Genomic DNA, 72,089 nt, shown 5'->3' with positions numbered 1-72,089 from the left:
TGGGATTTATACTATCTTGGTTGACATGTTATTTTACCTCCAATTTGGTTATGCCTCTGGTCTACGGGTGCTCCAGACTACTCGGGATGATATGTTGACGTATTTGGATGATGCCACTTTGATGTTTATGCTCCTCGATTCTTCTTGAGCAAAGAGTAGAGCTCAATTCTTGGTTCACTGTCATTTTATTTGCAGCTGGCATTTCACTTGACAAGGTTTATGTCCCGTGCTACCCATTATGAGACTAATGTCTGATGTGGATGCTTTTGGGTTCGGCTGCAGTATGGTAGATGTTTGGGCTTGAATTGACTTGCATTTGAGAATTTTGTGGAGTAGTTTGCATTTGATTGGCTTATCACTTATGCAGCTTGGACGCTATTTGGCCCTCAATGCCCCGATTATGGATCTTGGATTTACTTAGATGCAGATGCATGTTTTGAGCAGTGCTTGCTCCATTGTCTTGGCAGTTGGTTATTGAGATTTCATTGCTCATTGATGCTTGGTTCTTTGCAGGTTACTCCTTGATCACTAGACTTCTTGACAGTGCTTGGGTTTAGCAATTATGGCTTTGTTGCTTCTGTGTTGCCTAGCTTCTATGCTAGTTGGGTTGCTTTTGCCCATACAGGTCAGAGAGCAATTGCTCTTGATGCTTACCCAGCTATGCACTTTGTCTATTGTCATGTACTTTAAAGAGCCACTTATTTGGATGTTGTTGTACAAATACTTGGGCTTCTCCTAGAGCTTGACCATTGCAGGATCTTATGCCACTTAACGGTCTTGCATTGACTTGGATGCTACTATGTGGTCTGATGTACTACAAAGTCATGTTTGCCATTATGGTTATGGGCTGACTTCATGGCCGAATACCATATGCTCTTATGATAGATGTATTATGCTTTACCGTACTATGGTTGGTTATGTCATGCAGTTGGCTAACGACTCTTCTTCATGTGGGAGCTTTTGCATCCTTGGTTGATGTCTTTATGTCCTCCCATCTGTTGAGGTTTCATGAGCCTTTGCAGCATGCTTCTACCACTGATGTACTTGCAAATGATTGTCTTTATGAGCAGGTTCCCTCCATTGGGATAGCCCTCGACTGCTTGAGCTCCGTGGATGCTATGGATATGGATAGCCCTATTCATGATGACTTGGATTCCTTGTCGTCTTCTACAAGTTCTTCTACTTCAGATGTTGTTTGCTTCCATTGTGGGAAGCTTGGGCATGTTCAAAGAAAATGCTTTAGATGGATTAGAGAGCAGTAGAGACAGAGACGGACTCGACATGAGTAGAGAGTCAGAGATACAATAAATACAGCAGGTGTTACCACTCTTACTAGTGGTGAGGTACATGCAGTTACCCATGATGATGCACTTGAGCATGTACTCCTGTCATCTTGTTTCCCTACAGCTTACTTGCTCAGTGATCAGGCCTATGCGTTTGATTGGCTTTTGGACTCTATGGCATCTTGTCATGTTACCCCTCATAGAGCATGGTTCTCTTCTTACACAGAGGTTGACAAATGTATTGATTTGAGCCTTGAGCAGTCTTATGCTATTGTTGGTACAGGGGATATATACCTAGCTTTGCCTAATGGGACTTCTCTTATACTCAAGGATGTTTTACATTGTAATGAAGCATTCAACCAAGAAAAGAAATCCAACAAGAAATCTAACTAAATTGAAATAGACATAAAATAACAAAGAACTATTGCACCAAGACATCTTGTCATGTATTAATGATGAGAATTCCAAAGAATACATGACAACCATGGCTGATGCTTCATCTAGCAAGAAGGAAACTAACTTCAAGAAAGTGAACAGTAAAATTTTGTGAATGAGCCAAAAGATGTCTTCTCTTAGCCTCTTGCCTTCTTTATCCTCACTCCTCATCTCCAAAGTTAAGGGCACATTTACATAGGCAAGGGCTGAATTTACAAGGGCTAGAAATTACAAGATATGGAATTAGCATGATTCCAAAGTAGAAAAGTATCAAGGTATTTTTTCTTTTATGACAAACCATCCTGTCCTAAGATGGTTTTGTCCTCAAAACCAAGGATAAATGGAACAAATCCAAACTAAGGATGATAGTAATCATGTCCACGTAGCTTCGATATGATAGGAAAACACTTTCCATATAAGAGAGACCTTGATGTATACCAAACTATGAGTAAAGTGGCTGCTGTCTAAACAGGGTTGATTTACAAAGACTGTCATAATTTTTGATAGAATGGTTCAAATGACACATTTGAGGTATAGAAATGAAGTATACAATCCCTAGGATCAGTCCATAATGTCAAAATCAATTTTTGATAAAGTCAGGACAGTTTTGTTGCCAACAGTAATATCTCATAGCAAGTTGTCCCTGCATAGTCTGTCATGTATCATCCTGCAATAACCAAGGAAAATCATTCACATAAGTGGATGGTTTCCAAAAAGATTCCTCTATAGGTAAGCTCTTCCGCTTAATGAGGCACTTAGTAAGAGTACGATTTTTGAGTACTTTTTCTCTCTTTTCAATAATACTTTCAGGTTCATATATGACAAGTCCTGCTTGTATTCTAGTGGAAGAAGGTAGTTGAAGCTTATAAGCAAGCTCTCCAACTTTGTCCACTACCAAATATGGTCCATAAAATCTGTGAGCAAGCTTATTGTTCCCACCCTTCAATGAAGCATAGTGTGTCTTGGGCACTTTAAGAAACACCCAATATCCAACTTCGAAGTCCAAATGTCTTCTCTTCTCATTTGCATAGGCTTTCATTACTTCTTGTGCTTTCCTTATGCTGTCCTTGCATTGTCTCATGAGCATTTCCATCCTTTCTAACTCTTCCTTTGCTTGGGGGTTGACATCTTCAAGAAACAAAACTGATGGGATTTGGACTTTGTACCCATAAAGTGCTTCAAATGAAGACATACCTATGCTCATGTGATGCGTGTTGTTATAGCAAAATTCAGCAAGGTGGATCCAATGATCCCATAAAGCTTGTGTGTCATGACAATAATGCCTAAGGTACACTTCCACCCAGTGATTGACTCTTTTCGTTTGCCCATCTGTTTGGGGGTGATAGACTGTACTAGGAGTGAGAAAAGTACCATAGAAGAGAATAGACTTCTCCAAAAGTTGCCCATGAGTTTTGTATCTCTATCCGATACTATTCTCATTGGCATACCATGCAGCTTGAACACACCTTCCATAAATTGCTCAGCCACTTGCCTTGCTGAATATTGTATTTTGGTTGGAATAAAGTGGGTTGATTTAGTCAATCTATCAACAACCACATAGATATTATTCCATCCATGACTAGTAGTAGGTAATCCCATTATAAAGTCCATGGAAATGTCGGTCAATATTCCCGTAGGAATAGGTAAAGGCTAAAGGAGTCCGGCTGGTAATAAAGTGGAGTCCTTATTTTCTTGGCACTCTAAACACTTGGATACATGCTCCTTGGCGTCCTTCCATAAACCCTTCCAATAAAAACTTTTATGGACCTTGTCAAAAGGTCTTGAAAAGACCCAAATGTCTAGCCATTGGTGATGAGTGCATCTCATGGAGCACTTTTAGCTTGAATTTACTGTTAGGAACCAAGTACACTTTACCCTTAAACCATAAGATTCCATTGTGCACTTTAAAATTTGGAAATTCTTCATCATGTCCTTGCTATAATTTTTGTAAAAACGGGATAGCATGCTCATCCAGCACATATTCTTCTTGGATGTCATTTATCCAATCCTTATAAATTGTAGACACTGTAGATAAACTGCATGCCCACATTCTAGATAACGCATTAGCCACAACGTTATCCTTTCCAACCATATATGCTATTTCAAAATCATATGACTGCAAGGTAGCCAGCAATCTCTTTTGCTTGGGAGAAAGGTTGGGCTGTGAGAGAAAATACCTCAACACTCTATGATCGCTTTTGACTTTAAAATGTGTTCCATAGAGATAATGATGCCATTTCTTGATTGCATGTAGAATAGCAAGCATCTCTTGCTCGTATACATGCATCTCCCTCTCTTTATCATCGAATTTTTTGCTCTCAAATGCAATGACACCATGCTCTTGAACCAAAACTGTCCCTAAACCTCTATCACTAGCATCCGTGTAGATGGTAAAAGTCTTGGAAAAATCAGGGCAAACTAGTATTGGTGCTGAAACAAGCAATTGCTTCAGCTCATTAAAGCTCTTGTCGGCGATTTCATCCCAAAAGAAGGCCTCTTTTTTTAGTCGATCGGTAAGAGGAGCTGCAACATGAGCATAATTCTTCATAAACCTACGATAAAAAGATGATAATCCAAGAAAACCTCTTAAAGAAGTAGCATTAGTTGGGGTAGGCCATTCTTTGACACATTGCACCTTCTTATGATCCACTTTGATTCCATCTTCTCCCACTATATGACCCAAGTATTCAACTTCCTTTGTCATGAATGAACACTTAGTTGCCTTGACAAATAGTTTATGCTTCCTCAATATATCGAAGACTTCTTTTACATGCTGTAAATGGTCCTTTTTGCTCTTGCTATAGATCAAAATGTCGTTAAAGAACACCAAAACTGTCCAAAATATCAAGGGCTGAAGTATCTTATTCATAAGGCTGGAGCATTGGATAAACCAAACGGCATAACCATGAATTGATAGAGGCCTCTTTTTGTCCTAAAGGCTATTTTAAACTCATCCCCTTCCTTCATGCGTATTTGATGATACCTCCATCGCAAGTCAATCTTGGAGAACACCTTAACATTCTTCAATTTATGTAGGAGGTTATCTATTCTAAGGTATTGGATATCTATTCTTGATAGTGACCTTGTTAAGATCGCGGTAATCGATACATATGCAAAAAGAGCCATCTTTCTTCTTTACAAGAAGGATCGGAGAGGCAAAAAGCGATTGGCTTGCCTTGATGAGACCCATTTCTAATAGCTCTTTCACTTGGCGCTCTACCTCTTCCCTTTTCACCTTGGAGAGGCGATATGGTGGTTTGTTAATAGGCTTGGTGTTGGGCAGCAAGTCTATAGGATGATCCACTTCTCTTTTGGGAGGAAGAGAAGTAGGTGGCTGAAAAATATCATCATAATCCTTCAACAACTTGCAAAGACATGGATCTATGTCATTGGTAGAAGGAGAGGGCTGATCCTCATCAATCTTTGAAAGAAGAATAGTGAATATGCATGCCTTTGCATTTATCTCTTTTCTAATCTTCTTGGGGCTGATCACTTCTATTTTCTTCTTCTCAACACCATGTAGGATTACTTACTGTCCACACCATTGAAATTCCATTTCAAGCTTGTTAAGATCCATAGTAAATCTGCCCGAAGATTTCAGCCAATTGCAGCCAAGTATAATGTCAATGGGACCCATTTCTAATGCGATCAAACTCACTGATGTAGTGCACAATGGAGATAGAGAGATAGGAACATTTGGGCAGCATTGATTACTATTTTCAAAGTCTCCATTGGCCACTTGGATTTCTAGAGAAGAAGGCATATCCTGTGTACTCAATTTCAACCCATTGAGTGATTTGGAATTAATAAAACTATGTGTGCTGCCCGTATCAATGAGTATGTGAGTGGTCCTTCCATTGATTTGGCCTTTGAGGCATAGGGTATTGTCCCCTCTTGAACCACTCCATGAGTCATTTGATATGGAACACAACAAGGGATGTAAATTAGTCCAAGAATCATCCATGTAATGACCACCCGGATCAAAAGGAAAGCCATCCATTGGGTCATAAAACTCGTCAAGGATACTCTCTCCATTTTCATGCATCTCTTCTTGAGTAGTAGAGCCTTCAAGATGTGCTAGACTTCCCTCAATAGGTTTAGCATCAGAATCATCTTCAAAAATCATACTAACCTTCAAATTCTTAGCCTTACACTTGGACTTATGGTCAAGTGACCACTTCTCCCCACACTTGAAGCATAGGCCCTTGGCATACATTTCTTTGAGCTTGTCATTAGACGCTTGCCTTGGGTAGGGGCTAAAATTTTGGCACTAATATCAGTCATTTTGCTATCAAACTTATTTTCAGCATTAGATCTGAAACTGCTGCCCTGCTTTGGTCCATAAACAGTGGGATAAGTTGGTATCTTGATGTAGGTATTGTTGTGAACATTTATTGGCTTCCCACCATGCTGAAAACCAGTCCTTGCATGCCCATAATGGCCCGATGTCTTTGGGAACTATGTAAGCTGAAATAAATGCCCTGTTTTTGGCTGGAAACTCTTGTATTTCTGCCCATAACGCTTAGCCAATTGAATGGCAGCTTGCAAAGATGTAGGCTTCATGGCTCCTAATTCGGATGATAAGGTAGACTCCAAACCAAATATATACTTGTTCAATTTGGCACTATCGAAGACTCCATGAACATACATTGAGAGGTTTAAAAACTGATTTGAATACTCTCTAACCGAAATACCACGTTGCTCAAGGGCGTACCATTTCTTTTCCAAGCGCTCTTTTTCAATGGGAGAGACGAAGACTTCAATCATAGCATTCTTTAGTGCTTCCCAAGATAAGAAGTCATGCCCAATTCTTGTCATATATCTCCACCAAGTATGTGCATAGCCTTCTAAATGAAGGGCTGCAAACTTCACTTTGGCATTTTCGGGCCTTGGATAAAGGGAAAAGTACATCTCCAATTTGTCAAACCACTCCTCCAACTTCGTAGGTGAAGGATTCTCCCCTTTGAAATTTGAGATGATAGTTTTCTCTTTATACTCTCTCTCATATTGAGGTGGCTGTCCATTGTGGTGTTGCTGTCCATTATGGTGTTGTTGTCCAAAAGAGTTACCAAATGAGCCTCGCCTAGGGAATTCATTATTCCAAGTTCCTTGTGCAAATGGGGTTTGATGTCTATACTGCATACCATGACCTTGTGGCTGGAAATAATGTCCTTGAGGCTGAAAATGAGTGTTACCCATATTGAAAGGTTGTCCATGGTACCCTTGATGTTGTCCATGCATAGGAGTATTAAATGGTGGTTGCTGCCCACTGTTTTGTTGATGTCAACCATGATTGGATAAAGGGCTTGGCCTATTAGGCTAAACTTGAGTATGAGGATTGTGTTGTTGCTGTCCATAAGAGTTTGGGGCCGAATTCCCATGCCCTTGTTCCTGCCCACCAATATTTAGCTGAGGATAGAATTGTTTATAAAATGGATTGCAACCATGGATGTCCTCTTCATGCCTAGAGCTTTCTTGAACCCTATCGTGTGGATCTTGCCCATGTGGTTGAGAATAGGCCTTTGATTGATGGAGCTGAGGCTGAAATGAAGTGGGATGTATAAAATCTTTAGCCTTTGATGATTCCCCAATCTCAAATTGTCCTACCACCTTTGGAGTAGAGGGTTTGGATTGGTCTTCAGCCAAAGGAGGGTTTGGAACATTAGGACCAGCTGTAGGCAACATCTTTTCACTAACTTGTCAATACCCATCCTCATACCATCAAAACCTGATTTCATCTCTTTGATATCATTTGAGAGTTGTTGTAGGCTGTTAGAGTTCATGGAAGCATGGGACATCTCAACTCCATTCATTGGTTGATTGATAGGAGAATGAGTGGAACTTACATCAACCTCTTTATTCTCATAATGCCTATGGTATATAGCTTCTTGAGGGGTTTCACGTTCATGTTCATGTTGGTATTCTCTCTGCTCTTCATTGATGGTCTCCAAAATAGGATCCTTTTTCTTATTCCTTGCCATAAGTAACTTCATGTCCTGTATATACAGCAGAGGAAAAACTCAAATATCTTGAGTTCTGGTGCTCCGAATAACAAGCTCTTTGGCTCTGCTTGAAGCTTGAAAAGTCCCCTTTCTAACAAACTATCAACTGTTGAAAGTAGTTGAATACAAAAAATTCTGTAAACAGTTTACTGTAGCTGTCTGGAAATTCCTGCAACCCGTGAATGCTCTGATTTGATCATATAGTGACTTGTACCTTCAATTTTCATGTATCTACCACCCATGTAGACCTGTAAGGGAACTCCATACATCTGCCAAAACTGAAAATACCCTCTGCAATAACCAGAATAATTGAATAACCCACTGTAGACTGCAAGATTAATGGGACCCTGTTTGTATACCCTGTCCCAAAACCTCAATGCTAATCCAATGTCAAAATACCATGCTTGAAAACTGAATTCTTGTTCCCTTGAGTGGTAACTGCACCTGAATTTTAAATGCGTGGGATCCGAGACTTGAGGGGTGTGCAAATTTCCCTCTCAAGCTGGTTTGTGCTCCCCTTCAAGGTCCTTGTCAGTAGGGGAGGGTCACCTCTCTTTTGTCCTACCAACTCGCCTAGCATCCACTTTTCCTCATGGGTATATACATGGTAGTTCAATGCTAAGCTCTAAAAATCAACATGAAATGCAAGGAATGAAAAGAATTTGATTGCCCTTTTGATGATATGCAAGAACTTGAATGGAATAGGATGAAATTGAAATGGGGATAGGTAAGGGATAACCTCAGTAGTGACTCACTGCTTAACAATTCTTATTCCACTTACCATTGGGTAAAATTTTACTCATGTCAATGAACAAAAGGCAAAAACAATTCAATATCAGCGTTAGGTAAATGAAATGAGAATTTGAGGCACTTGGAAATGATTATTTCAGTGAATGAGATTGATTATGCAATGATCAATCATTAACGTAGCTCTATGGATTTTCTCATGAAATGCATTTGATAGAATGGATGGGATTCTTTATCATTTTAATCCCTCTTTCATCAATTGGACTTAGCTCAGCAAAAGGATTTAAAGAGAGATTAAAATTGATTAGAATACCTCTTAAGCTGATAGAAGAAGAGTATTGTTGTTGATGAAGAAATCTCCTCAAATAGAACTTGACTTCAGCAAATAAAGCTTGACTTCAGCTTCAATTAATCCAAGAAATCCCCATTTTAGCTTTCCAATGCTAATATCCAACTTCTTGTTCAAGAATCTTCATGAAGAGTGCTCCCATTAACCATTGGAACCAAAATTTGATGAAGAAGGCTTCAATAGAGATACCACTTGAGTTGAAGATGCTGATTACTCTTCATTGTATAAAGTAGGCTTCAAAGAAACTTCAAAATTTGAAAGAGAATCCAATAATTCCCTTCCTTCAATTGACATTGGCTGCCCCTTCCATGAATCCTTCAAGAATCCACTCCATTCTTCCACAATGGTGGAAAATCCATGCAATGTTGGTACTATCCTTTGTGTAGAGGCTTCAGGAAGTGAGATTGACCAAAAGCCCCATGATCCTGATGAGAAATCTAAGAAAATAAGGTTGCTGTCCAAAACTGTCCATGTTAGGGTTTCGTGAGAGAGGGAAAGACTCAAGATGGAAGAAATCTCATCAAATCTTGGAAGAGACCAACTACCAAAGGAAGTATGAGCTTGGTATGGCCTAGCTAGAGCTTATTAGCTCCAAATTTCACATCGTGATGCAGGAGTATGATCAAGCGCAGATCACGCAGCCTGCATACTCTTATACCACATTGAAAAAAATGAGCAATACTCTCAAAATTGGTAGTCCATAGAAAACTCAAGTAGCGGGGAAGATGCTTGTGAGGTCAAATGGCAAGATAGAGTTCATGGCTTGAAGGTAGGATCAAAGATTTCCATGGTTTCCATGAGAGAAGCTTGTAGGAAAAGTGAAGAACCCCTGTTCTTGAAAAGTAATCACAGTTTAAGCTCCACTAAGTCATGTAACCCTCATTCTCTTCAAACTTACCCCAATTTTGGTCCAAATCTTGGTCACGACCTACCAAAATGGTTGGAGCCCGCCATTGTCCATTGGTTCATGCCAAGAACCTCCATCTTAGTCATGGTTTGTAAGAGTTCTCCATGTCAGACCATAATTATGGAAGAACTAACTCTTGTGTGACTGAATTTTAAATGCGGTTTTCACTCCCTAGTCACTGTAACTAAATCTATTGCGTGAAAATGGCTTCTGACAAGATTTGAACTAATGCTCTGATACCAATGTAATGAAGCATTCAACCAAGAAAAGAAATCTAACAAGAAATCTAACCAAACTGAAATAGACATAAAATAACAAAGAACTATTGCACTAAGACATCTTACCATGTATTAATGATGAGAATTCCAAAGAATACATGATAGCCATGGCTGATGCTTCATCTAGCAAGAAGGAAACTAACTTCAAGAAAGTGAACAGTAAAATTTTGTGAATGAGCCAAAAGATGTCTTCTCTTAGCCTCTTGCCTTCTTTATCCTCACTCCTCATCTCCAAAATTAAGGGCACATTTACATAGGCAAGGGCTGAATTTACAAGGGCTGGAAATTACAAGATATGGAATTAGTATGATTCCAAAGTACAAAAGTATCAAGGTATTTTTCTTTTATGACATACATGTTCCCATGCTAAGTAAGAGCTTAATTTCTGTCAGTCAGTTGCATAATGCAGGATATACTATTTCTCTTCAAGATAGGTCATGGAAGATCTATCGTGGTTGCTTGGTTTTGGCCAAAGGTTCTAGAGTTGGTTCTCATTGCCCAGTGCATGTCTCTCATGTGGGAGATTCTATGGTTGCAGATATCCGGATACCATATGCATTGTTATGGCATTATCACCTAGGCCTTATGCACCATAGAGAGATGGAGATCTTGTCTCATTTAGACTCATTGTTGCCTCCTATGTCACTTACAGATCTTGATCCTTGCCCTAATTGTACTCTTGGTCCTTGCAAAACCCCCTTGGCTTATGGCAATCGTACGAGGCATGTTCATCTTGTCCATTGTGCAATATATGGAGCTATGCCTTCCCAGTCACTTGGTGGAGCGTCGTACTTTGTGACCTTTGTTGATCATGCTACCCACCATGTTTGGGCTTTTCCCTTGGTGCAGATCGAGGATGCTGCAGTTATGCTTGACAGGTTAATGGATTATGCCGGTAGCAGGCCTAGGTGCTTGCAGATGGATTATGAGAGTCATGCTCTCTCTCCCAGCTTTCGAACCTCTTGTCAGTAGTATGGCATTGATTTATTGTGCCCACAATATTATGGGATTGCTCATGGCATGTGCCTGACCTTATATGCAAAGGTTGCTTCTATGCTTACCACAACTGGGTTGTCTTATGGCTTTTGGACTAAGGCCCTTATGATGACAGTCTATTTGGTTAATAGGATGTCGTGCTTGACCTTGGATCGTATTATACCCCATGAGGCATGGAGTGGCATGCAGCCCTCCTATGATTACTTGAGGATGTTTGGCTACTAGGCATCTGTACGTATGCCACATGAGCCTATGTCACGCAGATGTATCCTCGTTGGTTATGGAGATGGTGACTTTAAGACCTACAGATTATGGGATTTGGATGCCCAACAGGTCGTACATAGCCGTCATGCTATCTTCTATGAGACACACACACTTCTCAGGCCTCTTGATGAGCGTTTAGTATGCTTTATGGCTGATTTTACAATAGCTACGGTGCCATTACAGCAAGTTGTTTATGCTGAAAATGAGGCACTTATTGGCCTAGATGACATAGCTATGCATAGCAGTCAAGGCTAGGATGTTGGTGATCAGTTGCTAAACCCCTTGCAGGTTCATGAGAGTTGCTTTCTTATAGTTTTGCAGGCTGGACAACTAGCCATATATCAATCTTCCGCTTCGCTAAGGCCACATGTTGAGACCCCGTTGGACGAGTATCCAGGATGTTGGTTTCTTTAAGTGATTGACTCTGGAGAGTTTGACTGCTCTCCGCTGTCTTATATGCACCATGCTGATGCTATGCGTGACTTTGATGCTTAACAACAATGCATTGATGAGTTGTGCTTTCTTCATGAGAAGCATTCTTGGATTTCTCCATTGTATGGAGCTGCGGGATCGCTTATCTCCTGGATGTCATAGACTCCGAAATGCTTGACTCTTCTTCTGCAGAGGTTCCGGACACCTTGCACATCTTGCTTTCCGATTGGGCGTTGGGTGAGATGTCATGATTCCTTACCTTGTCTTTTCTTTGTTTTCACTCCCTAGCCACATTGGCCTTTTAGTGGGAGGTTGTTGGGGTAAAAGGCCTCTGGGCCTTCCCGTGTACACTGTGATTGCCCATTCTTTATTTATATATAATATCATAGTGTAATAAGGCTGATAGTTTAGTTGGACAACACCTACATTGTGTGTGCTCTTCTCTCCTGCATCTTCCTCTTCTCCTTCTCCACTGCCATTACATCCGCTTCACTCGCTCTCAAGCAACACTTGTTGTGCTCATAATAGTTTGGTAAGACTCTCCTACCACAAGCTTGCCTAATCGTGATGGAGTCTATTGTAATATTTCCGCAACGAAATATTGAAGATCCTAAATCTCGCGCAAAAGTGATTCAAAGCAACTTCCCGCAACAAAAAGACCCTAGGCTAAGTGCTCCACCCTCGCATAATAGCAAACTCCAGCTCCGTGTCGTGTATAGGAAGCCGTGGCTCAAAAGCCGTAGTTCCACGTGGGAACACCCCTTCAAGGGGGGGGAAAAAGGGATAATGGATAAATTTTTGCAAATTTTTTTATTATTAACCCTCTCCCCTTCAGCTGTTGCATGGCGGGGAGAGGGAGTATGAGCTAAGTGGTGGAGGGGCATGGGGGAGGAGGGCATGCACCTTGCCACATGTGTGGCTACCCTCCCCCGTTCTACCTATATATGACTCCCCCTCCCCAGGCTTGAGGAGGGAGAGAGAGAGGGAATCGTGCTGCTACCCAAGACGTGGTGCTGGCAACCATAGCTGCCGCTGCCATCCATTTGCCGCCGCCAAGCTACTGCGCCATCGCCTCCATCATCATCACCATCAATCATCATCATCGTCATCATCCTCCCAATCATTGATGACCGGAAAATCAGTGCAAATAAAGGCATCAAAATGTGCTAAACATGGAAACATCCTTTGCAAATTGACACTTTGCTTTTGTACTCTCTTGTAAAATTTCAAATATGAAGCAATGTAAAATGTGTAGTCCAAAAGGCTCACATTAAAAAAATGTTGAAAGGAAAAGGAAAGGTCAAACCCTTTTGTCTCATGCTAAAAATTGAAAGGTCCTTAGACCTTAGCCAATGTATGCAAATTTGAATTTTATAATTCAAGAAAGGAAAAGGAGGTGGTTGCATCCGTGGGATTTGGGGAGGTGGGAGGTTGAGGTGGTTACACCCTCTCTCTTCCTTTATCTTCTCCTTTCACGGTTCATTTCTCCCTCTCCCTCATTTGGCACAACACTTGCCTTCTTGTTCTTGTCTCTTTCTCTTATGCTTCATGCTCATTTTTATGGAGAGTGAGGAAGAAGAAGAGGGTGAGGATGGTTCAGGTTTCTCAATTTCTTGTGTGCCATTCACTTGTGTGTTTTGGAGCAATGGTTCTTGGTGAGAAGAAGGAGAGTTTTCTTGCAGGTTTTGTGGCCAGCAAATGTATTTGCAGCCTCTACCTGGCCGGTTCGTGGTTCGATTTGTGCCGTGGCCGGGAACAAGAGGTGGCTATGGAGCTTGCAAGAAATTCAAAGGTTTACAATCAGATTCAAGTCATGGGCTGCTTTATCCTTGGATGCATTCTCAAGAAGAGGAGGATTTTATGAGAAAATAGAGAAGAAGATGGCGGGTTACTGAGCAAATTCTGCCTTTCAGATAGTTATGTTCAAAAAAAAAAAAAACGAAGAGCTGGTCTGTACTTCCCTCCTTCCTCCTTTCTTACCTCTTGCAAACCTCGGTTCTGCCTCTCAACCTCCACCGCTTCATTTCCCCTATCATTAGTCTTCTTGTTACGCTACCTCCTTCCTCTCCAACCCCACCTTCCTTTGATCATCCCACTCCACCCTCGCTATATCTACTCCACGTGTGTTTTTCCTGACCCAATCGTTATCATTCATGGCCATCAATGCCGGTGGTGTTACACCTCTCCTTCGCCAGCCTTCTGTCCATGCTCATTTTGGCATCTCTACTCCCTCTCGATGCCACCATACATTCCATTCTCCCTCATTCCATACTACAGTACCAGACGAACGCTTCAAGCCAGTACTGCGTGATGTGCCTCAGGTCCTTCAGCCTGCCGCCGCCGATGCCGTCCAATAGCGATTGTGGCCACAAGCCAGTACTGCGTGTCAGATACAACGGTGCTCCTCATTATTCAGTGCATGACAAGATCAGCGGCCTGGTTTTTTTCACATGGCGGAAGCTTCAGAGACCTATTAAGCTATAATTATGTATCCAATCCTCCATATGGCACGAACATCACAACATTATTATATGTCGTATTTCAAAAATCCGTCAAAAATCCACACTGCCTTATCCTCTACCAAGCTCATCCTTTCAGTCCGTTCACAACAAGTGATGTCTTCTTTTTCTTTATCTCTATGCAAAAACCATTTAAATTCACAAAAGAAACCTTATTACTCTTTGTAGATTGTTCACGTGGATATCTTCTCTTTCGATGAATCTGCCCTTTTCCCTACTAAGACTGTCCTCTAAAACACCCAAGGATTTCTTTTTTGTTTTTTTAAAATTATTGCTCTTAATAGACTTACCTCTTCTTTTTCTTTTTTTTGAAAACTGGGTGGAGTACCTCATTTCCATATCTCTTGCGAGGGTGTGCTTATATATGATATCTTTTTCGGGTTTTCTTCATGAGCTTTATAGTGAGGTTATCTTTCATTCTAACTTAAGTGTGATGTTGCTCTTGTGCACAAATTGCTAAAAATCCCTATATTTCGAGTATTTGCTTGAAGTTTTATTTGGCACGCTTTTAACCCTAGGCTTCAACGTCCTAGTTGTGATTTTATTTTGTGTGTTATTTCCCTCCCTATCCAATGGAAATTCAAAGATCCAGGAAGAAAATGAAGACCGAAGATTGAAGATGAAGTTTTTCAAAGAGCTGATTGTGGTTCTTCTTCAAATTTATTCGCGGGGACGCTTCACACTTAAGCGTGGGGGGAAATGATGACCGGAAAATCAGTGCAAATAAAGGCATCAAAATGTGCTAAACATGGAAACATCCTTTGCAAATTGACACTTTGCTTTTGTACTCTCTTGTAAAATTTCAAATATGAAGCAATGTAAAATGTGTAGTCCAAAAGGCTCACATTAAAAAAATGTTGAAAGGAAAAGGAAAGGTCAAACCCTTTTGTCTCATGCTAAAAATTGAAAGGTCCTTAGACCTTAGCCAATGTATGCAAATTTGAATTTTATAATTCAAGAAAGGAAAAGGAGGTGGTTGCATCCGTGGGATTTGGGGAGGTGGGAGGTTGAGGTGGTTACACCCTCTCTCTTCCTTTATCTTCTCCTTTCACGGTTCATTTCTCCCTCTCCCTCATTTGGCACAACACTTGCCTTCTTGTTCTTGTCTCTTTCTCTTATGCTTCATGCTCATTTTTATGGAGAGTGAGGAAGAAGAAGAGGGTGAGGATGGTTCAGGTTTCTCAATTTCTTGTGTGCCATTCACTTGTGTGTTTTGGAGCAATGGTTCTTGGTGAGAAGAAGGAGAGTTTTCTTGCAGGTTTTGTGGCCAGCAAATGTATTTGCAGCCTCTACCTGGCCGGTTCGTGGTTCGATTTGTGCCGTGGCCGGGAACAAGAGGTGGCTATGGAGCTTGCAAGAAATTCAAAGGTTTACAATCAGATTCAAGTCATGGGCTGCTTTATCCTTGGATGCATTCTCAAGAAGAGGAGGATTTTATGAGAAAATAGAGAAGAAGATGGCGGGTTACTGAGCAAATTCTGCCTTTCAGATAGTTATGTTCAAAAAAAAAAAAACGAAGAGCTGGTCTGTACTTCCCTCCTTCCTCCTTTCTTACCTCTTGCAAACCTCGGTTCTGCCTCTCAACCTCCACCGCTTCATTTCCCCTATCATTAGTCTTCTTGTTACGCTACCTCCTTCCTCTCCAACCCCACCTTCCTTTGATCATCCCACTCCACCCTCGCTATATCTACTCCACGTGTGTTTTTCCTGACCCAATCGTTATCATTCATGGCCATCAATGCCGGTGGTGTTACACCTCTCCTTCGCCAGCCTTCTGTCCATGCTCATTTTGGCATCTCTACTCCCTCTCGATGCCACCATACATTCCATTCTCCCTCATTCCATACTACAGTACCAGACGAACGCTTCAAGCCAGTACTGCGTGATGTGCCTCAGGTCCTTCAGCCTGCCGCCGCCGATGCCGTCCAATAGCGATTGTGGCCACAAGCCAGTACTGCGTGTCAGATACAACGGTGCTCCTCATTATTCAGTGCATGACAAGATCAGCGGCCTGGTTTTTTTCACATGGCGGAAGCTTCAGAGACCTATTAAGCTATAATTATGTATCCAATCCTCCATATGGCACGAACATCACAACATTATTATATGTCGTATTTCAAAAATCCGTCAAAAATCCACACTGCCTTATCCTCTACCAAGCTCATCCTTTCAGTCCGTTCACAACAAGTGATGTCTTCTTTTTCTTTATCTCTATGCAAAAACCATTTAAATTCACAAAAGAAACCTTATTACTCTTTGTAGATTGTTCACGTGGATATCTTCTCTTTCGATGAATCTGCCCTTTTCCCTACTAAGACTGTCCTCTAAAACACCCAAGGATTTCTTTTTTGTTTTTTTAAAATTATTGCTCTTAATAGACTTACCTCTTCTTTTTCTTTTTTTTGAAAACTGGGTGGAGTACCTCATTTCCATATCTCTTGCGAGGGTGTGCTTATATATGATATCTTTTTCGGGTTTTCTTCATGAGCTTTATAGTGAGGTTATCTTTCATTCTAACTTAAGTGTGATGTTGCTCTTGTGCACAAATTGCTAAAAATCCCTATATTTCGAGTATTTGCTTGAAGTTTTATTTGGCACGCTTTTAACCCTAGGCTTCAACGTCCTAGTTGTGATTTTATTTTGTGTGTTATTTCCCTCCCTATCCAATGGAAATTCAAAGATCCAGGAAGAAAATGAAGACCGAAGATTGAAGATGAAGTTTTTCAAAGAGCTGATTGTGGTTCTTCTTCAAATTTATTCGCGGGGACGCTTCACACTTAAGCGTGGGGGGAAATGATGACCGGAAAATCAGTGCAAATAAAGGCATCAAAATGTGCTAAACATGGAAACATCCTTTGCAAATTGACACTTTGCTTTTGTACTCTCTTGTAAAATTTCAAATATGAAGTAATGTAAAATGTGTAGTCCAGAAGGCTCACATTAAAGAAATGTTGAAAGGAAAAGGAAAGGTCAAACCCTTTTGTCTCATGCTAAAAATTGAAAGGTCCTTAGACCTTAGCCAATGTATGCAAATTTGAATTTTATAATTCAAGAAAGGAAAAGGAGGTGGTTGCATCCGTGGGATTTGGGGAGGTGGGAGGTTGAGGTGGTTACACCCTCTCTCTTCCTTTATCTTCTCCTTTCACGGTTCATTTCTCCCTCTCTCTCATTTGGCATAACACTTGCCTTCTTGTTATTGTCTCTTTCTCTTATGCTTCATGCTCATTTTTATGGAGAGTGAGGAAGAAGAAGAGGGTGAGGATGGTTCAGGTTTCTCAATTTCTTGTGTGCCATTCACTTGTGTGTTTTGGAGCAATGGTTCTTGGTGAGAAGAAGGAGAGTTTTCTTGCAGGTTTTGTGGCCAGCAAATGTATTTGCAGCCTCTACCTGGCCGGTTCGTGGTTCGATTTGTGCCATGGCAGGGTGCTCTTCAATCATTTTCTCTCTCCACATCATCTTCCTGACAGAAGCTAGGAAGCTTCTAATTTCGAAGCTTCCATTAAGGCTTCCATAAGCCTTGTTTACCCGTGCCTTCCTCGGTTTTTAAAAAACGCGTCTTGTAAGGCCAATTTCTGCACGGGGGAGAAATCTCGACCTAGTAGGCAGCTTTGGAAATCGGAAAAAAGACAAGGAGAGTTCGTGGAGTCCAAGTCCACTGTGCCATTGGGCACCTAAACAAAAGGCGAGAGGAGCATACGTGGGAGCTTCCACCCCGAGTACGCGAGTGGACAACGCCCCGATTCTTAATGCCCAGGTTTCGATAAATTTCCTGCATGAAAAGGATGCACTAAGCATGTTTAATTCTCGTAGGCAAGTTTAAATACATTGGAAAATTTATTTGCTCACCCGATTTACAAAATTTAGTTGCATGACATGCATTTGCAATTGCTTGCACTTCCGTGGTCAAGATGCAATCCTAAACGCATTATGCATAAGTAAAAAGACGGAATTGTGCAAAGGCATCCTTGCTGCACCTCGCAAAGGATAGGACATATAACTCGTAATGCATTTATGTAATAAATTTTTGGTTGTGTCTCACGATTAAAGCAATCATAGATGGACATTAAATGATGTCCGAATAGTTGCAATGCATGGAAAGGATTTATGTACCTTGCAAATTGCATGTGATGATAGTTACATTTTGGGTTGGGTTAAGTGCTAAAAGAAGGATTAAGTCAATGATGGACTCATGGCATTCACTCAAGCGTGGAGTTCTTTATCAAAGTTTGAATGCATCTTCATTAAAAGTATTAAAACTTTGACTTCGTTGCATCAACGTAGGGTTTATAAGAGTTAGCTCTGAATGCCAATCATTATAGTTTAGGGCAAGGAAAAGAATGATCTCTAAGTTGCACAAAAGCATAAGGTCTATGGTTTGAAGTTGCATACTCACATGGAATGATGCATCTCACCTATCCTCCAATTATTTACATCTTTTAGGGGAAAGTACTTGCAAATTTAGAAGAATGTGTTTGCATCTTTAAAGTGAAGATCATCTTTACTCGCGGGTTGGATGGATCAACTAAGTAATCTGCTTATAGTTGAGTAGCTCACATGAAAATCATAAAGGTACGATTAGATTGCATATGATGATCACCTCAAAGTGCTAGGTAGGGTTAAGTTATGTTAAAATTCTACCTAGTATCGCACTTGGGTTGCCGACCTAATATTTTCGATCCCAAAGATCCTACCCACATTCTCGAAAATGTTAGGGTTGTCAAATTGGCCATGCAAGAATGATCAAGGGTTCTCACCCTAGTGATCGGATGACCAAATGCTAGACTTCCGCAAGGAAATTAGCCTAGTAGGGTTAGGGTTGGGTTGGGTCAAGAGGACTCCTAGTTTAGTGAGAGAAAAGATGAGGGTGGACTTGCATAACTCATCAAGCTCATCCCATTTGTCATTATCAGTCATAGTTTTAGGCTGCTCACCATGCATCCTTAGTGGCTTTATTTGCGATTTTTGCATCAATACCTGCCAAACTTGGCTCTTCGAATAGGGATAATTCATACCATCAAGCTTAGTGATGTTGAAGATAGCTTTGTTAGTGAAAGAAGAACCCATAATGCAGTCCAAAATAGTGTAGACAGTTTAAAACTGCTTGTTTTCTACTGTAAACAACCAAAATACCACCAAAACCAATGCAAAATGACCACGAACTGATAGCTAATGATATTGCCCACCAAGTACCATCAAAAGTACATAAAATCAGGATGATTCAATCTTATCTTGATCAAGAGAGACCATACGAAGGAAAAATAATCCCACAAGCTAGGTGCTGACACCTATCTCGTGCAACAAGTTGCAACGTCGCATGGTTTTGTGTCTAAATCACAAAATAGTATTGCCACTCCTTAGAACAAGTTTGGCAAGTTCTTTTTGCCAAGTTAGGGGAGATACGAATTTGCCAAGAAAGTAATTAACCAACCAAGTTAGGGGGACGAGGTTGCCCAGGATTTATCGTCTATAATTTAAGGAAATCTAAGGTGGAAACAATTTGGGTCAAAAGGGTATAAACCGCCAAGTCGCAATTGATCCTGGATCGAATGCTGGATGTATTCGGAGAGAAGGATTCACGCCTTAGTAGTTGGCTGTACAAACGACCACTAGAATGCTCGTGATTGTACACTTAGGAGTACTGTTTGTACTTCTTTGCTCAAGGAACTAATGCCGGACAAATAACTAATGCTTCAGGTTGAAAGCCTCGAGGGAGAGGTAGTATCAGTTACCTCTGACTGTCTACCTGACCCTATCCAAGGGGGTTGCTAGCCACATCGGGTACGTGGACTGAACCCGCCGCGAGGGGTCTCTCCGTGAGTGCTACTTGGAGCAGGAGGACGCTTAGGTGCCATGGGAGGCTGTGGCTGTAAATCCCTTGCCTCCGGATCTTGCACAAGAGGCCGACGTGACTTGAGATGGGATCTCGAGGCCCACATACTAGTCAACGGGCGGAACTTGGAATAGTGATCCCTGAGGATTGCTGGAATAGCCTTCGAGCGGAATAGCCTTCGGGCTAGATTATATGATGTATTCCAAAGACTGATAAATAAAGATCAAATGTTGAAAAGGAGCTTGCTTGACATTGTTTTTCTATGTCAGTGCCTAAGTTACGTGAAGGAACCAGTGATAATTGGTTAATTAAGAAAGCTGTTTTTGCTTGTCAAACTAAATGTGGTAGGTAATTAGATAACTAAAGCAACCTGAGGAAAGTGTAGTGGATGTGACCTTAGGTCCGTCCTACAGAAGGGTGGTCCCAATTGGCCGGGAACTTTTCTCAAAGGAAATTAACAGCAATGTAACAATGACCTAGAATCTTTAGAGCTAGAGTCCCGATTTATACTGTTTTAGGGGAAAGGAATGGGACTATGCCTTACAAGTAGAGAGGTCGAGCTTCGCATCCCTCTCGTTTCCCATTCTCCTTGAACCAAGTGCAGTATAAATCCGCTTCGACCCTGAAGTTTCTGTGCAAAGTAATTCGTCTGGGGCTCGACGCTAGCTACCTTCTAGGAACTTGACCATTAGGAAAACCCTGATTCAGGTTGGTCCTAAGTTGGAATGGCCGGAATGATTCCGCTTCGTGGCAGACTCGGGAAGACCTAGATTGCAAACCCCGTGACATTCCTTGGGAGTGTCGGGCGGTGCTTTCTAGACTCTCTTCCCGATGGGCTACTAAGACGTGTCCTGCAAGTGGATAGGGGGACACGTTACAATTGGTATCAAAGCAAACCTATGGGATCTAATATTTACAAGAAAACTTAATGAGGGGAAGTAGAGCAATGTTACGGTTAAGAACATTTTCTTACTTACCTATGGATGATGGCATGTAGAGTCGCGAAGCATGGAACAAATTCTTGGTGTTCCAGGTTATGTTTATGACTGCAATGCGTGCTTCGGATTATCGATGGAGGCTAGGCATGATGAATATTCTAGATCGTATCTACAATCCTTCACCCCTATACATGAAACAAAGATGGACGAGTGAATCAGGAATTTACTACATAGCTGCCCACCGACTTGTGTACCTTTGGACCAACTTGAAGAGAATCAAGTGGATGGAGGACTTAAAGATCATGAAGCTGTTCATCTTTGTTGAGGCTCACGCAAATGCAACCCTACATGTCGGCAGTCGAAAGGTCAAGCAGAACAATTATGTGTACGAGGAAGTAACTCGAATAATCCCTAGCGATAGAATCAAGGTGTTGGGACGTTATGAGAAGAACGGGTATCAAAGGAAATGATACCCTAAACTTCCTATGACCTATCGATTCTTGAAAAAATCCATGACCCCAATCCATATTATTACTCAGTTCTCGTAGCTGAATGTAACACAATCTTATTTTTTCTAAATTGATGTCCCAATCAGCTTGTTCTACCTTCCCAAATAAATGTATTCGAAAGGGCTATGCCCACATGAATGAAATAGACTTTTTATCACTATTTGTCATGGCTGTAAGTGTTGGTAAAGGAGTTAAGGGATTAGGTCACTTGGCTAAAAGCTAAACTGGGCATATTAATGTAATGAGAGAAATGTTTAGTAAGTTTTTAACGTAAAGAATTTTATTTCCCAGGCACAACCTCAAGTGCAGATTCCTAGTCTGATCCCTATACCAAGTACAGCTGTAATTCAGGAGAAGAAGTTTCTTCTCAAACAAATCAAGCCACCCGAATTCGATGGAAAGGAAAGGACTATCCAAACTGATGCAGGTACTGCACCCGCTATAACCAAGTAATGCTCGCCAAACTGAAACTTACCGGCGAAGCAAGACTTTGGTGGAAGCAATGGTGCAGAGACCAAAATTTGGTCTGAGATCTAAACATTCCCTTGTTCTGATCCCTGTAAGACCAAGTCCTGTTATTCCTTGGCTTGGACTGCACCTCCTGTATTATCTGGCGCAGCTCAAATGAGCGCGTCTTGAAGTTCGTTGGGCGCATTGATAACGGCTGGTGTTTATGGGTAGGTTTAATCTGGCACAAAACTTTGACACAACAGGTGTCAAAGTTTTGTGCCAGATTAAACCTACCCATAAACACCAGCTTGGAATCAATGCGCCCAACGAATCTTCAAGACGCGCTCATTTGAGCTGCGCCAATAATACAGGAGGTGCAGTCCAAGCCAAGGAATAACAGGACTTGGTCTTACAGGGATCAGAACAAGGGAATGTTTAGATCTCAGACCAAGAGAGCGCAGGGCCAAAACCAGGGACAAAGGAAGAAAGCTAGGGCGAACATTGCTAACAACTTCGTTCCTGCACAAGGTAATGGCCGCAATCTCCGTTGCTTCCATTACAACGAGCCTAGTCACTTTAAAAGGCAATGTCCCAAGCTTAGCAGAGGACAACGCCAAGGGCCATTCCAAGGAGTCATCCATGGCCAGGGAGCCACCGTCATGGCCAGAGGGAGAACCTCCAATGTTGCCAACAAGGTGATGAAGAAGACCCATCCATGGAAGCAGACATTGAGAGGGCAATAGTTCATGCCACTCTTCACAAGAAGGGCCTGAATCGCCAATTCTCGGTGATTCAAACACCATCGGATTATCAAGGTAAAAGCTTCAAAACCTTAATTGATTGTGGCAATACACATTCCTTTATTTCACCAATCTGTGCAAAAAGATTAGGAATAGCCACATAAGACAAAGATCAAGACCCGAAGCTACAAACAAAGTATCAAGAATTCTCTATCAATAGTGGACTTGCCTACTATAGGACAAGGTTATGTATTCCGGCAAGCCAATCACTCAAGCAGAAGATACTTTGGGAAGCCCGTGACTCCCCTTTCTCAGGACATCCTGACTATGCCAAGACCTTTAATGCAGTCAGAAAGAGCTATTATTGGGATAGGCTCAAAGGTGACGTTCTCAAATATGTCACGAAATGTTTGTCTTGTCAACGCATTAAGACTGAACATGTCAAAATGCTAGGAAAATTGCAACCACTTGACATTCCCCAAATGAAATGGGAATTCATTAGTATGGACTTTGTTGTTAGCCTGCCCCAAGTTCAGGGAGGATACAACTCCGTTATGGTTGTGGTGGATATGCTCACCAAGGTTGCGCATCTTATTCCTGTTAAGACAAACTATAAAGCCTCAGACATTGGAAGGTTATTCATCAAGAAAATATTCAAACTGCATGGGTTACCCAAAAGAATCATTAGTGATCGTGACTCTTTCTTCACCTCACACTTCTAGAGGGCTATCTTCGAGGACATTGGGACTCAACTCTGTTTCAGTACAGCTTATCATCCCCAAACTGATGGTCAAACAGAACGAGTCAACCAAGTCATTGAAGATATGCTTAGGGCACATGTTGCCACGAACCCAAAAAGTGGATTCAATATTTGCCACTAGTTGAGTTTGCCTACAATGCTTCTTACCAACAAAGCATTCAGATGGCCCCTTTTCATTGTATGGGCATGATTATCGTAGCCCTTTGAGTTTTTCAAATCCAACAGATACTGGAGGACATGGATGACCAAATCAAGTCAATAAGATAGGACATCCAAGCCGCCAAGGACATACAGAAGGCTTACGTGGACCTGAAATGGCAAGATAGATCCTTCGTTGAAGGTGATATTGTCTTCATTCATGTACGCCCAAAGAAGAGTTCCCTATCCTTGGGTGAATGCAAAAAGCTAAGTCCAAGGTATTGCGGACCCTACAAGATTCTCAAGTGCCTAGGGCCTAATGCTTACAGATTTCAACTCCCCGAAAGCCTAAAAGTTCATAATGTATTCCATATCAATCTATTGAAGAAGTATGTACCTAACCCTAGTCATGTGCTTGATGATCAACAAGTTGTAATGCCTAGCCAAGGAGTCCTTGAGTTACGGCCTAACAGGATCTTAGATGTTAGGGAGAGGCATTTGAGATCCAAGACCTTGAGAGAATACCTCGTCCAGTGGAAAGATTATCCCGAAGAGGATGCCACCTGGATGGATGAAAGTACTCTCAACCAACAATACCCACAGTTCTTCTCGAGATGAGGACATCTCGATTCCTCTAAGGGGGAGAGAATGTAATATTTCCGCAAGGGGGAGAGAATGTAATATTTCCGCAACAAAATATTGAAAATCCTAAATCTCGCGCAAAAGCAATTCAAAGCAACTTCCCGCAACAAAAAGACCCTAGGCTAAGTGCTCCACCCTCGCACAATAGCAAACTCCAACTCCGTGTCGTATATAGGAAGCCGTGGCTCAAAAGCCGTAGTTCCACGTGGGAACACCCCTTCAAGGGGGGGGGGAGGGATAATTGATAAATTTTTGCAAATTTTTTTATTATTAACCCTCTCCCCTTCAGCCGTTACATGGCGGGGAGAGGGAGTATGAGCTAAATGGTGGAGGGGCATGGGGGAGGAGGGCATGCACCCTGCCACATGTGTGGCTACCCTCCCCTCTTCTACCTATATATGATCCCCCCCTCCCCAAGCTTGAGGAGGGAGAGAGAGAGGGAATCGTGCTGCTACCCAGGACGTGGTGCTGGCCGCCATAGCTGCCACCACCGTCCATTTGCCGCTGCCAGGCTGCTGCGCCATCGCCTCCATCATCATCATCATCATCATCATCATCATCATCATCATCATCATCAATCATCATCATCGTCATCATCCTCCCAATCATTTTCTCTCTCCACGTCATCTGCCTGACAGAAGCTAGGAAGCTTCTAATTTGGAAGCTTCCATTAAGGCTTCCATAAGCCTTATTTACCCGTGCCTTCCCCAGTTTTTAAAAACCGCGTCTTGTAAGGCCAATTTCTGCGCGGGAGAGAAATCTCGGCCTAGTAGGCATTTTTGAAAATCGAAAAAAAGGCAAGGAGAGTTCGCGGAGTCCAAGTCCATTGTGCCAATTGCTCCTAAACAAAAGGCGAGAGGAGCACACACGGGAGCTTCCACCCCGAGTACACGAGTGGACAACGCCCCGATTCTTAATACCCAGGTTCGGATAAATTTCCTACATGAAAAGGATGCACTAAGCATGTTTAATTCTCGTAGGCAAGTTTAAATACATTGGAAAATTGATTTGCTCGCCCGATTTACAAAATTTAGTTGCATGGCGTGCATTTGCAATTGCTTGCACTTCCGTGGTCAAGATGCAATCCTGAACGAATGATGCATAAGTAAAAAGACAGAATTGTGCAAAGGCATCCTTGCTGCACCTCGCAAAGGATAGGACATATAACTCGTAAAGCATTTATGTAATAAATTCTTGGTTGTGTCTCACAATTAAGGTAATCATAGACGGACATTAAATGATGTCCGAATAGTTGCAATGCATGGAAACGATTTATGTACCTTGCAAATTGCATGCGATGATAGTTACATTTTGGGTTGGGTTAAGTGCTAAAAGAAGGATTAAGCCAATGATGGACTCATGCCATTCACTCAAGCGTGGAGTTCTTTATCAAAGTTTGAATGCATCTTCATTAAAAGTATTAAAACTTTTACTTCGTCGCATCAACATAGGGTTTATAAGAGTTAGCTTTGAATGTCAATCATTATAGTTTAGGGCAAGGAAAAGAATGATCTCTAAGTTGCATAAAAGCATAAGGTCTATGGTTTGAAGTTGCATACTCGCATGGAATGATGCATCTCACCTATCCTCCAGTTATTTACATCTTTTAGGGAAAAGTACTTGCAAATTTAGAAGAATGTGTTTGCATCTTTAAAGTGAATATCATATTTACTCGCGGGTTGGATGGATCAACTAAGTAATCTGCTTATAGTTGAGTAGCTCACATGAAAATCATAAAGGTACGATTAGATTGCATATGACGATCACCTCAAAGTGCTAGGTAGGGTTAAGTTACGTTAAAATTCTACCTAGTATTGCACTTGGGTTACCGACCTAATATTTCCGATCCCAAATATCCTACCCACATTCTCGAAAATGTTAGGGTTGTCAGATCGGCCGTGCAAGAATGATCGAGGGTTCTCACCCTAGTGATCAGATGACCAAATGCTAGACTTTCGCAAGGAAATTAGGAACCCTAGGGCCAAGATGTTATCGATCTAGTAGGGTTAGGGTTGGGTTGGGTCAAGAGGACTCCCAAGCCCTTATCTTGATCAAAGGTATTCTTGATCAAGAGAGACCGTATGAAGGAAAAATAATCGCACAAGTTAGGTGCTGACACCTATCTCATGCAACAAGTTGCAACGTCGCATGGTTTTGTGTCTAAATCACAAAATAGTATTGCCACTCCTTAGAATAAGTTTGGCAAGTTCTAAGTACAAGTCTAATTTTCTAAAGGATGAGTAGTCAACTTGCTACATCACCCTTCCTTGGGGCAGATTTGCCAAGTTAGGGGAGATACGAATTTGCCAAGAAAGCAGTTAACCAACTAAGTTAGGGCGACGAGGTTGCCCAGGATTTATTGTCTATAATTTAAGGAAATCTAAGGTGGAAACAATTTGGGTCAAAAGGGTATAAATCCTAACCCAAGGATAAAGGGTAAACAAGCAACTTAGCTTATGAAACCCTTGGATCTTGCCAAGTCGCAATTGATCTCGGATTGAATGCTGGATGTATTCGGAGAGAAGGATTCACATCTTAGCAGTTGGCCGTACACACGACCACTGGAATGCTCGTGATTGTACACCTAGGAGCACTGTTTGTACTTCTTTGCTCAAGGAACTAATGCCTGACAAATAACTAATGCTTCAAGTTGAAAGCCTGGAGGGAGAAGCAGTATCAGTTACCTCCAACTATCTGCCTGACCCTATCCAAGGGGGTTGTTAGCCGCGCCGAGTACATGGACTAAACCCATCGCGAGAGGTATCTTCATGGGTACTACTTAGAGCAGGAGGACGCTTAGGTGCCAGGGGAGGCTCTGGCCCGTAAATCCCTTGCCTCCGGATCCTGCACAAGAGGTCGACGTGACTCGAGATGGGATCTCGAGGCCCGCATACTAGTCAACAGGCGGAACTCGGAATAGCGATCCCTGAGGATTGCTGGAATAGCCTTCGGGCGGAATAGCCTTCGGGCTGGATTATATGATGTATTCTAAAGACTGATAAATAAAGATCAAATGTTGAAAAGGAGCTTGCTTGACATTGTTTTTTTATGTCAGTGCCTAAGTTACGTGAAGGAACCAGTGATAAATTGGTTAATTAAGGAAGCTGTTTTTGCTTGTCAAACTAAATGTGGTAGGTAATTAGATAACTAAAGCAACCCGAGGAAAGTGCGGTGGATGTGACCCTGAGTCCGTCCTACGGAAGGGTGGTCCCGGCTGGTCGAGAACTTTTCTCAAAGGAAATTGACAGCAAGGTAACAATGACCTAGAATCTTTAGAGCTAGAGTCTCGATTTATACTGTTTTAGGGGAACGGAATGGGACTATGCCTTACGGGTAGAGAGGTCGAGCTTCGCATCCCTCTCGTTTTCCATTCTCCTTGAACCAAGTGCAGTATAAATCCGCTTCGACCATGACATTTCTGCACAAAGTAGTTCGTCTAGGGCTCGACGCTAGCTACCTTCTAGGAACTTGAACATTATGAAAACCCTAATTCAGGTCGGTCCTAAGTGGGAACAGCCGGAATGCTTCCGCTTCGTGGTAGACTCGGGAAGACCTAGATCGCAAACCCCATAACATTTTTCCTTGGGAGTGCATGGCAGCGCTTTCTAGACTCTCTTCCCGATGGGCTGCTAAGACATGTCCTGCAAGTGGACAAGGGGACATATTACATCTATGATGGAAGGTATTGTTGCTTCTTAACAAAGCATCCAACAACAAATCCAAGAGCTTCAAGAAAGTAATGCAAAGCTACAAGCAGAGTAACCACAAGCTTTGGGCTTAATTCTACAAGACCTTCAACAACTTCAAGTAATTCAAGGGACAAGCCTATATCAAGCAAAAGGTCCATCAGATTCTTCTACTACTATTGACAACCTTCATGGTCGACGTAGGCAAAAACCAAAGGCCAATCTTCTAGAGAAATTTGATGGCACAAGGTCTAAATTTAGAGGTTTCCTCTAGTATTATGGATTGCTATTGTGCTTCATTTTCTCTTTCTCACCCAATTTTCTTACATGTTACTCTTATTTTACTTTTTTTCTTGGTGAGGCTTGACATTAGTATATGGATTGTAGCATTGATAAAAGCAAAAGTGAAACTTTGCCATGTTTGGAAGTGTGGCAAGGGAGAGGGATGCTATTGACTTGGATTATAAACAAAGATTAACTAAGGATATCCGTTATGCAAGCTATAGGTACGTGTTTCTATCTTACTATTATGTGGATCATGATGGCATTTAGGGAGCATTAGCGGTATTGCATCTTTCGCTTTTTTATTCATTGACATCATACGGCAAAAAATTGATGCATTTGGGGTTGTTTTGGGTTTGGGATCCTTCTCTTCTCACCATATGTTGAGTTAGCACACAAGCTAGCACACATGAACATACAATTGCTAATTAACACACAAGTAACATGACATTGCTAATAGGTCACTATTAATTAGCATATAGGCCTTTATTAGTGGGAGGATGTTACGGTGGTAACATGATGTTTCACCTTTGGTTACGCTTTTGATAGCACAAAACATGTGTGTGCTTGGTTGATGGAAAAGTCTCCTTAAATCAAGAAGTAAATTTTTGGTTACCACTTTGGCTGTAAGTATATTTACAGAGCTGATATTTCTCAATCCAATTGTTACCTTTGGGAGTAGTAACTCGATGATGTATTTTGTATTTTATACTACAAATTCACTATTGGGATCTTCCAATTCAATACGTGGAATATTCTGTATAGCCATAAAGTTAGATAGTCACCTACCTACAAAACTCTAAAGTACATTTGCCTACCTACTTATAGATATTCCTCTTGAGATAAAGTTGAAGGAAAATTGTTTCTACACCGTGGAGCATCCATCTACCAAAGGGTTCCTCAAGTTTCACTCATCTTAGAGAGATATGCCAATTGTTCTATACAACCAAAGGACAATAATGGATTGTGAGAGTGACAACAAATAGTGAGACAACATAGAGGTGTATCAAGTATAGAGGTGTATTGTTGATAGTATAGAGTGGTGTTGAGTATTGCTGCCCACACTCTCAACATTGTATGCATTGTGATAATAGAGATAATCAAGCTCCTTGGTGTTAGTTTTAGGTTCGGGGATTAGTTGATACTTATACTTTGTAGCCATAGTTGCCCTTTTTAGATGGAGTAAAGTCTAATGTTGTTTCCTTTACATTGTCATTAACCTGCTCGCTCTCAAACAACACTTACTATGCTCATGACAATTTGGCAAGATTCTTCTACCACAATCTTGCCTAGTCATGATGGAGTCTGTGATGGAAGGTATTGTTGCTTCTATATAAAGCATCCAACAACAAATCCAAGAGCTTCAAGAAAGTAATGCAAAGCTATAAGTAGAGCAACCACAAGCTTTGGGCTTAATTCTACAAGACGTACAACATCAACTTCAAGAAATTCTAGAGACAAGCCTACATTAAGCCAGAGGTCCATCGACTACTTCTATGGCAACATTCATGGTCAACGTAGGAAAGAACCAAAGGTTAGTGTTCTAGAGAATTTTGATGGCACAAGGTCTAAATTTAGAGGTTGTCTCTAGTATTATTGATTGCTTTTATGCTTCATTTTCTCTTGCTCACCAGACGTTCTTGCATGTTACTCTTATTTTACTTTATTTCTTAGATTGGCTTGAGATTAGTGTATGGATTGTAACATTGACAAAAGCAAAAGTGACAATGTTTGGAAGTCTGGCAAGGGAAAGGGAGGCTATTAACTTGGACAAGAAGCAAAGATTAACTAAGGATATCCATTATGCAAGCCATAGATACATGTCTCTATTCTCGCTTTCTATCTTAATATTATGTGGATCATGATGACATTTATGGAGCATTAACAGTATTGCATCTTTGGCTTTTGTATTCATTGATATCATACGGCATAGTATTGATGCATTTGGGGTTGTTTTGGGTTTGGGATCCATTTTTTATTACCATATGCTGAGTCGATCGACTACTTTCACCAACAACTCTTGGTGTTGCTATCAATTCTCACATCAATCTAAAGGATAGCTGCTACTTGTTCTTCATCACAATGACCTCTATTTCACCTTTGATTTTAGTTAATATATTTTAATTTTAAAGAAAACTAGGGATTAACATTTTATCAACATGTGTGGCTTTTGCCATAGCTTGAGAAGGGTATGAGAGGCCTACTCCACCCCATCACCAGCCCCATCTTATTAGTTTTAATAATCTCATCCTCATTAGCACCCTCTCTATGAACATGTTATTTTCTTCATCTCCATTTTCCTCATTTTTAACTTAAATCAAATTTATAAGCCATTTCACTTATCTTATCAAGCCTAGACTTACTCAAGGCCTTATTTCTATGTGAGAACTTTGAGACACCTTCAAAGTAAGAAAATGTGACCCACTTTTCATTAGAAAAATGCAAAAAGATATTCAATGCATACTTGGGTTTTGACAATAGCTCACCAACTCCATAGACCCTCGAGGTTAAACATTGAAATGAGGTCACAAGGTCCTAAAACTCCAAAGTGTCATAAATCTTGTTTGATAGGTTGCCTACATAGTAACTTCTAGCACCATCCTTTATACCCTATGTTCCCTTTCATGGAGCATCACAATTTTGATTCACTCAACCCTTCTTAGCACGATCGTCTTGTTCTATCACCATGGTTGCTCCCCCAACTGTACATCCTAGTCCAATGTTTTAAGCATACACAATAGCATCTACTTGTAGGATGCTCCCCAATACTAGTCAACCACAAACTCACCCTCTATTCTCTAGGGTCCTAGAGCTAGTAGTATGTGCTCATTGGTTGCATCCCCTCTATTTTGTAGCAACCACATCCCATGCCCATCCCCCCATCAATTACAATAAACATTGCCCTCCCCCATCTCCCAACCATAAACATCTCCCAATTCTTGACCTCCTAATAGTCAAGCTTCCTCTCCATCCATAATCTAGAAACTCAAAAAGCGTGCTACTAGCAAGACTAGATTCAAAAAATTAGTAGAATCTATGCAAGGTTCATGGAATGTACATACACACTTTAGTAAACTTTAGAAATCAAACTCTTTCTAGAAATGAGTAGACTTCAATGTAATAAATTTGACTCTTTAATACCTATTTTAAATTAATCGTTCTAAAGTCAAGTTAGACATGATGATGTTAAATGTTATCATAAGTTGTTTGGGAAAGGTGCTCAAAACAATGGATTCAGAGCTTTGTGGCTTCTAGTACTAATTTTACTTTGATGGAATTAGGGTTTGAGTTCCAAATGCCAAGTTGTGTAAGACATAAAATCATGTAAGATGGACAAAACTCAAAGGAAAAAAAAAAACTTACCACAGTTACAAATGCTACTGTTGTTATTTTAACTCCACACTTTTGTCAACAATAGAGATGGAAGTATTGTGAGCCAAGAAAGAATCGCACGTGGATATTAGGGCTAACAAATAAAATGTGACATAAATAAATAAACATGAAAGGTATGGTCACTCATAGATGCCATGAATGAACCTCATCAAGATACATGGTGATAGCCTCCTTAAGTGTAAGCATCATTAGGATCATCCAAGTCAACATGGTAAAAGTTTTCAATGTGTGATCAACAAAATCATCCAATACAACAAGGCCATGATGGATTGCCATCTTGTGGAGAATGCAACAATACATTTTGGCACCTTGTAGATGTTGGGGTTTAGAATGACCTCATTCAAGACATTCCATGCATCTTTCAAGCATTCGAATGCATGCATTGTGTGGAAGAGAGGCAATATTTGTATTGTGATTACAACAGCATGAGAGGAGCCTAGAAGGGAATAAGCAACCATGTGAGCTAGTAATGCTCCCCCATCCCCAATAATGTACTCACCAATGTTCTAGCCAAGGCTAGTGAAGCAAGGACCATTTAGTCGAGAGTTGGATTCTGCAAGTTGAAAGAATGCAAAAATATGAAGGACGCGCTCATCATTAGCCAAGGAAACCCACATAAATGTCAATGAACCTCAGGTTGCAATCCATGAGGGATCATGGAGTACTTACCCTTGTGATCATAGCATGTTGTTGAAAATTCATGGGTTGGCCTCTCCATGCAAATGTGCATACAATTTATGGTCCTACAACATTTAAGTAATCCCTATTGTTGTTGCATGCTTGCTTTCAAAAGAGCCATGTCATTACATGTAGCAGGCCAATTAATGAATTGGTTCTAAAAGGAGGCAATGCACTAATCATCAAGGGGATTGCAACCTTTGGCTTGATTGAGGATCAACAACCTCAAACTTGGAATAAGGGAACTAGAATATTTCCTTGAGGAAGGAATGGATCTAATACTTGAGACAAATGTGAGAACAATCTATGTGGTAATCTCAAGATAGATTGAAACCGATGATCCTCACCACTATACTAGTAAGTATAGTTGGGACACCAAAGCAATGACCGTGGTTCCACATACCACTAGCCTTTAGCATAGTGCAAGTGAGGAGTGGTGGCGACAATGTGACACGTGAGGGACAAGGAGACAATAACGGTTGTTGAATAGGTTATGTCATTCTTAGTGAGAAGTAGGACTATATATGTGGAGAGAATATTGTTTTGCAAAATAGTTAGGGTTTGAAGGCTTTGTAGCAGCAGTTGGAGAAGCCCAACGTAAATAAGAAGTAATGTGGGGACCACAAATTACATGTTTCTTGGATGAAGGGCAATAGGAACAAAGAGTCATGTAGTAGAAGAAACGAAGTTGGATTAAGATATTTGCCATCGGGACAAACAAATGTAAAACAAGAAAATGAAAATCAAATTTTACCTTGTTGGAATATACCCAATGTCAAGACGATTAACAAATCTAGGGCAACAAATTGACGGGCACCAATTGTGAAGGATTGCTTGAAACGAGACCAGTTTAATCCTTTATAATGGTAAAATTTAGGCAAACAAACTGAAGTAGAGATGCCCAATATAACCCTTCGCAGTGGTAAATTCAAACAACCCAATTGAATCCTTTGTCCTTATGACAGAGTGCATGTGAAGAACAAGAAGATAGGAAGACATAAACATGAACTGCACGCGCACGCGCATGCACACACGCACACACGCACACACGCGCACACACGCGCGTGCGCACGCACGAAGAGAGGAACAACCAATGGTAAATTAGAGGTGTTGCAAATAGATGGTGTTTGGAGAGAGATGATAGCAAATGAAGCAAGGAGGAGTAAAGTGCAGGATACGAAGAATGTGTTTTGAGTGACAACGGTCAACAAATAGGAAGAGAAGCAGATGAAGGTTGACAAGAATGAGGCAGACTACATATTTTTAAAGGCGTCAATGCCTATAACTAGGTGAAGTGTTTTTCGTTTACAGGCATAGTCTATGCTGTGCGAAAGAACAAAATTGGTTTGAACTAGATGAAGCAAGGAGGAGTATAGTACTAGATATGGAGAATGCGTTAGGAGCGATGGTAGTCAACAAACGGGAAGAGAAGTAGACAAAGCTCAATGAGAATGAGGTAGACTATGTGGTGCCTATAGCAAGCAAAGTGTTTTAGTTTACATGCTCAATTTATGCCACACGAAAGGAAAACGTTGGTTGGAACCACCTTTACGAAAAAGCAAGCCCTGGTACATACTGGACTCCATCATTGGGCTATGGGAAGTATTTGAATATGCCCAAGAAAATAACCAAGATTTCATGTTCTTTAAAATAGATTTTGATAAAGCGTATGATTGTTTGGACTGGTGTTTTATCCTCTTGCCATTGTAGGACATGGGAATGGGCAGAAAATTCATTAGATATGTAAGCACCCTTTTTGGTAATGCCACTGCTAAGGTAGCCATTAATGGAGAAATATCAAAACCTTTCCCCTTATTCAGATCCATTACGCAAGGGTGTCCTCTAGCACCCCTACTCTTTGCCATAACTGCTAATGCACTAGGGTGGTTGATGGAGCATGAAGTTCAAGAAGGCAAGATGAGAGGAATTAAACTCCCAAACAAATTTGATATGGTGCTGAACTAGTTTGCTGATGATACAAATGGATCAGTAAATAAGTATCCAGAATCAATTAAGACATTCAGGGGTTGTTTCCAGACCTTTTGTATGGCCTCTGGATCATTGGTTAATCCTACAAAAACTGGGATTAAGTCCTTAATCAAGTCTCCTCCCCAATGGCTATTGGATGAAGGGTGCAAAGAGATAGAAGATGGACCCGTGTTTAGATTACTAGGGATACTTATGGGCTTTGGGGTCACCCTAAAGCAGAGATGGGATTGGGTAATAAGTAAAGTTAGGAAAAAATTGGAATATCTGAAAGGTCTGTAGCTAAATTTGGCAGGTAGAAGGCTAATATTAAAGCATGTCGTTATCCCAACAACCATCTATTTTTTATCATGTTGGAAACCCTCCAAAACTAGTCTTAAAAATCTGGAAAGTCTAGCGAGGAACTTCCTGTGGGTTGGTGACAGTGAAAAACTTAGAATACCTAAAGTGGCTTGGGCAACATGTACCTTAACCAAGGAAGAAGGAGGACTAGGTCTCCCAGACACATTAAGCTTAGCAGAGAAACTTGAAGCTAAATGGGTAGTTTGATCCTTTTTTCATGAGAATGAAGACTAGACCATTCTTTTGCACAATAGCTGCAAAAACTTCTATCCCCCTAAGTGCCAAAGATGGAAGAATTTGAACGTCATCAGTGTTGCCCTCAGTAAGTTAAAGCTGAAGATCCAAGGGAGTTCAGATTTAATTAGGAGCATTTGGGGGGACCTGGATGTCCTACAAGGAGTTGACTACTCTGTCCAATATTAAAAACTTTTCTCTCCCATGGGCTACTCTAGACTCCATCTGGTCTAGTGCGTTCCATGGTTGCATAGAAGAGGACCAAGTAAGTTAGGCATTTAAATTAAACAAAAAAGGAGTAATAAGCTGGAAGGACATATGGGACTATGACAAGGGGGAGTGGGCTACTTCTGACTCCCTCAAAGAAAGGTATGCTTTATCACCCTCATACATCACATTAATACAACAAAGAATTAACTACTGGGACCTGAGGGTGTGCAAGACTATTCAACTAAATATGAGATTTAACATCAGAGGAATCAGCTGGCCTGACAATAAGCCTCTACTACCTGTCCCATATATTAAAACAAAAAAGAACTTATACATAAGGCTTAATAAGAGATGGAAAGTAAATTGGCACCCCATTCAATGGAAATACAGATTAGGAATGATTTGGAACAATGTAAATCAACCCAAAGTTTCTTGTATGCTGTGGCTCATATTGCACCATGCAATATGGACAAATGACCGAGCTTTCAAACTTGGAATAGGTAATGGGACTTGTCCACATTGCTATAAATGTGTGGAATCCATTCCCCATTTGTTCCTCAACTGGAAAGAAAATACTAATGTGCTGAATGTCTTGCAGGTATTGATGGCTCCTTATTACCCTATAGCAGTGACTTGGAAAGAATTACTTCTAGGAGAAATATATGGGATCCCCCCTATTGTTTGGAATTGGCTTAGAGGGACATTTCTCTGGGCTATATGGATGGCTAGAAACAAAAATATTTTTGAGGAAAACAATATAGACCTAATGCATATATTCTTACATGAGGTATGTTTGTAAGTTCCACAGATCAAGTCCAAGATGAAGAAGGAGCATGGAAAGTGGCTGGAGGCCAAAGCTGAACATAGAGCTGCTGTTCTGGAAGTCCAGGAACTTGCCCGCAAGAAGAGACTCGAAACGAGAAGGTTGTTCATAGCAAGGCAAGAGGAGTTGATGGAAGTATCCCCCACATCCTCTACAGAAGATGTTTTGGAAGATCTACATAAGAGAGCTCAACATTGTAGCTTGAAATGCAGCTTCATACAGATAGAATGAAGCAAAGTTTGTGGTGAAATTAAGGATGCTTCTATGTTTTGGACCCCAAATGGTTGCAAGCATATATTCCTCATCATTTCTGTAATGGCTATAGGCAACCTCTGTTCTTTTTGCCTAACATCCTAATGGTCATTTCTCACATTTGGTTAGACTTCTAGCTAAAAAAGTCATCGCTGTAACTATTTTACCTTAATACACTTCAACGTTTTCACAAAAAAAAAAGCAAGTTCATTTCGAACAACGTCGTGTGTGTGTGAAAGCCAATTATTAAGGACAATGTAGAACTGTCTTTATGAGTCCACGTGTCACATCATCTTCCACTCAGGGTGCACCCTCGTCAGGATGATGTATGTAGTCGTGCCATTTTAATTTTTAATGACTATGATGATGAGAATGAGGCGAATGTCAAATTGTCAATCCATTTGGCAAATCCATTGGAACAGAGAGCTATATGTTCTGCGGGTTTCCGGGAGCGATCGTTTCGCAACCCTAATTTTTATGCCCCTTTCTCGATTCGCCTTACTTGCAGGTTCTTTAGGAACATCATTGGCTACACGTGGATATCATGTCGGATTCAATGGAGAGACATGCCATGAAACATATGTCAGTAGGCTTGTCCGACTCTATGGAGGAGGACGACGGGCATGGCAGGCATCAGGTTGTGACAATCCTGCCGTTGCTGGCAGGGAATAATAATGACGGGGCCGAATATTTCCAGGTGTCAGGGACGGGGAGCAGTAACTGTGTGTCGTACACCGCGGCTCTGGCAGCCTCTCCAGCCACCATGTCAGCCGACGAGCTGGAGCTCCTGAACACCACTGCCATGCTGAACACCCTCGACCATGAGATGATGCTCTCCGACCTCGGCGCAGGCTCGTCTTCCGCCGCAGGAATCCGTTGCGATGATGAGTTCCCGCAGCATGTCCTTGAACATCCCGAGAGGTGGAGCTCCGCCTCGGAGCCCAATGCGATGACCTGGAAGGCCAGTGATTATCTCTCTGCAGAGCACAGCAGCTTCCTTCATCAAGAGAGGGTCTCTTCTCCGTGTGGGAGCATGGAAAACAACAGATTGAAGCCCAGGAACAGCCAGTTCAAGACTAGGAAGAGTGATATTGGCAAGCAGAAGGCTGGAGGCTCTAAGGGAAATTATGCAGGGAATTTCACAACCACACGTACCAAGAGTTTTGATTCATCTGATGACAGTGATGCTATGGAAGATGACGAGGGTAGTAAAACTAGTCTAAATGGAAAGACACCGTCCTCCAAAAATCTTGTATCCGAAAGAAGGAGAAGAAAGAAACTAAATGAGAGGTTGTATTCCCTTAGGGCACTTGTCCCAAAAATAAGCAAGGTATTTCGTATGGACTACTTGTCTGTATTATTATCCAGACTGAGTGCAGATTTTCATCCTTTAACTTGACAATCTTGCATAGCATGCTAGAATCCGCTTTCTTGATTCACCATAAAGTTTCCAGCGTGAAAACGAATTGGTATTAATGTTCTGTTTCTATTTTATTCCTTGTTTGGGTTAAGCTAGATGGACAAAGCGTCAATTGTGAGTGATGCAATCTCTTATGTTCAAGATCTCCAAAAGCAAGTTGATGATTTACAAGCTGACATTGTTACGCTGCAATCAAGAACTGAAGGTGGGTCAGTGGAGCTGCCTGATTCCACCAGCAATGGCATAGATTCTGTTGGATTTGTTGTACCGAGAAAACATGTTGCAGAACATCAAATCTTGGAGGTAATTCATACTTGCACCTCTTTTGGAAATCGAAATCATAATTGGGCTTGATCTGCAGAATCAGGCTGCATGGGAATAAACTTCGTTTTCTCTGTGTAGTTGGAGGTTACTGAAATGGAGGAACAAACTTACCATCTCCGGCTACATTGCAAAAAAGGACCTGGCGTTTTTGTACAGTTGTCACAAGCTTTGGAGTCATTGGACTTGGAGATTGTGAATGCAAATCTAACATCCGTTAGTGATCACATATTGAACACTATAGTTGTAAAGGTAACATTTCTGTTGTAAGCAAGTCTTCAGATGAAGCTAAGATAAGGAAGAATTCATCTTTTAGCATCACCCTTTAGAGCATATGCTTTTACAATGGTATGGTTGCATGGTAAATTGTCATTTTGAAAATTAGTCCTAGTTTTATTGAGTTAAGATCTTATTTAGTTCAGCCTAAGATCACTTTTTTTGCCTCAATGTTCTCTTTCTTTTTAAAGAAAAATCAATCGTTTTGAAAAATTACTCCTAGATAGAGCAAAAGCAGCCTTTGCTTTTGAGAGGAGAAAGAGAAAAAGTTGCCCTTGTTTTGGTAACTCTTCTAGGAAACAAAAGGGCAATGCTCCAGTGCACGACAGTGTGCTCTTGTTTTCTTATGGATGCCAGCATTTCCTGCTCTTACTCTACTCTTAATAGGTTCAGAAGGTGGTTGAAAGAGCAACAAATGATACATGCATAATATTACTAAACTATGCCAGTTATAGCATTCGGAACACGACTGTTTCTTCTTGTAGTGCATATTTATATATCAGCAGAATCTTTTAGGTTGTAAATACTTCGAGATTTTTACAAGTGCATGGATTACAGAGCATACGTTATCCTTAAACTTGCATTTTGGGTTTGGGTTTGAGCTATTCTTTGCTGTTGTCCTCTTTACAGACTTTTGCTAAATTTGTAGGAGCTTGAGATTTCCCTGCAGTCATGCTGCAGCTATTTTATTTTTGTTTTGCAGTTCCATTCTGAGTTGTTTGTGACTTTAAATAGCATTCATCCGTTAAAAAGTCAATTTATATGAAAAGTTTGGCTGGTTTTTGTATTTTTGTAGGCATTTATTGGATTGGACTCCAACTAGCTTTTTGATCGACCAGCATTTGTATATTTACTAGACCTACTTTGTGTATTTTTAGACTTGACTTCTATGTTGGGTTACACAAAAATCTGAAGACTCAATAGATTCAGATTCTAGTCTCACTGAAAACTGTTGGCTGTCTTGGCAAAGGAGTTTCAGCTATCATCTGCCTCAACCAAATGGCATCCTAAGTTGTTGAACAAGCAACTCCATACTCTGCTTCTAAAGAAAGAGGGATGCTAGTTTGTCACTTGCTGCTCCAAGCTATTGCATCTGATCCCAAAGTAAAACAGAAAGTCTACAGTGCATCTTGGGGTGTCTAAGGTTACCTTGTAAGTACCACAATACCTGGTAACGTGGCCTGCCAATGAGTGTGAGGGGCCTCTCATGAATAAGTTCAAGCTGACCTTGTGACATCTACCACTGCACTTTGCACATGCTGATACACCTCGGACTCTAGGTTCATGGGGCAAGAAATGGCTCTGCATGCAGTTACACCAAAAGCTGATAACAACTCAGCACACATTTATTATGAGATGAAGATTCCTTTGGAAATCGTAAAATCTCTAACCACTATACTTTGCATATGCTTGCTTAAATTGGACCTTAGGTTTATGGAATGTGAAATAGGCCTAATGCAGTCATACCCAGAACTGAAAACAACTTGGCCATATATCTCTATTTTGAGATGAAAATGCCTTTGGAGTATTGTAGTTGTATAACCTCTAGGCCAAGGAGGAAATGAAGTAGGTCAACATTTATCTTCTCAAAATTATTGCTTAATATCTCCCTCTTATGACTGTGCTCATTGTGGCTCCCTGTAATGAAGAATCATCCATGTAGAGAATAAAAAAAGATTGCTGAACCATGCGCCAATCTGAAGCTGAGGTTGGTGTTGTAATCCAACTTCTAGAGGCCATGTCGAACAAAGCAGCAGTCATCTGAGCTGCTAGCATATATGTCTTGACACTTTGTATCATCCAATGTGTGCATTTGGGTAAATTCCTTCGCAACAAGTGTAGTGTTTGTGATTGTTCAAGGCTCCATCAGCCATGTACTTAGTCCAAAAAACTTATATGATAGAGAGTGTGGAACAAACTCTTAAGTTTGATTTTACTCAATGGGATTGAGCTTCTCTTGCTTACGTAGTGCCACCTATCTTGTGTCAACTTCTTGTTTACAGAAGTCTTATCCTTCACAATCCTGTCCATAACATTCATTTGATCCATCATAATGAGATTGAGAAGAATGCATCTCTTAGGTTATGTGCTAAAGATGGAAATAATGTGGACTAGGTTAGCTAGCATAAACTAGGCTAGATATACAAGTCCATGTAAAATTTACACAGCATAGTGAACAGAATTTGAGCAAGGAGTAGAGAATATACAACAAATATGAGAAAAACAGAAATTGCTTTAATATCAAATGAATTGATACAAAGATGTCTCTCTCCATTTGTGTGCTTTCATTGTGAAGCTTAGATGAGGATCCAGATAGATGATAAGGAGAGAGCTTAAAGCTAGCTAGAAGAACTTTGATTGCGTGAAAGATACATTATGGCTTTGGAGGGGTCTTTTTTTTATAGCTTGCGAACGTAGTTTGGTCGGCTTGTCTGACCATATTAGGAACCTTTTCTAATCGGCCAAGGAATATTTCCATTATTGTCAGGCTGGGGGCGTTGCCTTTGGATTCTCATTGGGGGACACTTGCCCCCCTTCAAATCCCCGAGCCAAGGCTATGTCCATAGCCCTCGAACCCCAAATAGGGTTCCTTGATTACTCCCATACCTTGCAACTCAATGTATTGCACCTTGAGTTTCTATCAACATAACTACTCTATCTAACCCAAAGGCTAGACTCATAAAGGTTACCTTTTTGCCATTCAGTCACATAGACCTCATTTGACATACAAGTTAGGACGACCCAACCAATATTTGGGCTCATAGATGGCTTCCTCTCATAATGGAGGCCCTATAACTTAAGAGTACCATGGATCATTGGTGGTACCTTAGGAGGTGAACTACATCCATGGTTCAATCCACATAGAGATAATATCTCGAAATTGATTTGCTAGAATCATTGTTACTTACCTAGTTTGAGTCATAGTTTCTCATAAGAGAATTTTCAAAACTGTATGTGATAATGTAGTTAAGAGTTCCCTTCAAGTATCTGAGCACTTGCATTCCATTTTTTCAATAACTTTCTCCTAGTTTATTTAAGAATCAGATTAAAATACAAATAGCAAAATTGATATTTGGTTTGGTGTTACATAAATGGATAAGATTGCTGACCAACCTTTTGTACCTCCCAATGCTTGCCAGTATTGATGTATCCTCAATAATTGTATTATGTATAATTTGACTTTTAAACCTTATCATTGCTTGGAAGTTGGATTGTAAATTGTAATATGTATAAATATTGAACATGTTGAAACTTCTCTCATATCTTTGTCTTGTTTACCTTTATAGTTGAATGTTGATAAAATTGATTTAGAGAAGGTGTGTGATATCCTTGAGATGCCATAAGAGTGGGATATCTACTCCATGTTCTATGAGGAGCTATTGGTACCAGTCCATGAGACTCGTGTATAAAGGAGAGCTAGAGTAACTAGAGCAAGAGCCATACGTGGTCGTGCATCACAGGTAGAGTTAGAGTTAGAGGCCGAGGTTAAGGTCGGAGGACCTTGCATAAGAGAAGGGGAATGGAGCCGGTAAATCCCCTCTCTTGCCACCTGTTACGATAAGAGCCCTTGTAAAAGAATCCTCAATGCAAACGGCCTACTTGGTGAAGACAGCCCGGGTACCAAGTCTAGTAAGGCCATAAACTTAGAGGAGTGGAAAGCCCAAGTTTGAAACATAAAGGGCGTATGAAAGGAAGCTCGAAGCACGGTCGGGAAAGAAAGGCAAAGTGCCAACACTACAAATAGGCACCGATGTAATGCCTTCAACAGTGGTTGAATCCTCAGAAGGGCGTAGATCCTGTATCAAATCACCTCGTGGAGTCATATGACTAGAAGCTCCACTATCAACCAGCCAAGACCCTCTCAAAAGATGAGGCAACCATTGAAGAAGGCTCCTCCAACTTAACAATATGAAGAAACATTGATGCATAGGTAACTGCTAGAGTAGAGGTAAAAGGCTCGGACGCTTTAGCTCCATTCTTCGCTCCTAGACGAAGATGAGGGTATTTCTTCCAACATTTCTTCTCTGGATGTGTCCCCTTTCCATAGTATGGGCATTTAGGCTTCTCCGAGTGGGAGTCAAAGTTGGAAGAACTCTCTTATCGTTAAGCCTTTGACTTCCCTTTCTTCTTCTTCCCCCTTGAACTTGCAACAACAGCTTTGGTGGAGGTGGATCCACTGGCTATCTCTTTAGCGTGCTTGTCGTGCTCCAAAACAAGTGGGGCAAGCTTCTCATGGGTCCTCGATGTAAGAAGGTTGGTGTAGAAGACATCAAATCGGGGAGATGACAGCTGAGTCAAAAGAATCATGGCCATATTCTCTGAAGAGATCATCATGCCAAGGGATGCAAGCTCATCCCTCATATCCTCCACCCTGTTGATATGATCCTTTATGGAAAGAGAATCATCAACAAAGAGCATCCGTAATTTCTTCTCGAGAGTAATTTGGTGGGCAAATGTCTTCTGATGGTACAAAGAAGTAAGCTTTGTCTACACTTTCGTTGCTTTCCACAACCTACGCACATGCACTAGGATAGAATCCTGTAAACTCATAAAGAGGAAAGATTGAGCTCTAGAATTGAGCCGATCCCATAAGGCGGCACGATCCATTGACGATCCAACTGTGGAATCCTCCATTGGACGGGAAATAAGGTGGGTAACAAACTCCCAAAGATCGAAAGTATCAATGATACACCCCACCTTAGACGACCAAAGGGAGTAGTTTGAACCATCAAGCCAGTCTTCTTTGGGCAGAGAATGGAGTACGGGCACCTATATAGGGGGTACCATGAATGGCATGTGAAGGCCAGTAGAATGGATCTTTTGTGAAACATGGAGAGAATGGGGAGGAGAGGGATCTCGTACAAATGTGCTAGGTGACCTCTATTCTTCATGATCCGCACGATAGTCATCGCGATAATCTTGCTGCCGTTCAGAGGAGTTTTGAGAAGGCTCATCATTTGTATCATCAAAGCCACGAAATTGCTTGTAACACATCTTCAAAATCTTGCAAGACATCCACAAGAAATCTACGTTTTGGTTGTAGACAGCCTCGAAACAAGAGGAAATGGCTACAAGATCACAAGGAAGTCAATGTAGAGTTTTTGCTTGGTAGAGATAGGTTGTCACCTGCACAAGGATGGTGGAGTGCTTGTGTTTATTGAGGAGAGCGCTCACTTGACCAAGCAACACTGCATTTGCAGTAGAAGATAGTCACTTGTTGACTGAGGAAGTCGCTTCTAGTAGGAGAGGGAGTGGGCAGCAAAACAGGTACCTGGAACAAGAAAAGCTGACGTCTCCAAGTAGAAAACTGTGTTTTCAGCAAAATGCTGATGTGGCAAGGCTGCTTGGGAGTTTGGGGTGGTCTCCTCCACGATAAATCAGCTCTGTGTCTCTCTTAAGTGATGATACCATGTGAGTGCACAACGGAAGTAGGAACACAAACATAGAGACAAAGGAATAGAGAGAGACTACAAGAAAAGAAGGATTAAATCTGCACTAAACAATGAAAGAATGCTGAATATAGGAGGAGGACTGATCAATCCCTGCACGCAGCCCACAATGTCAGTGAGGGCACCAAACCAGGCTGATGACGACAACAATACCAAAGACGGAGGAAGATGATGAAGTCGGAGTGTGCACTTGCCAAGGAAGGAGGAATATGTGGGAGAATATGTCAGCCAAGTGGGAGGAGTGCCAAATAAATAGGCACAAACCATAAAAATTGGCTGACTACAATCTAGGGCCAAAATTATGGCCGACCAGCATTTAGTTCTGGTTCGACCAATAGGTAAAATGCTAGAAGTGCTCAAAAAAATTCTAGAAAAGATGGACAATGATTCGGCAGGTGAGGCAAATTGATGTATGCAGAAACTGGCAGCAAATGCACATTAAATCTCAATTGAAGGAGAAAATACACTGAAAGGCAATAAATTGATTGACAGACAGGTCAAAGCTCCTCAAGTTCTCATCTTGACGCAGATTGAGGCTCATAGGTAGGAGATGATAAGGCATGACAAACATGACTGCTAACAGTGCTCACACATCAGGCAAGCAATGGGATAGGTAGAGGAGGATGACATGGTCACAGGAGCATGAGAGGAAGGATCACTCTGAGCACATGAGAGAAGGATTTTGGTAGAGGTGAGACGTGTGTGCTTGTAGTGCACTTGTGATATAGTAGCATTTTCCTTCAACAAAACAAGCACTTTTTGGTGATGAAAATAGTCAAATGCATGCCATATATGTTGTTGGACTATGGATACATTATTGACTAAAGTTTTGGGCATTTAAAATGGCCTTGATGGTCATTTTAAATGTCTACAAGCGGCTTTCAATGATTTGTTTGACTTTGTAATTATTTCAAAAGTTTGGCTTACTTTGTAATTTATTTTGAAGAGTTTTGGGCTACTTAGAGCCACTCTTGGTTTTCAATCAATCAATCGTGGTGGGGATCATGGTGATCATCCTAGTGGCATTCAGCTAACACATCATCGTCTTCTTCAGTTCTTTCATGCTAAGTTGCGAGGAGCAGCAAGCGAGTTTACCTGCGTGCTAGAGCACGCATGAGATTTGAGGCAAGTTGGAGTGTTTGTGGCTTGATCAAGGTGAAGACTATTCAAGATGAAACGAGATGGCGCGAAGAGTTGTCTAGGATAGGACACTTGGTGGAATCAAAGTGCTGGACAAATCTTGGGCCTATGAAACTGATAATTTTACAAATCTCCATTATATTGCTACATAATTATTTGAGGATCTCTTCTACCTTTCTTGGGTTTTCTTTTCTTCTATTGAGTTTTGCATTAGAATTGTGAGTTGTATATGTTAATGCTCCGTTTGCAACTTGGAGATTTCTTGACAGTCACATTATCCTTAGTTTTTTTGGTGATCATTGTAGTGGCATCTAGCTAATGCATCATCTTCTTCTTCAGCTCTTGCTAAGTTGTGAGGAGCAGCAAGCGAGTTCACTTGAGAGCTAGAGTACGCACGAGGTTTGAGGCAAGTTGGAGTGTTTGTGGCTTGATTGAGGTGAAGACCATTCAAGATGAAACGAGATGGCATGAAGAGTTGTCTTGGATAGGACAGTTGATGGAATCAAAGTGTTGGATGAGCTTATGAAACCAATAATTGTACAGATCTCTATTATACTGCTACATAATTATTTGGGGATCTCTTCTGCCTTTCTTGGGTTCTCTTTTCTTCTATAGAGTTTTCTGTTAGGACTGTGAGTCTTATATGTTGATTCTCTGTTTGCAACTTGGAGATTTCTTGACAGCTGGTGACATCATCCTTAATATTCCTGGTGATCATTCAAGTGGCATTGAGCTAACACATCCTTATCTTCTTCAGTTTGTGCTAAGTTGCGAGGAGCAGCAAGCGAGTTTACCTGCGAGCTAGAGTATGCATGAGATTTGAGGCAAGTTGGAGTGTTTGTGGCTTGTGAAGACCATTCAAGATGAAATAAGATGATGTGAAGAGTTGTCTTGGATAGGACAGTTGGTGAAATCAAAGTGCTGGACAAATCTTGGGCTTATGAAACCAATAATTGTGCAGATCTCTGTTATACTGATACATAATTATTTGAGGATCTCTTTTACCTTTCTGGGGTTCTCTTTTCTTCTTTTTGAGTTTTGCATCAGGACCATGAGTCTTATATGTTGACACTTTGCAACTTCGAGAATTCTTGACAGGTGGCGACATCATCCTTAGTATTCCTGATCAGTTTGTAACCCTCCTGCTGCTCTATTTAGTGGATAGCAGATCTTCAGCATCATATACTTCTGCATTTTCTCCTCCAATGGGCTGCCCAACAGTCAACTTGATAGTAGCAATCATTTCGGAGAGATTTCAACATCTTCAATACTCACATCTCTAGAGGATTGGGTTTGGCTCTTCCCATTGCTTTCCTTCATCACCCGTTGTCTTCTTCAATATTGCTCTGCTTAGAGAGCTATGTTTGGTTTGCTTTACAAAGCATCCTCATTCATAGGTGGTGCCGCGTAATCAGCCAGGGAAGTACAATTAGATTTGGGCTCTAATGGATGCCATTGACTTGACTCTGCTGACCTTAGTTCCAGTCACTAAGACACACAACCTTGAGGCTCACTCCATTGTATCATTGTTCAACACGATTCATTATTACATTCATCTTTTGTGTTTCCAAGTTTTGTGTCACAAACACAAAGACAAAGAATGAACCCACAAACTAAGAGAGAAACAATGGTGAATCTTATACAATGATGATACAATGGAATCACAAGGTTTCATGTCTCATAGACTAGTATTGAGGTGAGTAGAGATGAGTTGATGATGTCAAACAAAGCTTGGAGAAGATTGCAATTATGAGAGTTGGTGCGGATGAAGATAATTGCAATTTGATGATCAAGGGAAGCTCTAAATGATGAATGCCAGCTCTAGAAGATAGAATGACAATGATAAAGATCTCCAATAGGCAGTTAATGATGGTTGAATGTGTTGGCTGCTATGGATGATCAAATTGCTACAAAATTCAACTAAGAAGAGTGTTCTAATGATGTCCATTGCTTATAGAACCATTTGCTACCAAAAACCGTAGTAGAAAGAGATCTATCAGCTGCTTGCAAACTAAAGGATGATGTTATTAGTATAGTCACTAGAAATGTTTCGTCTTGTTTCATGGTTCAATGTTTTGGGTTTTCGTTTTGCATTTTGTTTTGTTAACTACCTTGACGTTTCAAGGTTTCAAAAAATATTATTTATAATAATTAAAATTACTATATATGAGTAATATTAGTGGAATAAAAATAAATCCACATATAGTGTTATTAGAGGAAGAAAATAGATCCATAAAATGAAAATTTTTATTTCTGTCCGATTCTAGAGTCAAAAGTCAAAAGCCTAAAATTAAAACATCCATTTCAAGTATTGATTTAGAAATTGACACTCATGATTCACAAATCAAAATGTATATGCTGTAATACATACATAATATATAGTATCATGAGGATGTGAAATTTTATTGCTTTGCTTGGTATTTGATTAAAAGTTAATTAAATGTGCTAATGTTACTTGCACATGTGAGGTGCGATTATTTTATAGTGTGGGATCCAAGATCTCGAGATATCAGTTGGTGCCAAAGAAAAAGGTTATAATAAGTTATGCGTGACAGGTACTAGGTGGTACCTAGTGTTAGATTTTGGTCTAGATCAATTTATTGGCCACTAATGTTAATGGTGGTGATATTAAAGGCTATTACTAATGTTAATAGCGGTGAAATTAGGGACTAGGCATTAATTAATTAATTAATGATAGTCTAAGAGTCAAAAATTGCTTAGGGATACTTGGAAGATAAATTGGCCTAGCCAATTTAATTATTAGATGGTAGAATTAATTTTTTGAGTACTAGAATAATTATTAAATTAATTCTCAAAGTTGATATTTTAAAAATTAGTTTGATAAGTTGGATAATGCTAGAAAATGAGATTAGAAGGTTATCACTTAGCAAAACTTGTATATGCAAGTAGGAAAAACGTTTTTAGGGGCTAGTAGATGTCTATTCGAGCCATTGTGAGAGAGGAGAAGGTTGTTAGAGAGCAAGGAGCGGCCACTGATGTGATTTCTAGCCACCAAGGAGCAGTCCTATAGCATGTGATAGTAGTTTGGAGCTCTCCAAGAGCAAATGATAGTAGCCCAATATCCTTCTAGTTTAGATTGTAACAAATCTTTTGTATATCAATTGTTACCAAGATATATTGGCTCAATGATTTCAAATTAATTTGATGCTCATATACTTTGAAAGGCGATTTGTATTATTTAAGTGTTTCAAGATATGATTAAATGTTCATCTTTCTATTTAATGGTGGTCAATGGCGAGAACGCCCTATAATTATACTTAGATCGTCATTGACAAGATGCCCAAGAGAAAATTAAAAGTTTAGTCGGGCGGTTAGATTGACCAGAAAACTTAGATGACTAAGACTTTTATACTTAGATAGTCACATTAATTAGAAGTCCATATAATGAGTGGTTTCAAAAATTGAAACCAGATGCTTATGATCAAAGAAACAAACCATGAACTGGTGAACCTATATAATGAAGCTCTTTAGAAGTTAAATTTAACGACTCCTAAAATTTAAGAGGTTACTATTTTCGGAAGTTGCTCATTTTGTTCACGTCAAAGGCTTCGGAATTTTGCAAGGAACAAATTTTTCTTTAGCAGCTATCTTAAATTCTTAACCATTTAAGAGATTTTTAAAAAATAAGGTTTAAAAGCTTCTTTCTCTTGAAAAGTGACATGTGTCATTTTGAAGAGATAAGTATCCCTACACTTGTCATTTTTAACAAACACTTCTCATTTGTAGCCTTTACTTTTTACTTTTGAGCACCCAAACCTCATACCTATATATTGGAGGTCTCTCTTTTTATTTGAAGCTCATGTTGATATTTCAGCCACATGCTTTGTACTCTCTTATCTATCTCTCATCCAAGAAGCACTTTCTCTTTAGTTTGATCTAATCCAAGGACTAAAGAAAAAAATTAGCTTGCTGCTCGGAGTTTATGGAAATTAGGGTTTCAAAACGCTAATTTTCAAAAGCCCAATTTTTAGAATTGCAACAAATCAACCATTTTTGTATATGGTTCAGGCACTTAGTATCTGTAGTTTGTTTCAATAAATTTCTGTAAAGGAGAAGGGGCCAGTTCCCCTCTCAATGTTGCGTCTCCTCCTCCTCCTCCTCCTCTCTCTCTCTCTCTCTCTCTCTCTCTCTCTCTCTCTCCTAATTTTTGTGGTGATAATTGATCGAGTTAGTTAAGTTCAAAGTATTGTCATTCTTACGTTCTTCCTTGCGCTTACATAGATGACAACATATAAGAGGGGGACCGGGGAGCAGTCTTTTTGGTAATTCTAAGCTATAGGTGATAGCTTTTATGGCTGTTTGAGCAAGATAGCAGTAGCTTTTCAATGTTTTTCGCGATCAAACTTTGAAATTTCTCTCTCTTCAACATTCTTTCTCATCTCTTGACATCTCTCAAGTTATCTTGGCATTTTCCAGTAGGTTGAGCTATCAGAGGAAGAGATTTCAGTCAATCTTTGTTGTAAATTCTAATTCACAGCAAAAATCAGGGTTTGAGAGGAGTGTGTTAGCCTCTTTATGATCTCGTGTTATAGGAAGTCTCAAGAAAATGAGGTTTTCTTTGATATCATGTCAAGAAATGATTGTTGTGAAAGCAAACCAGAGAGATAGTAGGGTTTTGTGGAGAGAAACACAAAGTGTGTACGGCAAACATAGAGAGAGAAGAGAAACTTAGAAGGCATAGAAGAAGATGATGATGAAGCACTAAATCATGCTAAGTAAACAAAGCTGATACTATAGAGCCAAAGCTTTGAAGATAACTACATTGTCCTGTCTGAATCAGGTGTCAGCACCTGCAGAGAATCTACACAATGAAGGGAGTGAAATATAGTTCTTCAGATAGTGGGATGTCGAAGTAATTTGAAGATGAAGGATAGCTGTCGAGGGAGCGAAACATAGTCCTTTGATGTTGTTAGAATGGAAAAAGAAGATGAGTATTAATAGGATGGCTTGCGTGATGAGGAAATCCGGTCCTTAATGCAAAAACATAGGTGTTTGAGATAGCAGGTACATGCGGTGTGGCCCTTGATGAGAGCCTATCTTTGGTGGACACTCTTAGCACTTTTTTGAGGATGTGTCTAGGGACAACGAAGGATTAGCAGGGAACATTGTAATCCACCCCTCATATCATCCAAAAGAGTTTGTTTTTTGCATGCATAAGCGATGGCTTGAGGACCATAGAGATTGGAGTTCTTGTTGGGGTCTTTGGCCAATAGAGCAAGGGGTGGACGATAGGATCTACAATACGGCAAGTTGCCATATGTGGCAACTGGCAAGGTTGCTGGGAGGTGGTCAAATTATCTATATTGAGATTAGAAGGGGGTACCTACTGTAACTGGAAACCATTGTTGATGGTGGGATTGGAGACTGTTATAGTGGGTTTGAATATAAAAGAAACTCTTCGGAGTATGAAGCTTGAAAGCTTGGAGTCTGATGACTACTTGGGGTGGAATAGGAAAACATTATCCTCAATGGTAGTTGTGCACTTCTCCATTGTGCTAGGATTGGATTATGGAGCTTCTGTGGTTTCCAATATTCCCAAGTGGATGTGATGGTTTCCCATTCTCATCAGCAGTGTTATGAAAATCCTAAGTGGATTTATGGCTTTCACATTCCTAAGTGGATGTGATACTTTCTTGTGCTTGGGACACTAGGAACGTTGGAATGGCCCAGCCCCTGATGCACTCAAAAGATGATGGGAGATGGATGAACACTACAAGATGAATGCCAAAACAATTGATGGTGGCTTTGATGGACATGGGGAAGCTACAAGGCAGCAGAGTATGAGGATAACAATCAAGTCAGGGTAAGTACAACATCTTTTAAGGACTGCCTATACAATGGTGACAGTAATGAGCAGCAGCTAAAAACTCTGGTTGGCCAGCCAGTTCAGTCGTTCAACATGTTACATAACAATAGATTGTTTCAAGGATGACAATGTTCTCAATGGGGGAGTGTGACCCACTTGCTAGATCATCCCTCTACTTTTCTGGGTTTTTTCATATTTTCCAGATTTTCGTGGAAAATTTAGGCCGCACATCTAGTTGTCAGATGGTTGAATGCAGCAATCTAGTTCTTGCAAGTCTCGATTTAAAATTTGCTCCACTGGATGTTTGCTCATTTGCTGAAATTGCAACCAGGAAAAACTCAGCAGTTTCCTACTCTGTCAACTTAGCAGCTAAGCTACCTGCAGATCACGTACAATGGCTCAAGAAACAATCGGTATGTGTGCATAGAGTGTGAGGCTGAGATAGTATACTATTGTATTACTGTGCAAGGAGAGACTTAAATGGCCCATTGTATGACTTCCTTCACGAGGATGAATGGATGGATTGGTTGAAGGGTTTTTTCCAGAACAAATCCTCACGGCTCAGACCTTTGAAAGTTGGCCAATATCAATATCTTCCCCTTTTAGGTCATTTTAAGAATCAACAAAACAGTCACTAACACCTACTGAGGCACCTTTCTGCCAAGGTTCTGACCTCATTTGATACTACTCCCCATGCATGCTACTTGGAATAGATGCTCATGCCAGTTAGGTAACTGGGTTACAGTTTAGGGTGGTGGGTTCTGTGCAATTTAAGGACATTATGAGGCAAGTGAATGGATTGCTAGGAAAAGGCCTGGCTGTTACCTTTTGGAATGAATTATCTGCTGTTTGTACATGAGGCTTGCAGCAGTGTGTGCTATTACATATAACTGAGGCAGATGACTGAGGCAGATGTAAGTGTACATGCAAGTACTGTTTTGCTTTTCGTAGAGAATACAGATCTTTTGTAATCCCTTGTGTTACGCAAGGTGACATTTGTTCATGCAGTCTTTTGTTCACATACCAAAATATAGCTCGAATGTTCTGGCTGCATCATCTTGTTTACTCAAATTGGTATTTGTGGCAGGTAAAGAACCGAGAAGGATTCAAGACAGAGGAGCTAAGGAGGTTGACACTTGAGGCTGCTCCAAAGTTTGGCCTGTATCTATAGTTTGATTTGCTGAAGTATTGGATATCATTTCAATGAAAATGTAATAATTCATAGTGTATTGTTATAATGGCCCCCTCTCAAAAGACAAGATGTGAAACTCTAGTGATTGACACTGGGGAAAGTGAACGAATACATTGGCTCAGAACTAGGTCTCATTATGCAGAGTATTTTACAAGGCAGGTAAGGTGCTGTAAATTCCATATTGGGGGCAAGGATTGATGAGCTAAGATGTGGTGTTATCTGGTATTTTCTACTCTGATTATAATTCTGACCTTTGTTTTCAAGGGATACTTCCTTACCGAACAAAGGAATGAAAATTGATTTAATATAAAGATCTATGTTCATGGTAAGAATTGGTCATCTGCCAAGAGTTTTGCATGCATCTAACCTACTACTGAATTATGGCTCAGTCTATGCAGTTATCTTTAGTGAGCAGCCTGGATGCTCAAAGAGGCGATGGCATTGAAGGGCTACTTGTGCTAGCTACCTGAGGCTTTATGGACCAGACCGAGTCTTTGACCAGACCGTCCAGCATTACATGATATGCTAGCTGTTGCAAGTGTCAGTACATGAATTCGCAAAACTATGGAGGGCTGTTTATTGACATTATCGAACCATAAGTGATTAGATATCTTATGTATTGGCTAGCATATCGCTAAGGATATATAAGCACCACAACCTTTTACGTAGCCAATGATTCACATTAATACGGAAGGCAAGTCAATAACGATAGTATAGTGAGTTCTTCTTTGCATTGGTGATAATGCAATATGTGCTCTTGTAAGCAAGGTTCTGCTTGTTGAATCTCTTAGTGAGGCAGTGCACCCGTGAAGATTTTTTTGAACCGGTGCACTCTTGTAAGCAAGGTCCTGCTATTGAGTCTCTCGGTGAGCCACCGCAATCCTAAAGATTTTGTGGTGTTGAGACATGGGTGTCTTCGAAATAAACTGAGACAATAGATTCATTCAACCCTGCATATACAAACCCTGCTATTTGATGCGACTCAGGAGCCTTTTACTTGGGTAGTGTAATTATGTTCATCCAAAAAGTCACTTGGCTTTGATCTTCACTGTCAGTCGTATACCTCTTACAAGTCAAAGCTGGCAAATCTACAGCAAATTTCAACACTGTTAGAAAGCAAAAAAAGTTGGTAAAAGCACAGTGAAATCTGCAGGGAAATAAAGCAATGTAAAGAAGCAAGAGTAGAGATCATCTGCGCTTGTGGGTGTGTGTATCATTGTACAGTTAGATGATCAATTTTGGGTGATAATTAGCTTGATATTGTGGCAAATAATTACACTTGTATCAACACCATTGTGCTTGAGACTGTGGAATCAATTTCAAAGCTTGTGTAATGCATAGGCTCATCATTCTTGGCCTTCGTAATTCGAAATACTCAGTATAGACATTATGAAACCATGAGCCATTTGTCAACTTAGCAGTAAGTGGGCCAAGTATTTCTTAATTCTCTATAAAAGGTTGATAGAGGACCACAGTATAAAGCTCAAAGCAGTACCACAAAATAGCTCTAACTAATTTTCGCTCATCTCAAAATTCAGTTGCCATTGCACGTGGAGGCAATTTGGTTACCCATGATTGCTTTGGGCTAGAGAGTTATCCTTTGGCTGTGCCTTTCTCGAGAAACTAGCCTTGAGTGGAGATGAGAACTTTGTCGAGTAGTGTGTTGAACATGAGCTACTTGGAGTAAAAGTTGGCACAGTAATTTGTGTACATAATTCTTGGCCTTAATAGTTGCAATTACTTAGTATAGACACGTTGAAACAATGAGCAACTTGTCAACATAGCAATGAGGTGGGACAAGTGTTTCTTAGTTCTCTACAAAAGGTTGATGGAGGACTATGATATCAGCTCAAAGCAATACCACAAAATAGCTCCAAACAATTCACTTGTCTCAAAATTTAATTGCCATTGCACATGGAGTAATTGGTTACTCATGATTGCTTTCGGGGAGAGAGTTATCTTTTTTTGGTTGTGCCTTTGTTGGGATCTAGTATTGGGTGGAGATGGGAACTTTTCTTAGTGTAACCATTAGGCTACGTTGCATGTACAAGAGTTGCACCTTGCACACATTGGGCTTTTGGCTAGTGAGTTATTGGTTAGTCTCTTGTATTTAGTAATAAAGCTTGGCTTTTGAACCTTTTTGTGGGCTAGTTTGAAAAAATCCGTCTTCTTTCCAAAATCACCTTTCTTGTTGAGAAAGTGTCACTTCTATTCTCATCTTTAAGCGAGTCTCTTTTATCAGGCATTAGATCTTGGCTTTTGATCTATCTTGTGGGTGAGATTTAGAATGGATTTCTTTTGCCTAGATTGAAGTTGTAGTTTTACTTGAAGTCATAATTATGAAAAAATTCAGCTCCTTGCCAAAATTGTATTTCTTGGTAAGAATAGAATTGGCTCTATTCTCATCTTTAAGCTTGTCTCTTGATGGATCATTGAGCCTTTCCTTCATTGCAAGCCTATTTCATGCTTCATGAGCTATAGTTTGCACCTTAATTCATTATTGTGAGTTGGGGGAAGCTTTCTTCATTTGTGCAACAAATAATCAACCATATTCCAAAAATCAATCTTTTATCCATTTCAAGGTTCTTCTCAATCAATCATGATCTCACCTTTGGAGGATCCTTATCTACACCTAGCAAAGCATGGAAAGAGATTCAAAGGCTAAGTGTGCTCTAGAAGTTCCTTGTAATTCATAATAGAAATCATGATAGTAGGTTGAGTTAGATGGCATCTAAGTTTTAACCCCATATTTCAATGTACTACAGTGAGCTCATTTTGATTCCAACAAGCTTGGGACTTAGTGTTGAAGAGAAGGTAACATAAGAACTAAGAATACACTGTTTTTCCTCTTCCTCTTACCATTTGACTAGATTAATAATAAGAATCTTGCTTATACCCCTCTTCATTAGCATGACTTGTTAGGATATACTTAAGTGATGGTTAGGTGCTTCCTTTTTTTTTGGGGGGGGGGGAGGAGGGGGGGTTGCTAGGTGGTTCTCCAAGAGGACAATTATTTGTAGTGGACATGCACTTATTGACATCCCAAAATTTTCATATAATTAACACACACAACGAAAATAACCAACATAGAGTGATGCTTCAACACAATGTGCACTCTTGTTTTAAGTAGTCTCTTTTAAGTTCTTGTGTCTTGTATGAATATTAAAACCTGAGATAAATGGGTCACCGGCTATGAGACTCTATCCCATCATGTTTTTGATTCCTTTGTTTCATTGCACTACTTATGTACTTGTTCTCCCAATGCACCCTTTTATGAATTGAATTTAGAGGGAATATTGGAAGAAGTGGGATAATGGGATGTATGTGTTTCCAAAAAAGAATCGAGGGATGTGGAAAGGAGTGAGACTTGAAGAGAGAAAACTTGATGTACCAACTTGGGGTCAATTCTAAGTAGAGGTGGAGCAATGGTGAGGATAGATCCTTCTTGGGATACTATTCTTGACACATCCTTGACAACAAAGGTGCATACATGCACCTTGCATGTCTTTATCAAATTGTTGAGAAATCTATGTATAGGATGCATGGTCCAAATCTAGGCTCCATAAATGGCAAGTAATAATCAAGCTTGATAGGAGGAAATCTAGAATATGTGGCAATGTGCCATGCAAAGTGTGTTTTGGACGGGCTTAGGCAAATTAAATTTTCTTAGCTGGAAAGCATGAAGAGGGGAATTTAATAGTCTACTAGCTAGAAAGATACAAGGGATAGAAAATTACGCATAGTTGTCCTAGATCTTAGCAAAAAAGGTAAACCTTGCATTGTAAAAGCTACTGTGTGTGTGACATTGGATAAGATTGCCTCTCTTTTGCATAGGATGACATTCAAGCAAGGGGGCATTGAGACATTTAGGAATGTTGTGCGTGCCTTTTAGTAGTACATGATAGAAGCATAATGGCTAAGTAGCATTACATATTATGCAGTAAGAAACATTAATCACTTGTAATTGTTTTGTTTAAGTTGTGAATAACTTGAATCTGATTAAATTTTTACCTAGGTGTAGCACATTTAGATGCTCACAGGCCTCACCTTGCAAAGTAAGAGAATTTGGTCTGCTCAAGAATTGGAGTATTCTCATTGGCATGAACATTGCAACTATCAAAGGGAGACATCTCATGGTAGGAGTCCATGATGCCAAACCCACTGAAGGGGTTACTTATGTGGTAGTTATATCATCTCAATATGAAGAAAAGAGAATCAACATTGAAACTCAATCATGGGAAACTAAAGAGTACCACTTTAGAAATGAAAAGGCTTGAGAGCTCATCCAACAAAGAGAACCATGTAGAATGGTAGATGCAACACAAGTGCGGGATGAGAGCATGTGCATGTTAAAATGTATGGTGCTAGAGGTTGTGCTACAAGCACATGTAAAAATGTTGTATTCCATAAGAAAAGAGAGAAAATTGTGTCCAAGAGCTAGAAAGCTATAAATCAATGTACTTTCTCCACTACCAAATAAATCAAGTGTACCTCATGTCATCATGATTTTCTACGTGCTATTTTTCTTCCCCCCTTAGTTAATCTTATGTCTTGCCCAAACCATGTTTTGTAACATGATATCAGAGTCTCTTTCCTTGAGGCTATGAGGTAAAGACACATTCATAGCGATGCAAAGTTGAAGAGGTCAAGGCTCGTGTAGCTCAAGACAAGGAGGTGCTGCTCAAGTAGTCAAAGGCTTGGGATTGACGCTTGCAAGGGTGTGGATTCAATGAAGGTATTGAGATACATCTTCTTCATTGGTTTATTATTGGTCTAGAAGGCTTCTATTGTCAATAAGAAGAAGGTTGCATCCATTAAAGGGGTTGATTTAAGCTCTATTGGATTGAGATCTCTTGCCACCACATCACTTGCACAAAAGGGTTGCTTAAATGCCCTACTTAAGGGGACTAGTTGTGGATGAAGCTAGGGGGTTAGCTTATCCCACAAGCTCATGTTTTGCTTCTGTCGAGTAGAAAAAGGATAGAAGAAAGAGAGGTTTGTTTTTGGTTAAGAAAGAGCTCAAAGCTTTCAAATTGATCGTTTGCTGCAAGAGGAGGTTGTCGAGCTGCTAATCACCATCAAATTTGCGATCATGGCAACCTGTGTTCGTGATAGATGGCCACCTTCTATTCAATTTCCTTATCTTCTCTTTAAAAAAAAGTTTTGGTTATTCTAAGGCTTAATTTAAACCCACTTAAAGCCCCCTTCACACTACATACTTCAAAACTAATTTCATTTAAGTCCATGTTCACATTGCCCTCTTCAAACAGGTTTCTACAAAGGAGGGTTCATATTGTTATGATTTTGTAAACAATTTAGCACGAGTCCTATTTGCATTGATTGTGCAAATTATTTATCAAAAGGCTATTCACATTTGTGAAAGGATAAATTTGATATTATAAAAGCATAAAAGGGTGTTTGTATGCAAGTTTCCTCGTTAATCAAACTCTCTTGTAATCTCCAAAAATATCCTCACTCTTATTTGTAAATCAAGGCTAGACACTACGGTGTGAGTCACTAGTAAGACCTCTCCATTTCCAAAATATTGAAAATAGAAGCAGTGGAAAAATTTAAGGGCAACGGTTTTCATACATGGGAGATGAAACTGTGTACCATCTCATGCACAAGGACTTAGAGAGTTGTTTGAAGAAGAAAAAGATCCTAATGACTTGCAATGGAGGAGAAAAAATAATAATGCATTATGAATTATGCACGGGGTCTTTCAGATGATGTACTCCACCACATTTTGGGCATAAAAGGGGCAAAAGAAGCATTGGAAGAGTTGGATAAAATCTTTGGTTCATAATAAAAAAACTCAAGGTGACTCCCTAACATCACTCATTAATAAATTCAAAAGTCTAAAGGTGCAATTTGCTTCCACTGGCAAAGATATTGAAGAAGATGAAGTCATTGCCATGCTACTCAATAGTGTGGATAAATTTGACAAAGGGTACGAATAAGTGGTTGCAACACTAAGGAATATGCCAGATAGAAAGCTCAACTCAGTGGAAGCCACTTTGTACGAAGATGAAGCTGAACCTAATGAGAAAGCCCAAGACTTTACATCGAGCCCCATGGTAACCGCACTTCAGCAAAGGTTCTTCTTCAAAAATTATTTGCAAGATCTTTAGGAGAAATAGACGTAAGGAACAAGAATATTGGAACAAAGGAAACCCATGGTGTGAAAAAAACATGTTTGGACACATTGATAAAGATTGTTGTAACCAAAAGGCAAACATTGTACAAGAATCTTCACCATCTTATGAAGAATGTTCTAAAGGTATTTTATAAAAATTGCCCACAATTTGTTTGACATTGCATGAAATATAGGCCTTTGGGGGGGGGGGGGGGGGGACCTACAACCTTAGGTGTAGTTATCTAGAGGGTAAGCTAGCACCAAGGTGGGGTGTTTAAATGTATGGTCCTAGAGGTTGTGCTACAAGCACAAGTACAAATTGTGTCCCATAAGCAACGAGAGGGAAGTGTCTCCAAGCTAGAAAGCTAGAAATCAATGTAATTACTTCACTATCAAATAAACCAAGTGTATTTCATGTTATCATGATTCTCTACTTGTCTTTTTCTTTCACCAAGAGCTCATCTTATCTCTTGCCCAAACCATGTTTTGTAACAGTGGAGATCGTGTGGTGCATTGGAACATTATTTACTCTTTATAAAAAAAAAGCGCAATGTGTACATTTTCAATTGACTACAAATAAGGTCAAATGTTTTTTTTGACTTCAATGAAAATATTGGCGTTTTACAAGAGGAATCACCAAAATTCAATGAATCAGCTCCACAACGCAAGTGAGGGTGCCACACCTAGGTCAGATTCCCCTTGCATTGTGATGATTCAAAGTAATTCCATGGTTAAATATGAAAACTATTGATAATCATAAATAGGTCAAAAGATTAATACAAACTACATCGCATTCCCTCAGTTTGTTCAAGTTAGAACACTAACAACATTGAATGTTACATGAAATTAGAAGAAGAGAGAGGGAGAGACTTATCTTTTGCTTACTATATCAAGGAATACATTTAATTCATAGGAAAACAAACGTGGATCAAGGGTTTCATAAGGAAATGCACATGTGATGGGATTTAAGAAATCCACTCTTGAAGGAGTCATTGTAGATCTTAGCCACAATATCCATAGAAGTTGTGTGCTCTCTATAATTCTACTCTAATTTAGCATCAACTAAACACTTCTAGTCACCTTTAGTTGAGGCTAGTATCTCTAGTATCATATTTTAGTCCATCCCACCAACTCACTCATATAGTTTTAGAGAAGAAATTAACTTGTCAAAGGGAACACATGGCATCTACGATAGTGTACCTATAGAGAGGTTTGAGTGGGAGAGGGGATTGCACATGCACATGCACATGCACATTCACATGAGAGAGAGAGAGAGAGAGAGAGAGAGAGAGAGAGAGAGAGAGAGAGAGAGAGAGAGAGAGAGAGAGAGAGAGAGAGAGAGAGAGAGAGAGAGAGCTTACAGAAGACAAGCTATTTAAGGCAAGTGGGAAGATGGATTTGAAGAGCAAAAAGGATTGATTAGAAGTTCTGGAATTCACTTTTTCAAAGCTATATAAAATTTAATAACTTAATGCATTATTTTAGGCACCACTCAACCATAAGATGCACTTGTAATTTTCCTTATTCATCACTTGCATGACAATGATATGTTAATTGTGCAAGTATGCCTAATTGCCTACATGCTTGAGTAATTGCTTGATTGCCTACTTGCATGCCTTCTTCACTAATTTCTTGATCTCCCAACTTTGTAAATACCACCACAACTACACTCACTTAGATGCATAAATCCAATCATTAGGTTCACTAGGCTGCATGGATAACATGATCAATATAGGAGGGTTGCTTTTTGAGTCATGGATGCATAGATATGAACATGATTAGAGAGAAATGAATGTGAACTTCCTTAAACTAAGAATGTACTAGGGTTGACCACAACTTGCTTTTTGACTACATGAATCATGACTACTCTCCTATATATCAATAAAGCTTGCACATGACAAATACATGAAGGTTGCTTTTTGATATTGTGGAGGTTTCTTCTTGAGATTTGGATGCATAACTATGAATATGATTGGGGGAGAAATGAATGTGACCTATTATTCTTTACCAATAATATCCTAGAGTTGATCATAACATTGTTTATGATTGCAACTCTACTTTTTGGTTTTTGCATGTCGAAATCTAACTACATCTTGCATAACATGAACATAAACCTATTTTTCATGAAAATTATTTAACTTTTCTTGAATATGTCTTGCTAGCCATAAAACAACCAATCCTCATATTACACTCACTCTGTGTGTGTGTGTGTGTGTGTGTGTGTGTGTGTGTGTGTGTGTGTGTGTGTGTGTGTGTGTGTATTCTTTTCTGTGCATTGTGCGCAACTAGGCTCTTCGCTTTCCTTAAATGTGTTTCAAGTGATGGAAATTAGAGTGAGTGAGAAAACAAAGTGTGCATAGCTCTAGTGCTCTTGTCCATGGGTCAGGTAGATAGGGTTGTGTGTTCGATTTCTAGCTATCCTCGCCGACTTCTAGGGTTTTTCACCGCGCTATTATATTGAACTCATTCAGGGTCAAGTTGGGGTCTTACAAACACCCTACAACAACAGACATGATTCCAGACTATTCAGCCACGATTTCTAGGTCTGTAACTACCTCTGAGATGTTTGGTGGGTTCTTCTAGCGTGGGTCATGCTTCTCATTGGTCGGGGTTTGTCAAATTTCTAGATTTTCTTTCCCAAGCTGTGTCCGATTTACCAATGTCCGATTTTGAATCTTGGACGTCCGATTTACCAGTGTTCGATTCTAGGAATCAGACAGGGTCGAGTTCGATTGTCACAATCGGACAAGGTGTGTCCGATCGGACGTCTCGAGTTGGTGATCCGATTGAGATATTCCAATTCTCATAATCGGACAGGGGTGCTTGGCCCGATTCGAATGTATGCCCGATTATGTGGTCCGATGTTGCGATCAGATGGCCGAGCATCCGATCGGACATGGTGGTGTGTCCGATTCCTTCTCGTCTGATTCTCAAAATCGGACAGAGGTGGTCCGATTTGGAGTTGTTTCGATTTTTAAAATCTGATGGGTATGTCTAATCGGACTGGATGGCTTGCCTGAGTCCAATTTTGGGAATCGGACACAATGAAAAACATTCGATTCCGCTAGCTGAAAACGTGCACCGATCATGTTTTGCCACAAATATTCACTCTAATGTTGCCACTACCTCCAAGAACCTCGAGAAATCAAGCATTGGTGCATGCCAAGGGCATCCCATACCTGAATCTCACCGAAAGCTCTGATATGCTTCGTGACCTATAAGCTCTCTCTCTCTCTCTCTCTCTCTCTCTCAAAGCAAGGACTGCAAATGAGACTTTCCCTAGTTACCCAAGACCTTAAACCCTTGCTGGCCAGCACCTTAGCCTTCCTGATCACTCCACTTGCGACTCTGAGACATTTGAGCACTCTTTTTTTCCTATTTTTTTCCCCTTATTATTGCCATGTTTAGGACTATTTTACAACAGTGAACCTTAAGCTTTCCACTCTAATTTCTCTCTCCTATGCTACTCTAATTGGCGACAAAAATCCAAAGCAAAGCACTGAATTGATTTCTTCTACTCAACTAATCATCAAAAACAAAAAAAACTTACTTGTAGCACGGATTAAAGACCCAAAACCTCCTATCTATCTCAAGCTCCAGTTCGGGGATGAAACCCTTATTCGATGCTCAATTTGAAACGCGCAAGTGCTCAACCTTGAATTCGTTGGTCCCAACAATGAAACCAAAATATAGAGTCGATCTCAAGCTCAACCAACAAGACCCACAGACTGCTTATTGTTCAAGCATTTCAAGTGAGCACTAATGGCTACCTCTCACATAGCCGACGCACTATCTCTCTCTCTACCAATGTAGTGAGCTTACCTTAATGCCCGATTGAGTTGCTTCCTCTCTCAAGCACTCCGATAGATCCACAATTCGTGATGTATCCTCAAGCCTCTTCCTCCAAGCTCCATCCTCCATAGCCACGCACAAGATGAGAAGAAGAAGAAGAAGAAGAAGAAGAGAGGAGATGGTGGAGGGCTTCACCTCCAAGATCCCTCACCCTCATACACTCACTCCCTCACCCACTCACACTCCCTCCCTTAAGCACTCACAAGCAACCAAGAGAAGAGAAGAAGAGAAGAAGAAGAGTCCACTTTGCCACACACCAAAGAATGAGATCTCATTCACTTTTTGAACTTTATACACGAAACCCTAAATCCCTTTTGGACGGTCATCCCCTTACCCCCCTTTTCTTACATGGCCGCCGGCCGTGGCCTAGGCCCTCTTTCCATTGCCCTCCTCTCTTCTTAGCTTAGTCCTACTGCCCATTCATGGTTAGAAATTGCACAGGAGGGAGTATGGCACTCTTTTGCAGAGATTTTGGTTGTGCCTTTATAATTAAAGATGTGCCTTCTTGCAGCTTCCATGATTGCATTTTGTATTCCTGGTGGCTGTTCCCATGCTTTTAGATTTCTTTCGGGCCTACTCTCTTGTAGGGCGCCTTTTCCTTTTTTTCGCCTTGCGCTTTTCCTCATGATGCCTCATTTTCTGCTTCCTTTGCTTTGCAATAAATAGGGATTGAAATCGATGGTGGAGTCATTATATATTGTGACAACATTAGTAGTATCATGTTAGCAAAGAACCTAGTCTACAATGCCAGGAGAAAACACATAGAAGTGCACTATCACTTCATTAGAGAGAAGGTCATTGATGGAGAGGTTGACTTGGTCCATGTCAAAACAAATGACCAAGTTTGCTGATATCTTTACCAAAGCATTAGGTAAAGATAAGTTTGAGTATTTTAGGAGTGCACTTGGAGTATTATCTTTGTAGGCTCATTCTGAGCTTGAGGGGGAGTGTTGAGAAATAAGGCATAGCCTAAGCCTTATCCTATGGTTATATTAAAAGCAAGTGTGTGAGAGGCTATGTAAAGAGTCCTAAAGGTCAAAGTGTCTATCTCTTTGTTTGTGAGAGACTTGGAAAAGTAGACGATAGAGAAGACAGAATGAGAAGAATGAAGAAAGCTTGAGCCTCCATATCCGTGTCTCAACCACCTTCCGTTGTGCATCCCGATTGAATCTCTCATGCATTTTTAGAGACAAATCCATGGCCTATGCCTTGTCTTCGTAAGCCAAAATAAAGTAAAAGAAAGGTTAGAGCGAAAATAAAAGTGAGTGAAAAAGAAAAGGATTAAGTGTCGCCTTGTGAGAACTTGGTATGTTCTTGGGTACCGAGTTAGGACCTAAGGCCGATGCTTTGTTCTCATTGGGTCACTCTACGCTCAACTCCCTTCTTTTTACATGCTCGAGTATGGAAACCCTAAAGGGAAAATGTGTTAAACAAAAATATACGATAACCAAGCTATAGGAGTCCTCACCTAGTAGGAGTTCTTGATTTAGTTGTCTTAAGTTAGGTAGGTAGTTCACGCTACCACCTAAGATGACCTCTTTGGTTTTTCTAGCTTGTACATGTTAGACCAGTTGGTTAGTGACTTGCTCTGGATTTCTGTCAGATTATGTTGGGCCTATCCCTTCAGGATTCTCATACCTTGGTTTTGTCAAGGGAAAGGGTGAGAGTTATTCTTGTGTTTTGTTGTATATTATTTTTGTGGCAGCTTGATGCTCTTTATGGTTGTTTTTGTGTAGAGGGCTGAGTCACCCTATCCCATGGTCACCAACAATGAGAGCGAGTTTTTAGAGCTACATTTTGAAGTGGAAAAAAGTCTGGGAGATCGTCGAAGGCCAATTTTTCATGCCAAATGAAACGGTTGCGGATCGATGAGCTAAAGTTTTCCTAGATGGAGTTCAATGATAGGAAGACAACACAAGTCTTAGTTTGTCGATCAGAATTCGTTTGATCCCCCAATTAATCCCCGCAAGGTTTCACGTTATGAAGTAGCTATGTGATCCAGGAGCCAAAAAGTGCATGATGGTGGCCATGTTTATAGATTTTGATATTGCAAAGTAAGCCGTCCAAAAAAATCTTAAATCCGAGCTCGTTTGCCACTCCGAAATATAAAAAACCACTTCCTCTACAGTGTGAACAAAAAAAGCTAAACCAATTTTTTGTTTAAAAGTTTAAGCTTAACTTAAGCTTATGATTTACAAGGTCACAATTTTCCAAAATGGGGGGGGGGGGGGGGGGATTTTTCGACACCTGAAATATGATATTTTTAATGATTTTTGGGTTGTGGCTTATCAGAGGAGGCAAGAAGGGCATGAGATCTCTGAATTCTTTGCCATCCGTCACCGCAAAAATGAACAAAAATGATGCATTGAGCAAAAATATCTTATTTCAGTCTTTATCTCTCCTCTCTCCTCTTGTGGTTTGTTCTCATGGATCAATGTAAAAGAGAAGGGGGTGGGCAAAGATGGATGTTTTTAATCATGCGTTGGTGCATGACTGAAAAGAAACATGAACCGAGGTTGGATGGATCATCAACGGCCATGGAAGAGTGTCAACAGGCCTCCAATGTTGAAAAATGTACGTCATAATGAGCGGATTTATGAGTAAGTCATCGATTTCATCGTTTTATAATCAATTTTGGTTTGAAATGGTCAGAAATGCTTGTATTTGATTGCAATGCTCAGATTTGTCAATCTTGTTGAAGAAATCACCAAAAATCAATCGTATAATACTTTTATGCTGAACATGCAAAACCCGAAACTATGCGGTTTAAGGAAAACTATGCAGTTTTTGGTTTTTTGGTGTATATATGTTGTTGCTATGGATTGAAACATGCTAACTAGATCATTTCTAATAAGACCAATCATTCTAAGCCAAAAAATTAGTAATTATCAATAATTTTCTCTAAATAAATGGAAAAAAATAAAAAATAAAAAATAGGTTTTTTGTATTAGAAAAATAAGAAAAAATAAGATTTATGTTTATGAACATATGATAGAGCTTAAGCATGAGGTTTAACCTCAGTTCAGCAAAAGCATGAAAAAAACAATATTCGCACTTTCATAATGTTGATTTCTAATGAATAAATTTGTTTGAGCACAGTAGTCATACACATTTGAATTGACACACCATATGGTATCATATCATGGATGCATAGCACCTGTTTGTATGAGCAATGACCTACATTGAGAGTGCGAGGTACCCTAAGCTGTAGGGTTAGATATTCGGTTCCTTGGCGGTTATTCAATGAGGTTTATCCATTATCTCTTGGATCGTTCAATTGAAAGAGTGGAGTTTGTTTCGAATGTGTTCTATGTTCACGGTGTATCTTGGGGCCAATCCCCAAGGTGTAGGAGAGCCGTAGTGGAGTCACGGTAATCAACCAAGGGGTGCTCCCTTTGTGTGTGCCTATGTGGTGTATAACACCACTATATTTAGAGACTCCCTCTGAGGAGTGGGGAATGAATCATTTGTTGGACTATAAAATCATACAAACGTAAAGTTCTTAGACGCTCTTGGCCGCGAGACCATGTGGAGTAGCTTTAGTGAGTAGTAGAGGCCTGGTGGCTAGTGCCTTAGAGCCAATGTCAGGCCCATTTTAGGTCCCGACAATGAATCTCTCATCTATTAGACTTGTGGTCACCCAAAATATATCTCATCGAGATGTTGAGAAAGAACAAGCAAAGAAAGATAACGTAGATCTAAGGTATCCAAAGTCTAGTGTGACACATTTATATGCCATTTTCCTTAGAGATAAACCCTCCACTAGTGTGGCATTTTTTTGTACTTTAGTGAAAAGTAAAGACTAGAGGATAAATAGATGAGAATACATTATGCACAATGAGAGAGAGAGAGAGAGAGAGAGAGAGAGAGAGAGAGAGAGAGAGAGAGAGAGAGAGAGAGAGAGAGAGAGAGAGAGAGAGAGAGAGAGAGAGAGAGAGAGAGAGAGAGAGAGAGAGAGAGAGAGAGAGAGAGAGAGAGAGAATATGGAAAGTAGAGCGAATTGTAGTTGGTGTTTTCATCAGTAGTAGCTATATATATACATGGTACATAAAATGAAGTAGGTGAGCTCCTATTCTAAATATCTAGGATATTTACAATGAAGATAACTATAGGATCCTTTCCACCAAATGGTGGAAGCCAAATGATAAATTCTACCATTGTTCCAGGAATTCAACAGCCAATCTCTAATCAAATGGTTAGGCCAATGGAACGATAGGTAGACAATCGTGATTATGAGTCAAGTGCATTCAATGTCCTTGGTGAAGTTAAGAATATGATGAAGCACTATACTGGTATGATTAGCAAACAATATAAGAAAATAGTCGTTGATGTTGATTTCCCTAAGAAGCAGTAAAATTTGATAGGCAGTCGACACCCTAAAGAGGGTGTCCCCTCCGGATTCAGTTGTAAGTGTTGTGGGGTATCCAACAGTTCCCTAGGAATTGTTGAAATGTTAAATGTGACATATGTTGGAAGTCTGACCACTAGCTAGTACCTGTTGGAGTAAGATTGGCTCTCTCTAGCAAGGAAGTAAAAAGCTAGGTCCAGTCAATCATCAAGCGCAAGGAAATAATCTCCAGCAAGATGAGGAACCGAAACAAATACTACAGAGAGGGAAAGCTATGGTAGAGGAGTTGTTTAGTGGCAGTGGAGTCAACCTTATAGAAGTTGTTTGTGTCAATGGCAATGAAGCTTCTTATTTGCAGGTCAAAAGGGTAAAGAAGCTAATAAATACAAGGTAAAAATTATTGAGGGAAACTTTAAGCAAGAACTCAAGTCCTTGATCCCGATGCAGACCTCTTGTCATGAAGGAAAAATATAACATTAATATTTGCACCTTGGATTAATTCCAGCCTTTGTAAATTTAGCTTTAGCCTATGTGTACATGTGCGAATAGCCCTTAAGTTTGGAAGAGGGTTAGAATAAAAGGGACTAGAGGCCAAAGGCAAGATATCTTTTGATCATTCAATAATCTTGGCTTTACCATTTTTCTTGGAGTTAGCTTCTTCTTAGCCTATGAAGCACTCAGCCATGGCCGTCATGTATTCTTGAATCCCCAACCATTAATACATGATGAGGATATCTTGGTGCAATAGATTAGTTAATTCTTTGTTGTAGCTTAGTTAATTTTCAATTTCAGTTAGATTTCATTCCATGGTTGATTGCTTTCATTACATTGGTATCAGAGCATTAGCTTAGATCCTTGCAGAAGTCATTTTCAAGTACTAGATTCAGTTTCCTAGGCTAGAGAGAGAGCAAACCATAGTTAGAAATTTGAGTGACAGGACTTGACAGGACATGAAGGATTCAAACCGGAGTTACTTGTGAAAGACTGCTACAAACAGGGATGAAGATGGTGATTCTTGGCATTAATAATGGAAGAAATGGAGGGCTCCAGCCAAAATAGCAGGATGTGATCAAGATTTGAGCCAAAATTTGGGGTAAGTGTACAAACAAATGGTTACAGGACACTTTAACTGTGGTTACTTTTGAGAAGGAAGGGTTTCTTCTTCCCTTTCCTCATTCCTTCAAGCTGTCCACAAGAATCCATGGCCAAGACAACATCAGATCTTGTCCTTCTCACTTCTATCATGAGAATGTGTTGGATGACCTTTTTCCCTGCCTCAAGAGCTTCAAGTGGAGTAGCTAATATAGCTATCTAGCACCATTGTGGATTTCTGGTACGTGAGTATGTACTCACGCTGTTTGCGCCGCCTGTACATACTCTTATACTGTGTGAAAAATTTCAGAGTGATGATGCCTCTTGAGCATTGCTATTGATCTTCAAACCCTGGGCAAGAGATCTCTCACAAATTTCTTCAAAATCCTTATTAGTTTGGAGTTTTCCCTCTTCTTCAAAACCCTGGTTATGGAGTTTTATGACAGTTTTGGACAGCACTCAAATTTCTCAGATTTCTTCATCAAGATCAAAGGGTTTTTGTTCTATTATACTCCCTGAGGCCTCTACATACATCCTAGTACCAACATTGATTGATCTTGAAGCTTGAAGCTTTGTTGGAGCTTGGATATGGAGATTGCAAACTCTATGTGTAACAGTTTGGGACAGCATTAAAGATTCCTGAAATTTTTAAAGCAATTCATGGGGCTTTTGTGGGCAAAGCATCTCTGAAGCTTCCTCAACCATTTCCCCTCAAGAATCCATCAACATTGGACCGACATTGAAGAGATTGAAGCCAATGGTGGTCTAGGTGTTCAATGGACAGCATGAAGCTTTTATGCCATTAAATTTTGGCATTCCCTCTCAAATTTCGGGATCTCTTGGACACATTGAAGCCCTCTCTATTACCTATTGCAACCTACTTCAAGTAGAGAAGGTAATCGGTCTTCATCAACCCTCATTTGGAGCATTCATGGAGTCATGGAGCTTTCATGGAATTAATGAAGCTGAAGCTTATCAAGGAAGGGATTATTCTTGAATATTGAAGATCTCTTGGACTGATTTTAAGAAGGATTATCAAGCTCAACTCACCTATGCCAAGCATTATGGATTGAAGGTCATTCCATCAACAATGCTCTTCTCCAATCAATTAAATGAGGTACTCTAATCACTCTTAATTTCTCTTTACATCCAATTGCTGAAGAGAAATAAGAGGATTAATGAAGCTTTCATTCATAGCCTAATGCATTACATGAAGCCTATAGGTTATGTCAGTCATTGTCTTTACTAAACCTCTTCAATTTACTGAAATGGCCATCTCTAAATGTCTCAAACTCTTCCATAATGAATGAGCATTACCCATCTACTTCCATTCACTGAAATCAGTAATTTCTTGAGCTTCATTACTCAATCTTTATTGCCTAACCCTGACATGAAATTGATTGCCTATTTTGCCTCTTGATCATAAGAAAATCATTACCCAATTGGTAAGTGAGAAAAGCTTTGCAAGCAGTGAGTCACTGCTGAGGTAAATACCTCTCCACTTCTCATTTACATTTCAGCCTTTTCAATTCCAATCTTGCATATCATGAAAAGGGCAAATGAAAGGCAATTGTATTTCCTTCCTATTCCATGCATATCATACTGATTTTTAGAGCTAGAATTCACTTGCCATGTACTTGCCCACGAGGAAAAGTGGATGCCAGGCGAGTCGGTAGGACAAAAGAGAGGTGACCCTCCCCTACAGACGAGGACCCTGAAGGGGAGCGCAACCCGGCCCGAGAGGGAACTTTGCAAACCCCTCGGGTCTCGGATCCCACGTATTTTCAAGTTTAGGTGCAGGTACAAATCTCAAAGGCACTTAAAATCAGCCTACAGCATGAGTTATGGACAGTGAGTTCTTGTGATATTGGCAAATGTATGGTATGGCAAATGTATGAAGACATATGGCTACAATAAAATGTATGCATCCTATGGTAAAGACACTATGGTTCAGCATGAAAGATTGGAACAGAGTATGTATACATACCCTCATTAAAGATTGCAGTCTACATTGAGTTAGACAGCCATTTTACTGGTTACAGAGGTCATTTTCAGTATGGGCAGACGTATGAGACTCTCCTACAGGGTTATGAAGTTGGTACATGCTTGGTATTGATGGTACAAGCCATTAATTGACTAGAACAGGGTATTCACTGCCTGCACGAATTTTCAGACAGCAACAGAAAATCCCTTACAGAAACTTCTGTACTCATCCATTTTCTGCACTTGATAGATCATTGGATAGAGGGCTCTTCAAGCTTTGAACAGAGATAGAGACCTCGTAATTTGGAGCTCTAGAAGTGAAGATAATCAAGTTTTTCTATTGCAGGAAATTCAGGACAGAAATCAACCCATGGCTAGGAATAAGAAGAGAGACCCTGTTTTGGATACTATCAATGAAGAATTGAAGGAATATCAGCAGGAAAGGGATGAACATCAACAGGAAAGGGGTGAACATGACACTTCTCAAGATGCCATTTACCGGATGCATTATGAGAACGATGAAGTCGATGCAAGTTCCACCCACTCCCCTACAATCAACCCATAGAGACGTCTCCTATCTCAATGAATTCAAACAGTTTTCAACAATTGTCAAATGACATAAAGGATATGAAATCAGGTTTCGAGGGTATGAGATTGGGTATTGACAAGCTTGTAGCACTTCTTGGTGAGAAAATGTTGCCTACAGCTGGTCTTAATATCCCACATCCTCATAGGGCTGAAGAACCACCTAAACCACCTACTCCTAAGGTGGTAGGTCAATTTGAAGTCGGAGAGTCATCTAAAGCTAAGGATTTTGTTCATCCCACTTCACTTCAGCCACAATTCCATCAACAAAAGGGTCACTTTCAGCCACATGGGCAGGATCTTCAAGAAAGAGTGCAAACAAACTCAAAGCATGATGAAGACATCCATGGGTGCAACTCTTTCTACAAGCAATTTTACCCTCAAGCAAATGTTGGTGGCTATGAGCAAGGCCATGTTAATTCAGCCCCAAACTCTTATGGGCAGCCACATGGACATGTGAATTCAGCCCCAAATGCTTTTGGACAGCCACAACATAATTTCTCTTCTCAAGTGCAGCCCAATAGGCCAAGTCCCATGTTAAATCATGGTTGGAATCAGCAAAATAATGGGCAGCAACCACCTTTCAATTCACTGATGCATGGACAACCTCCCAATGTGAGCAACACATACTTTCACCCTCAAGGACATTGTTTCCAGCCACAAAGTCATGGTATGCATTATGGACAGCAAACTCCTTATGCACAAGGGCATGGAAATAATGAATATCCTAGGCAAGGACCTTTTGGCAATTCTTTTGGGCCACAACACCATAGTGGGCAGCAGCACCCTAATGGACAATCTCCTCAATATGAGAGAGAGTACAAGGAGAAAATAATTATCTCAAACTTCAAGGGAGAGAACCCTTCACCCACGGAGTTGGAGGAGTGGTTTGACAAGTTAGAGATGTATTTTTCCCTTTACCCAAGGCCCGAGAATGCCAAAGTAAAATTTGCAGCCCTTCATCTAGAAGGCTATGCTCACACTTGGTGGAGATATATGGCGAGGATGGGACATGACTTCTTGTCTTGGGATGCATTGAAAAATGCTATGATTGAAGTCTTTGTTTCCCCTATTGAAAAAGAGCGGTTAGAGAAAAAGTGGTATGCACTTGAGCAACGTGGTCTCTCGGTTAGAGAGTACTCAAATCAGTTTTTGAACCTCTCGATGTATGTTCATGGGGTCTCCGATAGTGCCAAGTTGAATAAATACATATTTGGTTTGGAACCTATTCTTTCTTCTGAAGTTGGAGCCATGAATCCTACATCCCTACAAGCTGCCATTCAATTGGCTGAACGTTATGGGCAGAAATACAAGGGTTTTCAGCCAAAAATAGGGCATTCTTTTCAGCCTACGCAGTTTTCAAGGACATCAGGCCATTATGGGCATGGTAAAACTGATTTTCAGCATATTGGGAAGCCATCAAATACTTTCAGCAATACCTACAGCAAGATACCCACTTTTCCTACCGTGTTTGGGTCAAAACAAAGCAGTAATTTCAGACCTAATGCTGAACATAGATTTGATGGAAAGAGGACTGATATAAATGCGAAAACTTCAGCCCCTAATCAAGGCAAACATGTATCGAATGACAAGCTCAAAGATATGTATGCTAAAAGTTTATGCTACAAATGTGGAGAGAAATGGTCACCTGATCATAAGTCCAAAAATGCCAAAAATATGAAGATTAGCATGATCATCGAGGATGATTCCGATGTTGAATCTATTGAAGGAAGTTTGGCTCAGCTTGATGTCACAACAACTCAAGAAGTGGAGCATGAAAATGAAGAGAATGGCCACGATGAGTTCTATGATCCGATGGATGGGTTTCCTTTCGACCCGGGTGGTCATTATTTGGATGATTCATGGACTGATTTACATCCATCGCTATGTGCCATATCAAGTGATGCATGGAGTGGTTCAAGAGGGGATAATACCCTACGCCTTAAAGGTCAAATCAAGGGAAGGACAGCTCATATACTCATAGATACGGGAAGTACACATAGCTTCATTAATACTAAGTCACTCAATGGGCTGAAATTGAATATGCAAGAAATGCCTACATCACTCAAAATCCAAGTGGCAAATGGAAATTTTGAGAAGAGCAATCAATGCTGTCCAAATGTACCTATCACCCTTTCCCCATTGTGCACTACATCAGTGAGCCTAATTGCATTAGAAATGGGTCCCATTGATATAATACTTGGCTGCAACTGGTTGAAATCTTTGGGCAGATTTACCATGGATCTCAACAACATGGAAATGGAGTTTAAATGGTGTGGACAACAAGTAACACTACATGGAGCTGAAAAGAAAAGAATGGAGATGATCAGCCCCAAGAAGGTTAAGAAAGAGATAAATGCAA

General features: G+C 40.3%; 1 protein-coding gene across 4 annotated transcripts; it reads left to right on the top strand.

Moving 5' to 3' along the window:
- Positions 1–36,473: 36,473 nt before the first annotated feature.
- Positions 36,474–53,035, top strand: LOC148018390 (uncharacterized). Of its 4 annotated transcripts, none has more exons than XR_015687634.1 (5): positions 36,476–37,435; positions 37,622–37,828; positions 37,928–38,098; positions 51,627–51,890; positions 52,121–53,035. XR_015687634.1 is itself a non-coding variant. In XM_087661222.1 (4 exons), exons 1-4 carry the CDS (start codon positions 36,650–36,652, stop codon positions 50,910–50,912), a joined length of 1,206 nt encoding a protein of 401 aa, XP_087517348.1. In that variant the 5' UTR covers positions 36,474–36,649; the 3' UTR covers positions 50,913–50,927. The 4 variants fall into 4 exon arrangements, 2 of the variants coding, with proteins under 2 accessions (XP_087517348.1, XP_087517347.1); XR_015687633.1 differs by having other exon boundaries at positions 51,627–51,953; positions 52,121–53,034; XM_087661222.1 differs by lacking the exons at positions 51,627–51,890; positions 52,121–53,035 and adding an exon at positions 50,871–50,927 and having other exon boundaries at positions 36,474–37,435.
- Positions 53,036–72,089: the final 19,054 nt, after the last annotated feature.

This window comes from Lygodium microphyllum, chromosome 21 (genome assembly GCF_053477565.2).
Source record: "Lygodium microphyllum isolate KBCC chromosome 21, Lygodium_microphyllum_v1.1.10, whole genome shotgun sequence".
NCBI classification, from domain to species: Eukaryota; Viridiplantae; Streptophyta; class Polypodiopsida; order Schizaeales; family Lygodiaceae; genus Lygodium; species Lygodium microphyllum.
The sequence above is the reverse complement of the archived record's forward strand: the minus strand, read 5'-3'. Positions and strand labels throughout refer to the sequence as shown.

What these genes read in the sequence shown, in the direction of transcription:
- LOC148018390 (XM_087661221.1), top strand. Translation starts at nt 36,650, where the DNA reads ATGTCGGATTCAATGGAGAGACATGCCATGAAACATATGTCAGTAGGC. An exon ending in TTGTCCCAAAAATAAGCAAG is followed by an intron (nt 37,436 to 37,621) that starts GTATTTCGTATG and finishes GGGTTAAGCTAG; the next exon opens with ATGGACAAAGCGTCAATTGT. An exon ending in CAGAACATCAAATCTTGGAG is followed by an intron (nt 37,829 to 37,927) that starts GTAATTCATACT and finishes TTCTCTGTGTAG; the next exon opens with TTGGAGGTTACTGAAATGGA.